At 34.6% G+C, this 54,713-nt stretch overlaps 5 protein-coding genes and 1 long non-coding RNA gene across 7 annotated transcripts in view; 5 read left to right on the top strand and 1 right to left on the bottom strand.

Moving 5' to 3' along the window:
* The first annotated feature begins 9,582 nt into the window (after window positions 1-9,582).
* Window positions 9,583-14,758, top strand: Uev1D (ubiquitin-conjugating enzyme E2 variant 1D). Its single transcript, NM_001319951.2, has 4 exons — window positions 9,583-10,004; window positions 13,307-13,446; window positions 13,670-13,795; window positions 14,340-14,758. Exons 1-4 carry the CDS (start codon window positions 9,971-9,973, stop codon window positions 14,478-14,480), a joined length of 441 nt encoding a protein of 146 aa, NP_001306880.1. The 5' UTR covers window positions 9,583-9,970; the 3' UTR covers window positions 14,481-14,758.
* A 1,195-nt stretch (window positions 14,759-15,953) lies between these two features.
* LOC101250558 (4-hydroxy-tetrahydrodipicolinate synthase, chloroplastic) lies at window positions 15,954-18,326 on the top strand. Of its 2 annotated transcripts, none has more exons than XM_004249366.5 (4): window positions 15,954-16,101; window positions 16,194-16,258; window positions 16,419-16,502; window positions 17,308-18,326. In XM_004249366.5, exons 2-4 carry the CDS (start codon window positions 16,200-16,202, stop codon window positions 18,233-18,235), a joined length of 1,071 nt encoding a protein of 356 aa, XP_004249414.2. In that variant the 5' UTR covers window positions 15,954-16,101; window positions 16,194-16,199; the 3' UTR covers window positions 18,236-18,326. The 2 variants fall into 2 exon arrangements, with proteins under 2 accessions (XP_004249414.2, XP_010312218.2); XM_010313916.4 differs by having other exon boundaries at window positions 15,964-16,101; window positions 16,416-16,502.
* A 1,506-nt stretch (window positions 18,327-19,832) lies between these two features.
* On the top strand, window positions 19,833-20,534 carry LOC138338970 (transcription repressor OFP13-like). Its single transcript, XM_069290077.1, has one exon. It carries the CDS (start codon window positions 19,833-19,835, stop codon window positions 20,532-20,534), a length of 702 nt encoding a protein of 233 aa, XP_069146178.1.
* A 4,451-nt stretch (window positions 20,535-24,985) lies between these two features.
* OFP27 (OVATE family protein OFP27) lies at window positions 24,986-25,813 on the top strand. Its single transcript, XM_010314116.1, has one exon. It carries the CDS (start codon window positions 24,986-24,988, stop codon window positions 25,811-25,813), a length of 828 nt encoding a protein of 275 aa, XP_010312418.1.
* A 2,012-nt stretch (window positions 25,814-27,825) lies between these two features.
* OFP26 (OVATE family protein OFP26) lies at window positions 27,826-28,635 on the top strand. Its single transcript, XM_004249732.1, has one exon. The coding sequence runs from the start codon at window positions 27,826-27,828 to the stop codon at window positions 28,633-28,635; it is 810 nt and encodes a 269-aa protein (XP_004249780.1).
* A 21,805-nt stretch (window positions 28,636-50,440) lies between these two features.
* LOC138339046 (uncharacterized) overlaps window positions 50,441-54,713 on the bottom strand; it is a 12,301-nt gene continuing 8,028 nt past the window's right edge. The window contains exon 3 of the long non-coding RNA XR_011212072.1: window positions 50,441-54,713. This exon is cut by the window's right edge and continues 1,664 nt beyond it. This is a non-coding gene — a long non-coding RNA (uncharacterized lncRNA).

Genomic DNA, 54,713 nt, shown 5'->3' with positions numbered 1-54,713 from the left:
GCGTTAGCTCACCCTGAAGATCCGGTGTGACGAAGACTGGCTTGAGTTACTGTTGAGTCGAAGATGACGGCACGTTTGCTGCACTCCACAAATAACAACAAGAAAAACATAAAAGTAGGGGTCAGTACAAAACACGGGTACTGAGTAGATATCATCGGCCAACTCAAAATAGAAAACAGTATGTATTAAGCAATATCATAAAATCAACTAATATCCTTAGCATGCAGCATTTACAGTTACCATAACCCTTGGTTACAACACCAAGCACATCAATGAGGACTCACACCTCCTCATCATACTCATTTGGAAATTTAGTTCATTAGATTGGATATTTTAACATATTTCAAGATTCATTATCTTTATTCCCCTCGTGTCGGTACGTGACACTCCGCTCCTCAATATACTATCCTGGTGTCGGAACGTGACATTCCGATCCTCATATACTATCCTGGTACCGGAACGTGGCACCCGATTCATATTCTATCCTGGTGTCGGAACGTGACACCCGATCCATATTCTATCCTGGTACCGGAACGTGGCACCCGATCCATATTCTATCCTGGTGTCGGAACGTGACACCCGATCCATATTCTATCCTGGTGTCGGAACGTGACACCCGATCCATATTCTATCCTGGTACCGGAACGTGGCACCCGATCCATATTCTATCCTGGTGTCGGAACGTGACACTCCGATCCACTAATATCATTCTGTAAATCATCAAGCCTTCTCTATTCCAAGGCATCATCAATCCCATTACTTTAATTCATCAAGCCTTCTTCTATACCAAGGCATCATCATTAATAATGTATATTAAAGTTTCTTTTCAATATTTGGGATTCAATATTTTCATCATGTTATCTTATCACAATCACATAATCATATTCATGCAAACATACAATTAAGCATATAGTAGGGTTTACAATACTACCAATACATATCATTCTCTATTAAGAGTTTACTATGAAAGCATGAAAACCATAACCTACCTCCACCGAAGAATTGAAATCAAGCAAGTTAATCCTCAAAGCTTGGTGTTTTTCCTCTTCTTCTCGATCGTTTCTCTCTCTCCCTTCTTGTTCTTTCTATTTTCTTATTCAAACCCGCTTTCTTTTACCCTAATTAGTATATAATTAAGAATAAAAGATGGCAATAATACCCCACTAATTAACTTAGGGTTACCTCTTTTAACCCCCAAGAATTTGAGTTATTAATATAAACCCATGAAATCTATAATTAAGGAAAGAATAGTCCCAAAACGTCCCTTAAAACGTGTAAGGAAATCCGATTCTGCCTGGGATTTGCGCAACCTGTGACGGGCCGTCGTGCCTGCGACGGTCCGTCCTGCAGGTCGTCGCAAGGTTCAGAGACCCAATATTTCCACCAAGGGTCTGTGACGGTCCGTCACACCTGTGACGGTCCGTCCTGCCATTCCGTCACAAAGTTCAGAGAGTCGATTTTCAGTACCCAATTTCAGATTTTCTAAGTGTTTTGAAACGAGACCCTGCGACGGTCCGTCGTGCCCATGACGTTCCGTCGTGGGGTCCGTCGCTTCTGCCAGTTTTTCCAGAATTGAAGTCTGTTGCTCAAAACGACTAAACGGATCGTTACACAAAAGTACTATTATAAATTATTTTAATATATCTTTTGAAAAATGAAATGTATTCACTCGTAAATAAAACACTTTTAATCATAAAAAATAACTTCTTATATATGTATATATCATATATATTAATTAATTGATATAAATATTTTTTATCGAGCGATCAAATTTGACAAAATACTCTCGTTGATTTCCACCAACCTTAGCAGCCATATATTATAACATGAATTAATCAGATATGAAAACTCAACCATCATAATATCAACAAATATATTAAGGTGCAATAAATAGTGGACCAGTATGAGAATATTACTCTCTCTATCATGTTAAGTTATCTCATAGTAATTTTTTAAAATAATAATATTACTTCCTCTGTCTACTTTATTTATCATATTATACTTTTTAAAAGTTAATTTAATTTATTTTTAAAGTTAAATTAGGTTATATTAATTTATTTTTTTAAATAAAAAATTCAGATATTCAAATATTATACGAAAAGTACTATACATTGTAATTTTTTACATATCAATATGACGAAAAAATATATCCTAAAAGATAGTCAAAATTTTCATAGTTTAACTCTAAAAATGAAAAACATGACATTAATAGTGAACGGAAGGAGTATATTATAAATGAGAGTAAAATAATGAAAATTTTCTTCCGATTAATATTTATTAACAAGTATATAAAAGAAAAATATGACAGATAATTTGTGGCGAAGAAATCGAATAATATTTATGCCGCCCGTATAAAAAAAACTTTGGTGGTGTCACAAATGTATTTTCAATAAACAGTAATTCATAATAAATCGCCATAAATAATTTCAATCTAATAATATCACGCCAACCCTCTTAAAACTGGTGACAAAGAGTGATATATTTATCAATCACCCAAATAATTTATTTCTTCCTGTTCATTTTAAATGACTTTATAACGTTTTGGTGCATTTATTGAAAAATTTACTAGTTAATTTACAAAGTTGTTCACAATTTATTTTAGCAACCATAAGTTCATAAAAAATAAAAATATTAATATAAAAGGTTTCTCTCTCTCTATATATATATATATATTAACAATACAAATGACAATTATTTTGAACCGGTTTTAATTAACTAAAAAGTTATTCAAAAGTGACAGAAAGAAATAAAAATATATACTAAAAATGCAAAAAAGTATTTGGGGTGGGGTGGGTGTGAAGGGGCGGGGTTACATTTATATAAGATTAATAAGGATATATATAATCGATTTCAACTTAATTTGGAGGGAGGATAATTAATATTGTTAATAAATAAATAAAATTGAGAGGATGTGTTTAACATGACCTATTAATTTCATGTCATTAATTATTAAACAAGCCCATCATGATACGTAACTCTTAAATTTATAATGGATAGCTATTGAAAATTAATATGAGTGAGGTTTGGATTTGTTAGAAAATTTAGTTGGAAGCTTTAAATACTATGTTATAAATTTTCTTGTGTTTTGTATGTATTGTGTATCTATAGATTTACCAAGAAACACACACAAACACATAGTGACAATAGTTATATACACCTAGTTAGTCGAAATCAGAATTTTAATCTTATAGATTCTGAATTCACGTATTTATATCTGAACTGTTCTAAATTTAATATTTATATATATATTAATAAATTTTTTAATACAAATATTTTATTTAAGTAAAAATTACTAAAAATTTAGCTAAACTCATATTCATATCCGAATTTCTAACTCCGCTCCGATTTGTACACCTTTTTCATTATTGACCAACTCTCTTTAGCATGCAATGAATGAATCCCCTCTCCCAACCCCCCTTTAATTTCCCTGTATGCACTTAATAGTTTTAATTGTAAAATATTTACTCCAATTTTCCTTTTTCAGCAAACCATCTTGGCATTTTTCCAACCATTAATAAATTTACAACCCCTCAATTTAAACTAGCAAATTTTTTATGGTGAGGTGGCAAGCTCTTTAAGTTACGGTTTCAACTGAATTTAATAATTTTTTGTTAAAAATTTTGTACGTATAAAATAATATAATTGTATTTCAGGACTCATAAACTAGAAATTCTGGTTTTATTTTTAAGTATTCCTTAGTTCTTGATCAAAGATTTTGAATTTGAGCTTTTACACGTCTTTCGCACATAACGTCTTTCGCACGTAATGTCTTAATCTACACCAAAAATACGAATTTGCAATATGAATCTAAATTAATATGATCTAAAAATGAATATCGGACACTGAATGAAAAAACGAAAAACAATTTATTCCTCTTTCAATTAATTCATTCAATTGATTTATTGTCAACCCCCTCTCCCCCTCTCTTAACTTCTCTCACTAAAAGTCTAACTTGCTCCAACCCCTCTCCCTATAATTTAATTAAGCTTTAAAAGCAATCTCCTCTCTACCTTCAATAGTTCCCATTATATAATATGGCCTTTTACAAGTTCAAAAATCATCATCTAGGACCACAAAATACAAGTATAACTAATTGTTTATCTTAGTGGTGGTTCCGTTTATATCTCCTCCGTACTCCGCCGTGTCGTTTCGACTACAAAAACCCCTCACTTCCGATCTCAAGGTATTAAAAAAATCTCGTTGTTCTTTTCGATTTCTCAATTTTTAAAATTTTTTACGTAGTCAGACATGTTATAACAAGTTACTTATTATGTTCTTCATATTCGTTATAAAAAAATAATAATTTATAATTATCTTTTAAATGATTGTGATATCATATACTGTTGTATTCATTTTGGGTTTTTGATTTGAGAAATTTACATTATTGATTTGATTTTTATTATTTTTTAAGTTACTTTTTGAATGACTTGATATCGTGAAAGTTCTTTATTTGATTTATTTTTTATTTTTTATTTTGTTTGATTTTAGAATGAGCAGGAGAAATGGAAATGGTTCAAGGCTTGACCTAAAATTGAATTTGTCACCACCACCTAGAGTGAACCACGTGGGGCCACAAGTGGAGTCGCCGACAAGGTCGCTGACAATGTCCCCGACGAATTCATGTGTATCATCTGATAATTCGTCGGGGGGACAACGTGGTTCCAACAGCCCCGAAGCGGTGACTTCGATGCTGTTGGTTGGTTGTCAAAGGTGTCTAATGTATGTTATGGTATCGGAAGTTAATGATCCACCAAGGTGCCCAAAATGCAAGAGTACTTGTTTGCTTGAAGTTATCTATGAGAAAAAATAAGAAGGTCAATCATCAGTCAAGATCAAATCCATCAAATTCTCGTATTACTAGGTTTATCAATATCACCGCCCTGCCCCCACCTTGAAAAAAAATATATACATGAAAAGTTAAAACTTTTGGTATTGCTCTTTTCGACTTTCTATAAATAGCACTATATGAGCTCCATTTTGTCTCTTTTAAAAATTATGAAAAAAAGGAATTTTGGAGCTTCTATAGTGCTATGTATTATTTTATTTTTATTTTTATGGGTTAATTAGGTTTATTTCTAGTCTAGGAAAAGTATGGTGATCTTGGAAAATTAAGTAGAAGGGAGTATTATGTTAGTGTTGGTTTGTTCAAGGTATGTTCTTGTTCTATCTTTAGAAAGAAAGAAAAAAAACTATGTAAAAGGGCAAAGTGGAAAATGGTCATGTTTTCAATGAAAAAAACAAAAACAAATGGTAGTTTTTTCAAGAAAAATGAGTTCTTTTGATGTTGTTTAACTTTATTTATGTTGATATATATAATTTTATAATAGTGATTAATTTTTTATTACGAGTATTGAAAGGATGTGAAATTTTAAAATCTATAATAGTGATTAATTTTCTATTACAAGATGTGAAATTTGACACAATGAGTGATTTTTTATTATAAAAGTTAAAAAAAATATTTACTTGCGTGCGAAATTTATAATTTCATAACACAATGAGTGATTTTTTATTATAAAAGTTGAAAAAAAAATATCTACTTGCTTGCGAAATTTATAATTTCATAATAATGATTAATTTTCGATTACAAAGAACTAAAAAGATGTGAAATTTTGAAAATATATAATAGTGATTGATTTTCTAATACAAGAACTAAAAAGATGTAAAATATGAAAGTCTATAACAATGATTAATTATTTATTATAAAAGCAAAAAAATATGTACTTGCGTGCAAAATTATAATTTCATAACAGTGATTGATTTTTAATTACAATAACCGAAAGAAAAAAAGACCATAAAATAAAAATGTTGTGTCACTATCAAATTTTCAATCTTGATGAATGGATTGCCTACAAAATTGGTAAAACATCAATTGATTAGTCTAATCCTTAATGATATATTTAGTCTTAAAACCCCTTTGGCCCCTTTATACAAATAAGGGAAATTTTCTCTTTTATTTAAATCTTGTAGTGGGGTCAAAATTTTAAAAATCAATTGAAAATATATACATCACAAGAAGTTAATTTTCCCCTTTATATAAACCTTATAGTGAAGTCAAAATTCTAAAAATCAATTGAAAATATATACACCACAAGAAAAATTTATAATATTCGCTATTAAAAAATATTTGAATTTAATGACAAATAAATTTTATAATTAAGTTACATATTTTATATTTAAGTCTATCTAGTGATAAATTAACAATTTATAATTACGAACTATTTTTGAAAAGAATTAAAAATGTAAGGTTGAGTAATGTGAGAAGTTCGATGTATATAACATCGATGGAGAAGTAACTTGTTGCACATTAAAGAGTATTAAAAGGTTGATAATAATTAATATATATGACTTTAATATTCAAATTTATAATCCTATAAATACAATTAATTAATGTGATGGTAACAATACCTACTTGCAGAAATAGGAGGGGCTGGATTGAATTAAATTTTTCATTTTTAATATTACGATATTATCGTATAAAAATTATAATTTAAATATCTAAATGTTATTAATGGTTGAAATTAGGTGTATATGTCAAATAAATGGATACAATAATTGAGATAAAGAATTCATTGCTTCATATGATAAAATACAAATTAAATGTTCGTGCTAAATTCATTATCTTGTAATGTTATTTGTTATTTCTTCTGATTTATTTTACTTGTTATTTTTATCAAAAAAATAAATCACTCAAAATAATTATTATTTAAAAAAATTATGATATAAAAATTTGAACTAATGTAATTAAATTATCAAATTTGTTAATATTTTTAAAGACATTAAAAGAAATATGATAAGTAAAATAAATGTGTATCAATTTTTCCTCTTTGAATTGGGCATTTTACCCTTCCCTTAATACCCCCATCATTTAATTCTGTTTTTTTATGACTAAAGGTGATAAATTAATCACGCGATATATAAAATGAGGTTATTCTTTTCTTAATAAGATAATTTAGATTCGAGACTTAAATATAGAAAAAATCTTTATAGAGAACACTCCCCTTTTCCCCAAATAGGGTTATATGCTGTCGAAATCTGAAATACTTAAACTCTAATGCGGATATCGAGTACTTTGTGAGAAATTAGAGAAAAAAAAGGGGTTGTGAAGTAATTGGGATGGTATATCTTTTCATATTTAATTAGAGATTCTAAGTTAAACTCTTAAAATAAAAATATCTTAGTAAAGTGTTTTATTATTAAAGTAAAATTATTGCAAGAACTTTAATTAATCAAACTCACAAATAGATACAAAAGATTATGTGAAAAAAGAAAATAATCCTGGCCTTTCTCTTACAATTTTTTAATATTGCGGTTCATTTTCACATGCTACAATTAAACTATCTTTTAACTTTTGAAATAAACCATGAAGACTCTATTAATCAATGAACGCAAACATTACAACCACAAAGATTTGGGATTGTATTAAATATAATTAGACTTCTCAATAATAATCAACATTTTACTATAATAAATAAGTAATTGTTTTGTTATAACAATTTAAAAATATGAAAACAAACGACGCTACTACAATATGGTTTGATTATATATCACAACAAAGCTCATAACTACGGAGAGGTTTTACTACTTGCTAACAAGAATTTTAATTAATCGAACTCGAAAATAGATACAAAAGATCACGTGGAAAAAAACAATCTCCATCTTTCTCCTGCCACTTTTTCTAAAGTTCATTTTTCACATACTATAATTAAACGATCTTTTGCAAAAGACATACACACTATATACAAAACATATGATGGTTAGAACTTTCATTTTATTTTTGTTATAACAATTAAAAAGTATAAATACAAACGACGATATTACGGAGAGGCGTATTTGATAATATCTCAATGCAAAGCTCATAAATAGACATTAATGTGAGGCTAATATAGTCAAGATTGGGCCAGTGATAGAGGGGAACATAAATGCTAGTATTTGCAAGTTGATGTAACAAATTGTAACCAGAATAAATCATAGGACAGAGAGGATGAGATTAGTCAGGTTTAATTTCTGTTACATTTGTCCTATGAAAAGACAATTGAATATAACCAATCATATGTCAAACTTTTCATTCTAATGCTACCTAGTAACAAACATATAGTATGCTTTCTTACAATTATATTATTACACATACATTACTTGTAATGTTATGTTTTTAGTCAAATTATATAAATTTTGATTAATAACTAAAATCTTTGTTTATATTTGGATGAGTTTAATAATCTGTGTTATTTAGTTCAATCTACTGTAAAATAAGACTAATATGTAATTCGAATTGAATTACGAAAAATTTAGTCTAACTATTTTTTGAATATTGGTTTTATACGAATTGTTTTTTGTTAGGTATTCAAATAAAATATTGAAAACGGAATTCAAATTTTAAATTTTATAAGAATTAAGTGGGTATATAATTCGATTTTTAATTCATTGATGGTTGTATAAATAGTTATGTCATGTGTTAATATTGTATAAAAAAAGTTTAGTAGTGTATATAGAATGTATAACCACTTATCAAAGAGTTCATACTATATCTGAATATTACAAAAGTTCATCTTTCTCAATGAGCTAAATACTTTTTTTAATCGTGGTCAATTCAGATCTCTTTTTAGCAATCTCAAATTTTAGATATGAGCTTTTTCCGATGCTTTATTTGTTTATTATTTTATTCATTCGTATTCACGTAATTTGTTACCTATCAAGTTTTAAAATTTGAGTTTCGAAATTTTTTAATGGCGGATTCCGTTGCACAACAATTCTAATCTTCCTCTAAACAACTCAATTTTTTAAATATATAATATCTCTTTTCAGTATCTCGATTCTTATGATACAGTATTCAATCAAAACGATTCACGTTTATAACAAATCAAAATTTTAAAATGGTTTACATTTTCCTTCTTGTGTTATTCGATGGCGGATGACAATAAAAGTGAAATTTAAAATCTTTAATCGAAAGTTATGCTTTAAATTCGAAGGCAAGGGAAAGTTGATCAAAGATCAACAATTTAATTATCCCAAACAAGAAATATTTGTGTCTTCATCGACATGACACCTTAAACTCAGTTATACCAATCAAAATTCAAAGGACTAACTCAATTCTATACGCAATCTTTTACTAAAATATTCAATTGCTTTCGTCCAAATATACTCGCTGGGATTTTCTTTACCCATGATCTTGTCATTCCTGTATCAATCAACTCTTTTTGAGCTTAAGATAGAATCACTGGTCCTCCAGAATCCTAATGATACACTTCAAAATCTAAATGCATTAATACCGTACCAAAGATTTACCACTAAAATCCTTCTTAAAACAATGTTTAACCCAATCATCCGTAGTAACACATTAATTGGTTTCTCAAATATGAATGCACCACCGAATCTCATTATCTGAATATGTCATACAACTGATAATCTCTTAACTAGTTAGTATTCCCACTTGACAATCAACATTTCATTTTCATATAACACTAGAATCACACTATGAAAGTCTGTTAGATCCATCACACATCATATCTATCTAAAAGATCATACCCGAATAGCCCACACATTTCCGCCTATTGAATAACTATGAAATATTATCAAATTCATCCTGTCTATAGCCCAAAGCGATTTGTATTCTTTCATAAATCAAGTCGATAACAAAAGTAACACATTTATAAAATTACATGAAATATTTTCTCTACATTTTCAAGTAATTATACACCCTAATTTTTTTTTCTCCTTTTATTTATTTTTATACAAATTTTCCTTTATTTGAAAAGTCTACATTTTTATTTTCCTACCAATCATAATATCACCTCTTTATTCTTTTCTTTTTTGGCCCTTTGTTGCGTTTTTTCTCCATTAGATTCTGCCTTTTCTCTTGACTTTTACCTTTGCTGCCTCTTCTTGTTTTTTTCATCCATTTCTGCTTCTCCTTCTTCCTAGTCGATCTCTGCACGAATCCGAAAAAACCCCTTTTTTTTGGAAATAGTTAGCTATGACTCTTGGTTCAGGAGGATCTAGTGTTGTGGGTGAGTCAAATTTTACATCCCCAAATCTCTTGTTGTTTTATTTTGAGTTTTTTTGTGTCAAATCTGATCATGGGTTGTTTAAATTTCACATCTTTATTGCATGGTTTATGTTTATATGAGTGTTATTCTTGTTATCAAAGATTAGTACTTTGAAATCTTGTTTTTTTAATTATGTGGTTTTTTTTTTTTACTTTTTGGTCTTTATTGATTGATGTGTAGTGAATTTAGTAATTGTAGTGAGTGGATTGAATTATGAAGTATTGTAAAGAGAGAGGAAGATTTTAGGATTTTAAGTAAGGACAACTGTGGAGGGGAGTTTTGGTGTAACTGGTAAAGTTGTGGACATAGCCTCTTGTAGTAATGCAGGGTTAGTCCGATAGACCCTTTTAGTTGGGCTGGCCTTAAGCAAGGACACCGTGGAAGGGGAGCTTTGGTGTAACTGGTAAAGTTGTTGTCATGTGATCAAGAGGTCATAGGTTTGAATTGTGGACATAGCCTCTTGCAGTAATGCAGGGTAAGGCCTCGTAGGATAGACCATTGTGGTTGGGCTGTCCTTAAGCAAGTACAACGGGGAAGGGGAGCTTTGGTGTAACTGGTAAAGTTTTTGTCATGTGATCAAGAGGTCGTAGGCTTTACTTGTGGACATGACCTCTTGCAGCAATGCACGGTAAGGCCGTGTATGATAGACCCTTGCAGTTGGGCTGGCCTTAAGCAAGGACAACTGTGAAGAGGAGCTTTGGTGTAACTGGTAAAGTTGTTGTCATGTGATCAAGAGGTCACAGGTTTGCTCTGTTGATAGACCCTTGTGGTCGGAAGGGCCTTAACTAAGGACAACTGTGTCCGCTTCCTCTTTATGTATATATATCTTCTTTGTTTGTGTATAATATATAAACAGGTTGACCTAAAGGCAGTGTGTTTTGCATTTGTTGTTGCTTGCTTTTATGTTCACTGGCAATTAGCATGAAAGTTGTCATCAGTTGAATTTTGCGTGAGGTATTGGTAAAAGTTAGTCTTTTTCCTGGTTGGGTAGCTCTATTTGGTGTGGTTGTACATCTTTAATACTGGAATGGATGTTATTGTAAATAGTGGTCAGTAAACTTATCATAGATTTCCAGATCTTACAATGTTCAATTTTGAATTGGTCTTTGGACAATGATAGGGATTATATTTGTGCCAGTTTTTTCAGGTCACTGTTAAAAATCCTTTATCTTAACAATATGAAGCTAAACTTAATGAGTTTATGCATGTTCTGTCGTATACGAGTATTTGAATTATCCTCGTGCTTGCTTGATAAACAAGTCAATGTCTGATTGGTATTAAGGATATATTATTTGCTCCTCCTTCAGAGCAGAACTTAAGTTCCCCCTCCCCACTTTGAGGGAGTGTGAGGGTTGAGGACATTCATAAGAATTTGTTATTTCACAAGCATAGTGGATTTATTTGTCTGTTGTGCATGTTATCTTTTCCAGAGCTTAACATGGTAATGATCCTACGTATACTGTTCTATCCTGTTTCCTACCAATTAGTCGCGTTTTAGTTGTAGCTGATACAATTTCAGTTTGTTATGTTGCATCAGCCAAATTGTGTACTTTGATTGTTATTTAGGAAAACGAGGAAGTCGACTGTGTAAACAACTACACATATTTGTTGACCTGATTTCCTTATAAATAAAAAATTCTCTGGCTGTTCTCCATGCTAATGATTGTTGGATGTACTATCATTAGAGCTCATAAACTGTGGAAATGAAGTCTCAGCTCAACACCTAAAATCCGTCTAGATTTTTATGCTTTACACTTTACTTGAGAGGAAAAATCTGATAATTATTGATTCTTTTGGCATGATAATATTTTTAAGAAGGGGTTGCCTATTTGAGCCCCACCATCCCAAGTTGATTTATTATGTTCTTCAATCAATGCCACAACAAGGATACATCTATGTCAGAAAGGAAGTGAGAATAGAAAATTAAACTAATGTTTTTTTCCTTTACTTAGAGGGGGCAAAGCTAAGGAAAGGTCTTTGCAGTGATATTCCACCAAGACACTGTCACTTTACATAAATCGGAAAGTTTGGAGATCAGCCTTCCAAAAATCCAGCAACTATTATACAAAGTGGAATATTTTCTTTACATAAAAAATTACAAATTGAACAGAAGAGAGCTTTAACTATCCATAGTAGACTTTCAGCTCCTTCAGAAGTTCTATTAATCCTTTATTATCATAAACAAAAAAGTTGAGTTATTTCTTTCTTCTTTTTGTCCATTTTCTACGTCCAACTTGTGGTAGCTTCTATCACTGTATCTGGAGGGTCCCAAGTTATATCAACAACAACAAATCCAGTGTAGGGGAGGGTGGTGTGTATGCAAACTTACCCTTGACTTGTGATGGTAGAGAGTTTGTTCCCAATAGACCCCCGACTCAAGTTTAGTATATAAAACAACGAGTACGTAAAGAAGATATAAAGAAGAAGAGAACAATAGTGACAACAAATAAAATAGTAACTGAAGAAAAAGAAACAATAGGTCATACTAATCCAAAGAATAATATAGTAGGAGAGTAATACAAACAAAGCTTAAAAAGGAACTAGACACGCTCAACTACCTACTAACCTTCTATCCTAGAGACTTTCATGTCTTTCTATCCAGCGTCATGTCCTTGGTAAGCTGCAAATGTGTCATGTGCTGTCTAATCATCTCCCTCGAAGATTTCTTCTGTCTACCTCTACCTCTCCTTATACCTACTATAGTCAACTCTCATACCTCCTCACTGGGGCATCAATGCATCTTCTCCTCACATGCCCAAACTATCATAGCATTGCCTCCCTTATCTTGTGCCAATTCTTGGCGGACCAACACTCCACCCCATACAACATAGTGGTTTGACCGTCATGTTATACCTTAAGGCATGGTGACACATTCTTATCTTACAAGAATGGGGTGATAAGAATATACCAAGGACTATAACTTTATTGCAGAATGACATTGCAATGTTCTTGTGGGCACCATCAGAACTTCATGCAGATTTGGTTCTTCTTTTATATTCATGCATGGAAAACTGTTGAAACTGTCTCATCTCTCTTACTTCCTCCTCAAAGAAAGAAAGCGTCTTCTCGAGTTCTCCGTTCTTTCACCATTTTCCTGTCGTATCCCTTGTGAATAAACACTTCGCTAAAATGTTAGATATATGTTTTTTGTACTGTCATTTAGCCCTTCACATCTACTTGGGAGTTGGAGCCATCTGCAACGTTATGGATTCTTGGTTTACCTTTTGTGAATCTCCGCTTACCAGAATTTTAATTCTTTGCAGTCCCTCGGAATTTCAGATTACTTGAGGAACTTGAACGTGGTGAAAAGGGTATTGGAGATGGGACTGTAAGCTATGGGATGGATGATGGAGATGATATCTATATGCGTTCCTGGACTGGCACCATTATTGGTCCTCACAATGTTAGAGCATTCTTTTCTCTTTCCTAGTTCCAGCCATCTCTAAGTTTGATTTTAATATGGCTTTGTTGTAGTCAAATGAAACCTCTAGTATATTTTCTATTAGTTATTTGAATAATTCTAGGACTATTCAATTGCTTGTTTACTCTCACATTAACTTCTTTTCCACCATTTTGGTGTGTTCTTATTTCTTAAATTGTTAAAGGTTAATTTTCCATGTTTTCAGTCCGTTCATGAAGGTCGCATTTATCAGTTGAAGTTATTCTGTGATAAAGATTATCCAGAGAAGCCACCTAGTGTCCGCTTCCATTCTCGAGTTAACATGACATGTGTCAACCATGAGACAGGAGTGGTAAGCAATCTATTATTGTATTGGTATTTGGTAGAATGGAATGCCATTTTTGTCGTCGAGAAAATTTATGTAACACCTCATTATCATAATGGTACCTGGAAATCTAAAGCTATTGTGGAATTTAGAACTTGCATAGTAATTTGCTATTGTAGAATTCAGAACTTGCGTGGTAATTCCTTTTTGTAACATTACATGTATAGGAAATCATAGAAAATAGGAAGTATCGATTAAATGTATTATGCTCTGGGATAAAGATATTTGTCTAGGGGTTTGCTGAGACACGCGAAAATTGATCATGAAAAATATAAGTAGATTTGTGGTTACATTGTTTCCTGTGTTGATTTACTTCTGATGTCCTTTAGTAGGTATACTCCAAATAAGTTCTCTGTTATATTTCCGAAAAGTTTTCATTGCTTGGCTCAAGCATCCTTCTGAATTCACGATTAGTTGCTGTATTTTGTATTTGCTCCCGCTTGTCCTGTTTCTTATATATAGATTGATGAACCAGTTGACGATAAGCCACAACTGTGTCTTGTTGATGCAGGTGGAACCAAAAAAGTTTGCTTTACTTGCAAATTGGCAGCGAGAGTACACCATGGAAGACATACTGGTTCAGCTGAAAAAGGAGATGGCTTCTCCTCACAATCGCAAGCTAGTTCAGCCCCCGGAAGGCACCTATTTCTAGCTTATAGCGACGATCCAAACTTGTGCTGCTGTGTCATGACATTGGAAGTTTAAAAATTTACTAGGGGGAGTTGCCTTTTTAGGGCTTCTTGATCACTTATGCTTTCATCCTTTATGAACTTTGCCACAGTGTGCTGTTTGATTAATGTGTGTCAAATATTAAGAGTAATAGGTTCTTGTGCTGTCTGAATCTTTTTTTTTTCCTTCTCTTCTTACGCCCTTTTCTATTCCATTTTATATCCTTCACTATTTTACTAAAAATGGAACGTAATGATCTTGTTTTTTTTGTGTTTTTCGATTGAAAAGAGATGTCTTGAGCAATCGGAACCCCTGTCTTCTTTCCTGCATCTGCATATTGTATGCATAGTTACGCTGTAATGATCTTGTTTTGTGTTTATTAGTTGAAAAGAAATTTCTTGAGCAATCAGAGCCCCGATGGAGAAATTATCTGAATGCACAACCTATTTTATCATATTCTAAAATTTTCCATCATTCGAAAAATTATTAAAATTCATACTCTCACCTATTCTCAAATACATCACTTTATGGGATGTATTGGTTGGATATCACTTCAAATTATGTATTATTTTACATGATGTATCGGTCGAATATGACTTCAAACAATATATCACTTTAAGTGATGTATCAGTTGAATATCACTTAAAACAATATATAAATCGGATATATCCCTTTACGTGATATATAGAAACGTTGATTGATGTATCTGAAAGTGACATGCGGTGTATCGAGACATTGAGCGATGCGTCTGAAACTGAGACGTGATGTATCAAGACGCTTTGGGATGTATCCAAATTCCTTCAAATTCAAGGGATTTTTGTAATCTGACAAAGAATAGCAATAAGATGTAATTAGCTCTTGACACTAAGAGATTTGTGTAAACTTCTATATGCCTATTGTATGCATAGTTACACTGATAACTAATCTTGTTGGACCCAAATCATTATCTTTGAGGGGGATAAATCACTGTTCGGAATATGTTAGCTTCTTATTACATTGGGTATATTATTGTTGTATATTACGATGAATGGCTTGTGGAACAAACCAATTTTGGGTCCGAAAAGAAATATGTACATTCTGCTATATGAAAATAAATATTGCTATATATCTCGTTTTTTCATTTAAAATCAAACACTTCAAAATATTCGTAATTATAGCAAACATGAATAATCATACAAATTTGAAGTCAACCCACGTAATTAATGTATAATGTTAGTCGAAAGTGGTAATTATAGCAATCTACAGCTATAACGAGTAATTAAATAGTATAAGTTTGTTTTGTTGCGTAATTTTTCGTATATAAAAAGTGTATACAATTTGTTTTCATTGACTAAAGTTTAGTCTAATTCTTAAACCCACTTTATACAAATCATAAATGGCCCAAAGATGTCCCAAACCCGGCCCACTTTTCTTATCCCCATCCAAGACCCGACCCGACTCGACCCTTTTCTCTTTCAGCATCAAATCAAATAAACCCTAAACCTCTGTAAGCCGTCCCATTTTTTCCCCTTTAACCTTGGCTGATTTCAAGCCCAGAAGGATAGGATTACAACTGTTGACTTTTGTTCTGCGAATTTCTCTGAGCTGTACGAACCCTAATAGTGGTAAGTTTTTGCGATTTTTATTACAAATTTGTACAAAATCGTACCATTTCCAGCTTGCAATGTCTCACATCGGAAATTTACATCTCCGGCAGGGAAAAATGTCATCATCAGTTATAGGTCGTTGTCATTTCGGCGTTGAAGCTGCCGGATCAAAGAGGTATATTGATGGAGATCAATACATATAAAAATTGCTGTGTGATAAGATGATTGCATTTAGTAAATTTTTTTTTTTAGCTTGTACATGTATAAAAATCCATAATTTGCGTGATAAAAGTATGTGCTGTGAAATGATTATTGTTACTGCTGTTTGTTAGTAGGAGAACTGCAGTATGGAGGTCACCGAGAGCAGCTGTAATTCCAAGTTTCCACCTCCCAATGCGTAGTTATGAAGTTAAAAATAGGTAATATCCGCTTACAGAGTTGATTTGGAGATAAAAATGTGATTTTGGATGTAAATAAGTTTTTCTTTTCCTTCGATGCTCATACTGTTCTGAATTGGTTTGGTTTGAGGAAATCACATGTTAGAGGTGTTGCTCAATTGACTGGTTCAAGTATATGATTCTCTGTCGACAGAATAGAGTTTGATTGCTTGTGTATAATTGGAATGTAGTGGCGTTTTTGGGTTCAATTCAGTTCTTTAACACAAGCAAATCGCAACGAAGCAACTATGATAATTGCAGTAGTTGTCGAAGGCGTAAATTTTTGGAAAAACACAGTTTGTTGGGGATTTTAGAGGAAAGGATATTTTAGTTCTATTTGAGGAAAGTCTTAGGTGAGATGATAGAAGGAAGAACGTTGTAGATTCACCAATTTTACTTGCAAACGAAAAGTATGTTGACCATCAGAGTTGATTAAGTAATACGAGATAATGCAATTTTGTAGTTGCAAGATTCAATTTTCGTAAAACATATTACTGAAAAAGAGATTAGAAGGCAGGGGTGGTTTTCTTGAGCATAGTTTTATCATCTCTGTGTATGATTTGATGAATGGTTAATCTGTGAATAATCAGTATTAAGAACTATCTGCATTCATTATCATCTTATTGTGATGAGGTATTAGCAGCAATCAATGTGTTGCAAATGGACAAACTTTTCCTGTTTAGTTCAATCAAACAGCTATTAAGTGAATATCAACGTCAAGGAAATTTATTAGAGATACATGCAAACACAATGTTAGAAGTGATTCATTTTACCTTCTTTTATGCAGGACGTTTGCCGAGGATATAAAAGCACTTCGATTGATTACTGCAATCAAAACCCCATATCTACCAGATGGAAGATTCGATCTCGAGGCATATGATGCCTTGGTAAATTTGCAAATTGAAAATGGTGCTGAGGGTGTGATTGTTGGTGGCACTACAGGTGAAGGTCAATTGATGAGCTGGGATGAACACATCATGCTCATTGGTCACACAGTGAACTGTTTTGGAGGATCAATCAAAGTCATTGGGAACACAGGAAGTAACTCCACGAGGGAAGCAATCCATGCGACAGAACAGGGATTTGCTGTTGGTATGCATGCAGCTCTTCACATTAATCCCTACTATGGGAAGACCTCCATAGAGGGTATGATTTCTCACTTTGAAAGTGTGCTCCCTATGGGCCCTACTATCATTTATAACGTACCATCACGAACTGGTCAAGACATTCCTCCACGTGTAATTCAGACATTAGCAGAGAGCCCCAATCTTGCCGGTGTCAAAGAGTGTGTTGGAAATGATAGAGTGAAGCAGTATACAAGTAATGGTTTGGTCGTGTGGAGTGGGAATGATGATGAATGCCATGACTCAAGGTGGGATCATGGCGCTGCAGGAGTTATTTCTGTCACCAGCAACTTGGTTCCTGGTCTGATGCATGAACTAATGTTTGGAGGAAAGAACCCTGCTCTGAACTTAAAGCTAATGCCATTAGTTGAATGGTTGTTTCATGAACCAAACCCCATTGCTCTAAATACAGCTTTAGCTCAACTCGGAGTTGTGAGGCCTGTCTTCCGCCTTCCATATGTTCCACTTACAAGGGCAAAGAGAGAGGCGTTTGTGAAGATTGTCAAAGAAATCGGACGGGACAACTTTATAGGGGAAAGAGATGTCCAAGTTTTGGATGATGATGATTTTGTTTTGCTTGGTAGGTATTAGCTTTTCTCCATTTGGTTTTGAGAAGTTTTTGTTGTTAACTGCTTAATTTGAAAATTTCTTAATATGAAGTAATATATCTTCTTTTATGTAACCATTGCATTCTTATAGTTTGCTCTTCTCTTCTGGGAGACATGTACATTGTAGCGGTAAGATACGTGTAATGTATCAAAATACTCTTTAAATTTTGTAGTTTTAAATATGTCGGTAGGGTGTTGGGAGCAAAGGAAATCTCTTAATTACACGAGTAATACTATCATATGATATGTAGTATAAAAGCATAAACGAGACAACACTCAACTATCTAACTAATCTCCTATCCTAATTTATATTCTCCATAACCTCCTATTTTAGGTCATGTTTGCGATAAGTCGAAGTTGCATCATGTCATATTTAATACTTGTTCGACCTACCTCAATCTCTCGTAAAACCAATCATTTTTTACTAGTAAATATTGTAAACAACTCCTACCCTTCTCCCCGTATACTAGCAGTACTCATGCTCTGTCACTCTTTTTATTACTACTAAATTATAATGATTATTTTTGTTGTAGTGGACATTTGTACTAACAAGTATCTACTATGTAACTACGTAATACGAGAAATAATAATTTCTTACTTTTTTTTTTTAAAAAAATGATCATCAAAATTTCAAGTATAACTTCAAATTGTATTTGAAATTTAGATAACGCCGAAAACCTTATTTTCATTTGTATTATATTTTTCTTTTTCAAATCTATCCTAAAGTTTTTATTTTTATAAAACTAATTTCATTAAATTATGTTTTATGTTTAAATCATATTTCAACTTCAAATATTTCAAATTAGGTGAAAAAATTTATAATAATATGTAATGACTCGTATATGGGATCTAAGCTATGATATTCTATGACAATCTATTTTGAGATATTACCTTATAGAGCAAATTTGATTGTATGTCAAGCTTTGAGGTAATTAAGTTAAGTTGGGTGATTTTACAAGCTTTTAGAAATTGCGAGGAGTAAATCATATTTTTAAAAGGTATATTTAAAATTTTAAATATTTTTTGGTATAAAATCTGGTCAAACAAAAATCCAATTTTGAAAATTTCAAAAATAAATAAATATTTTTTAATTTTAACGGTCAAATACTCACTAAATACTAAATTATTCATTTTTTATTTTTAATTTTTTTTGGAGTATTTAATTCCATCACAACCCAACAACAATGTAGATTGAGAGGCTTTAATTAATTTGGTGTCCAAAAAAAAATTCAAACTTTTATTTTGATTTAAAATTAAGTCAATTTACAATTTAATGAAACTTATAAATGTAACATATTTCATAGATGTCAAGTACTAAAACTTATGCTAACGGTAAAACCATGTTTTTCTTTTTTAAATATTTTTTTAGTCAAACATCCATTAAATAAAATGAATATTTAACGTTTGACTAGATTACATATATATTTATTTTCAATTAAAAAGAGGAAAACTTTATTAATTATTAAAAACCAACAATCAATCTCTTCCCACTATATATGATGAGACAGGTCACATTATTTTTTCACCATTCAAACTTTCAATATTTCTCCCCTTTAGTTTTTCCAAAAATAAAAATAAAAATGAAGTTTTTTTCTCTCTTCAAGAGCAAGAAAAAACCCTCATTTTCTCCTATGCTATGTAGATTGCCACGTTGTGGTAACCTTAGAACTCTCTCTATTAGAGATGAAAATAATCACAACATTTTCAATTCTCAAAGATTTTGCATTAATGTTGATGATGATATAGTTGATGAAGTCATTGAAGGCCTAAAATTTGAGAAAAAGAGGTTCTATTTCGAGGCAGGTGAAAAAACAAGTTCGATTCTTGATGTTTCATGTGCTATAACACATATAGATTCGATTGATGCTTATGGGAAAACAAGTACTAGGTCAATTCTTAAAGGTACAAAGTCAAGATTGTCAAAGAATGATAATAGTACTAGTAATGACATGGTTGAGTCTCTACCATTGAACGACTCGTGTGTTATAACACCTAGTGTTATGAGGGTAACTTCGATAGATCCTTATGGATATATCAAGAAACATATGGAAATGATGGTTGAAGAAAATCAAGGGATTAAAGATTGGAAGGAGTCTCTTAAGGAGATTTGTGCTTTGTATTTGGAGATTAATTATATTGATAAAAACATTCATAGGTTTATAATTGGTGCATTTTGTGATTTGTGGATGAGTTATTCAGGTACTTCAACAACAAATACTCCATTTGGATTTAGTACTAGTGAACCTCCTAGTCCTTATTTCATGTCTTTGATGGAAGCTTAAGGCTGATCAAATTATTGCAACGTCAACATCCAGTGTAATTCCATGAGTAAGGAGTTCGGGTAGGGATAGAATTTATGCAGATTTTATTTTTATAGCTTGTGAGGTTAAGAGATTGTTTCTGGTGATAGATTCTTGCTTGAAAGTAATATTTTCGAAGAAAATGACTGAGAATTAAATTCCCGAAAGAAATGTTAATTGTGTTTCATTTTCTTATATTTGAAAGAAAAAAAATGCAAAATTCATTTTAGATATGTTATAATATTATTAGTAGTATTGTTTCTTTTTCTTGTTTGAAAATTTAAATAAATATACTCTTTTTAAATAATTTGTCGCTAATCTTTGGCCTTATATTTTTCATCATATATACCTTGATCTAACATGATATATCAATAATTAGTGTGTTACAAAGCTTAGTTTATATGTAACTTTATTAAATCTAGAGTAAAAATCATTGTAAGTTATGTTTTTTCTCTTTATTTAACTTTTACAATGCATTATTTGTTTATTTATTAATTACAATAACTTTTACAATCATTATTTGTTTATTTATTCATTACTATAATAAATTAGTCTTTTTCCAATTGGTGAGAATTAAATTTTTGTTTACTGAAGCTCAGCTAATTTGGGTACGCGTCATATAGGATTTGAAAAACATCATTTATCAAGAATTATTTTATATGCAAAAAACGAATTGAGATCTCCGATTGAGATTTATGGTAATAACTAAAAAGGTGACCTTGTTGATTGTTCTAACTCTATCCTAGAATTTTTATTTTTTTTAATATAACCCATTAAATGATGATTAATTTCATGTTTTATTTTAAAGGGAATACCTTTAAATTACCAACTATTAGTTGAAAACAATAACTGTCAAACGTAACTCTATCTACTACTTCAAATTTTTCATATTTAACGAAAAAAATATTTGTAATAATATATAATAACTAGAGCCGTCAATATGGGCCAGGTCCGTTGGACCGGCCTGGATTAACCCGGGATTTAATAGGACTGGACTAAGATTTTTGGAACCCATTTAAGAAAATGACTTTTTAGCCTGGCCTGAATAAGCCTGCTCATTTGGGGGGCTTGAGAAATATTGTGTCGGCCCGTGGGCCAGTAAAAATTAATTTAAAAATATAATATAATATTAAAATTTAAAAATAAAGAGAGTCCAAAATCAAAACAATTAGTTTAATATTTCTATTTAGATATTTATACTTTTAGTTGAAAAAACACTTGATAAATATTAAGGAAAATGCACAAGTACCCCTAGACTATGACCAAAATCTGAGAGACACATCTTAACTAAACTAAAGTTCTATTACCCCCTGAACTTTTTTGTAATTTTATACACCTTTTGTCTTATGTGCACTATATGTGACTTCACGTAATTGAGGCACGTCAGAGATATTTGGATGACACGTAAGCCAAAGAGGTACACAAAATTACAAAAAAAATAAGTTCAGGGGGTAATACGACCTTAGTAAGGTGTGTCTTTTGGAATTTCGGTCATAGTCTAGGGGGTACTTGTGCATCTTCCCTAAATATTATGAAGATAATTTTATTTGGAATTTGATTAACAAGTAGTGAAAAGGTCTCATTTGTTTCCATTAAGATTAAAATGTTTGAATTTGAATACAAATTTAAATATTAAGATGTGCATTAAGATTTAGATGTGTAAATCTGAATAAACATCTGAATATTAAAATATTGTCTCTGAATCTGAACACTAAATTATTGGAATAGTTTGTTTTCAATATCTGAATGCACATATGAAATTAAACGTTATATCAATAAAATATTATAAAAACCTTGTTAGTAAAATAGTTTTTTTTTCATATAAAATAATATTTTGAACATTTTTACCGTAACAAGGTAATATGATTTATCTTTTAAGAACTCAACTTCATGTTACATCATTAATATGACTATTTTTTGCACTCAAATACTTTGAGAATCTAATATAATGCAATTTAAAATAGTTTATATAGAGTAGTAAATATATAGTTTAGAAAAATATTTTATTTTATTATAGAAACTAGTAAATTTATCCGCGCTTTGCGCAGGAATTTTATAGCACAAAATTTATAAAATAATAATTAAAACTTATCAGTCATTAAAACTAAAACACTATATTATCTGATATACAAGATTACGCGATAACAAACATTAATAATGTAAAGGAAAATGAAACTAATTACATCTTATCATTTTATTTTGATATAAGGATAACTTATCATTATTAAAGGTACAACGTCAAGATTGTCAAAGAATGATAATAGTACTAGTAATGACATGGTTGAGTCTCTACCATTGAACGACTCGTGTGTTATAACACCTAGTGTTATGAGGGTAACTTCGATAGATCCTTATGGATGTATCAAAAAACATATGGAAATAATGGTTGAAGAAAATCAAGGGATTAAAGATTGGAAGGAGTCTCTTAAAGAGATTTGTGCTTTGTATTTGGAGATTAATTATAATGATAAAAACATTCATAAGTTTATTATTGGTGCATTTTGTGATTTGTGGATGAGTTATTCAGGTACTTCAACAACAAATACTCCATTTGGATTTAGTACTAGTGAACCTCCTAGTCCTTATTTCTTGTCTTTGATAGAAGCTAAGGATGATCAAATTATTGCAACGTCAACATCCAGTGTAATTCCATAAGTAAGGAGTTTGGGTAGGGATAAGATTTATGCAGACTTTATTCTTATAGCTTGTGAGGTTAAGAGATTGTTTCTGGTGATAGATTCTTACTTGAAAGTAATGTTTTCGAAGAGAATGACTGAGAATTAGATTTCCAAGAGAAATGTTAATTGTGTTTCATTTTCTTATATTTGAAAGAAAAAAAATGCAAAATTTATTTTAGATATGTTATAATGTTATTAGTAGTATTGTTTCTTTTTCTTGTTTGAAAATTTAAATAAATATACTCTTTTTAAATAATTTATCGCTAATCTTTGACCTAATATTTTTCATCATATATACCTTGATCTAACATGATATATCAATAAATAGTGTGCTACAAAACTTAGTTTATGTGTTACTTTATTAAATCTAGAGTAAAAATTATTGTAAGTTAAGTTTTTTCTCTTTATTTAACTTTTACAATGCATTATTTGTTTATTTATTAATTACTATAACTTTTACAATCATTATTTGTTTATTTATTCATTACTATAATAAATTAGTCTTTTCCCAATTGGTGAGAATTAAATTTTTGTTTTGAAGCTCAACTAATTTGGATACGCGTCATATAGGGCTTGAAAAACGTCACTTATCAAAAAAAATTTTATATTTAGAAATTAAATTGAGATCTCTGGTTGAGATTTCTTGTAAAAACTAAAAAGGTGACCTTGTTGATTGTTCTAACTCTATCCTATTTTTATTTTTATAAATAACTCATTAAATCATGATTAATTTCATGTTTTATTTTAAAGGAAATACCTTTAGATTACCAACTATTAGTTGAAAACAGTAATTGTCAAACACAACTCTATCTACTACTTCAAATTTTTCATATTTAACGAAAAAAATATTTGTAATAATATATAATAACTCCAATATAAGACTTACGACATTATGTAAATATCTATTTTGAGATATTATTTTCTTAGAGCAAATTTGATTGCAAGTTTGAAAAAATATATTGGGGTGATTTTACAAGTTTTTAGAAATTGAGAGGAGTAAATCATATTTTTAAAAGGTATATTTAAAATTTTAAATATTCTTTAGTATAAAATCTGGTCAAACAAAAATCCATTTTTGAAAATTTCAAAAATAAATAAATAATTTTTAATTTTAATGGTCAAATACTCACTAAATATTAAATCAGTATTGAAATTCATTCTTTATTTATAAATTTTTTGGAGTATTTAATTCCATCAATTGAGAGGCTTTAATTAATTTGGTGTCCAAAAAAAAAATTCAAAACTTTTATTTTGATTTAAAATTAAGTCAATTTACAATTTAATTAAACTTATAAATAATGTAACATATTTCATAGATGTCAAGTACTAAAACTTATGCTAACAGTAAAAACATGATTTTCTTTTTTAAATATTTTGTTTAGTCAAACATCCATTAAATAAAATGAATATTTAATGTTTGACTAGATTACATATATATTTATTTTCAATTAAAAAGAGGGAAACTTTATTAATTATTAAAAACTAACAATCAATCTCTTACCACTATATATAATGAGACAGGTCTCATTATTTTTTCACCGTTCAAACTTTCAATATTTCTCCCCTTTATTTTTTCCAAAAATAAAAATAAAAATGAAGTTTTCTTCTCTCTTCAAAAGCAAGAAAAAACCCCCATTTTCTCCTATGCTATGTAGATTGTCACGTTGTGGTAACCTTAGAACTCTCTCTATTAGGGATGAAAATAATCACAACATTTTCAACTCTCAAAGATTTTACAACAATGTAGATGATGAAATGGTTGATGAAGTTATTGAAAACTTAAAACTAGAGAAAGATAGGTTTTTTGTCGAGTCAGGTCAAAAAACTAGTTCACTTCTTGATATGTCATCATCAAGATTGTCAAAGAGACGTACTATTAGTAAGAGGCTCGAGTTTCTACCATTTAACAATGACTCGTATGTTATAACATTGATGGATTCTATTGATGCTTATGGGGAAACAAGTAGGTCAATTCTTGAAGGATCATCATCAAGATTGTCAAAGAGTACTAATAATAGTACTAGTAGTAAAAGGCTTAGTTATCGACCATCGAATGACTCAATGGATTCTTATGGGGATCAAGAAACTAGTTCAATTCTTGACATGTCATCATTAAGTAGTAACGACAGTATTAGTAGTAACGGGCTCGGGTATTTACCATCGAATGAATCAATGGATGCTACTTCAATTCTTGAAAGGTCAAAGAGTAATAGTAGTCACGGGTTTGTGTACTATGTACCATGTAAAAAAACATATGTTATAATGCGATTGATATCGAGGGATCCTTATGAGGATATCAAGTATTTTTTGGAAAGAATGGTTGATGAAAATCTAGAAATTGAAGATTGGAAGGAGTCTCTTGAAGAGTTATGTGGTTGGCTATTGGAGATTAATGAGAAAAACATTCATAAATATATTGTTGGGGCATTTTGTGATTTGTGGATGAGTTATTCATGTACTTCAACAACAAATACTCCATTTGAATTTAATTCTAGCAAACCTCCTAGTCTCTATTTTATGTCTATGATAGAAGATGAGGCTGATCAGATGATTGCAGCGTCAACATTCAGTGTAATTTCATAAGTAGGAGAGGAGATTTATGAAGACTTTATTTTTGTAGTCTATGATGTTAAAATATTGTTTCTAGTGATAGATTCTTGCTTGAAAGAGATGTATTCGAAGCGAAAGAGTGAGAATGAGATTTGTGAGAAAAATATTGATCGTGTTTCGTTTTCTTCTGTTTGAAAGAAAAAAAATAGAGAAATAAAATGCAGAATTTTTTTTAGATATGTTATAGCCTTATTAGTATTATTTCTTTTTTCTTGTTTGAAAATTCAAATAAATATACTTTCTTTTTTAATAATGTTTATTGTGTTACACATGGTCTCCGATTAAAAAAAATAGAAATTACTTCTGAAGTTTGTTGCTAATTTTTTTACCTAATTTCTATCATATATACCTCGACCTAACAAGCTAGATCAATAATTAATGTAATACAAAATTTAGTTTATGTGAATTTTACATGAGATTTGTTCTATCTATTTTGAGATATTACTTTTTAAGACAAGTTAAATTGTATGTTTTAGAAATTGTGAGGTATATCATCCAATAGTATTAGTAAATATAGTACTCAAGCTTTGTCACTCTCTTGTACTGATGCATACTAAATTATAATATATTACTTTTCTTTTGTACCAAAAAAAAAAGGAGCTCATAGTAAAGCTCCAATGAATATATTTTTTGGGTTCTTTTTAAATATTTATAATATTACTTAAAATATGATATGCTTTGCAATTGCTTCAATAATCTGGTCAAGTGATTATAAAAAGATAATGTGAACAAATTAAGTGTTCAAAATTTATGTGAAGATCATAATTTTTACTTCTTTAACTAAGGAGGTTTTCACGTAAACAATATTTGTGTTTCTAATATCCTTTAATTTGTTCTTTATACATTTTGGCTAATATAGTAACTTATTTTTTGGTTGAAAATCGTCGTTTGGTCATGAAAATTTCAAATATAACTTTGAAATTATATTTGAAATTTAGAAAATACCCAAAATCTTATTTGCATTTTCATTATATTTTTCTTTTTCAAACCTATCCTAAACTTTTTATTTTGATAAAAATAATTCAATTAAATTATGTTTCATGTTTTTTAATGGGAAGTACATTTATACTATCAACTATTATTTATTTAAAAACAACTTCATCTCCAATTTCAATTTCAAATGTTTCAAATAAAGTGATAAAACATCTATAATAATATGTAACAATTCGAATATGGGATGTAATCTATGATATTATATGACAATCTATTTTAAGACATTATTTTTAAGAGCAAATTTGATTGTATGTCAAGCTTTGAGGTAATTAAGTTGAGTTGGGTAATTTTATAAGTTTTTATAAATTGGGAGGTGTAAATCATATTTTAAAAAGGAATATTTAAAATTTTAAATATTCTTTAGTATAAAATCTGGTCAAACAAAAGTCCAATTTTGAAAATTTAAAAATAAATAAGTTTTTTTTTTGAATTTTTTTTTGTCAAACACCCAATAAATTACTATTGAAATTAAATTTTGATTTATAATTATTTTAGGAGTATTTAATTCCTTCACAACTCAACAAAAATGTAGATTTGGAGGCTTTAATTAATTTGGAGTTCAAGAAAAAATTCAAACTTTTATCTTGATTTGAAATTAAGTCAATTTACAATTTAATTTATCTTGTAAATGTAACATATATATTTCAAAATAGTAAGAAAAACTTATGCTAACGGTAAAAAAATGTTTTTCTTTTTAAATTATTTTGTTTGGTCAAACATCCATTATATAAAAAGAATATTTAACATTTGACTATATTACATAAATACTTATTTTACAATAAACCTTTCTTAAATCAGAAATTTCAAACAAGAAACTCTATAATGAAATTTATTGTTCTCCACCCCAATTAAAAAGAGGAAGACTTTATTAATTATTAAAACCCAACAATCAATCTCTTATCACTATATATAATGAGAGAGGTCGCATTGTCTTTTCACCATTCAAATTTTCAATATTTCTCCTCTTTATTTTTTCCCATAAAAAGATAAAAATGGAGTTTTTTTCTCTCTTCAAAAGCAAGAAAAAACCCTCATTTTCTCCTATGCTATGTAGATTGCCACGTTGTGGTAACCTTAGAACTCTCTCTATTAGAGATGAAAATAATCACAACATTTTCAATTCTCAAAGATTTTGCATTAATGTTGATGATGACATAGTTGATGAAGTCATTGAAGGCCTAAAATTTGAGAAAAAAAGGTTCTTTTTCGAGTCAGGTGAAAAAACAAGTTCGATTCTTAATGTTTCATCATCAAAATTGTCAAAAAGTATTGGTAATAAGAGGCTCGAGTTTCCACCATCTGATGAATCATGTGTTATAACACATATAGATTCGATTGATGCTTATGGGGAAACAAGTACTAGGTCAATTTTTAAAGGGTCATCGTCAAGATTGACAAAGAATGATTATAGTACTAGTAATAACAAGTTTGAGTCTCTACCATTGAACAACTCGTGTGTTATATCACCTAGTGCTATGAGGGTAACTTCGATAGATCCTTATGGATATATCAAGAAATATATGGAAATCACGGTTGAAGAAAATCAAGGGATCAAAGATTGGAAGGAGTCTCTTAAAGAGATATGTGCTTGGTATTTGGAGAATAATGATAATGATAAAAACATTCATAAGTTTATTATTGGTGCATTTTGTGATTTGTGGATGAGCTATTCAGGTACTTCAACAACAAATACTCCATTTGGATTTAGTACTAGTGAACCTCCTAGTCCTTATTTCATGTCTTTGATAGAAGCTAAGGCTGATCAAATCATTGCAACATCAACATCCAGTGTAATTCCATAAGTAAGGAGTTTGGGAAGGGATAGGATTTATGCAGACTTTATTCTTATAGCTTGTGAGGTTAAGAGATTGTTTCTGGTGACAGATTCTTGCTTGAAAGTAGTGTTTTCGAAGAGAATAACTGAGAATTAGATTCCTGAGAGAAATGTTAATTGTGTTTCATTTTCTTATATTTGAAAGAAAAAAAAGAAAAAAAATGCAAAAATTATTTTAGATATGTTATAATATTATTAGTAGTATTGTTTCTTTTTCTTGTTTGAAAATTTAAATAAATATACTTTCTTTTTAAATAATTTGTCGCTAATCTTTGACCTAATATTTTTCATCATATATACCTTGATCTAACATGATATATCAATAATTAGTGTGATACAAAAACTTAGTTTATGTGCAACTTTATTAAATCTAGAGTAAAAATCATTGTAAGTTAAGTCTTTTCTCTTTATTTAACTTTTACGATGCATTATTTGTTTATTTATTAATTACTATTACTTTTACAATCATTATTTATTTATTTATTCATTACTATAATAAATTAGTCTTTTCCCAATTGGTGAGAATTAATTTTTTGTTTACTGAAGCTCAACTAATTTGGATACGCGTCATATAGGGATTGAAAAACGTCGTTTATCAAGAATTTTTTTATATTTAGAAAACGAATTTAGATCTCTGGTTGAGATTTATTAAAAAAAGTAAAAAGGTGACCTTGTTGATGTTCATGTTTTATTTTAAAGGAAAACCTTTAAATTATCAACTATTAGTTGAAAACAATAATTGTCAAACACAACTCTATCTACTACTTCAAAATTTTCATATTTAACCAAAATAATATTTGTAATAATATATAATAACTCATATATAAGGCTTATGATATTATGTAAATATCTATTTTGAGATATTTCTCTATTAGAGCCAATTTGATTGCATGTTTAAAAAGATAAATTAAGTTGGGTGATTTTTCTATTTGTAGAAATTGCGAGGTAAAAGTCATATTTTAAAAGAATATATTAAAATTTTTAAAATTTTCTTTAGCATAAAATCTGATCAAACAAAATTTTAATTTTAATAATTTCAAAAATAAATATTCTTTTGAATTTTTATGATCAAACATTCACAAAATAAATTCAATTTTAATTTATAATTTTTTTGGAGTATTTAATTCCATTGCAACCCAACAATGTAGATTGAAAAGATTTAATTAATTTGAAATCTTAAAATTATTCACACTTTTATTTTGATTTGAAAGAGGTTCATTTAAAGTCTATTCTCAATTTAACTTAAATTGAACTTATAAATGTAACATATTTCATAAATATTCAAACATGTCTTCTTTTTTTTTCTTCATATTTTGTTTAGTCAAACATTCCTTAAATAAAATGAATATTTAACTAGTATTAAATTACATATTTATTATTTTACAACAAACTCAACCACAACATTGAATAATCTCCACCCCAATTAAAAAGGGGAAAAGTGAACTAATTATTAAAAACCCAACAATTAATCACTTTCCACTATATAATGAGAAAGGTCACATTTTTTTTCACCATTCAGACATTCAATTCCCCCTTTATTTTTTCTAAAACAAAAATGAGTCTCTCTTCTTTCTTTAAAAGCCAAAAAAAACCTCATTTTGTCCTATGCTATGTAGATTGCCACATTGTGGAAACCTTAGAACTCTCTCTATTAGGGATGAAAATAATCACAACATTTTCAACTCTCAAAGATTTTACAACAATGTTGATGATGAAATGGTTGATGAAGTCATTGAAAGCCTAAAACTAGAGAAAGTTAGGTTTTTTGTCGAGGCAGGTCAAAAAAACTAGTTCAATTCTTGATATGTCATCATCAAGATTGTCAAAGAGACGTACTATTAGTAAGAGGCTCGAGTTTCTACCATTCAATAATGACTCGTGTGTTATAACATCGATGGATTCTATTGATGCTTATGGGGAAACAAGTAGGTTAATTCTTGAAGGTTCATCATCAAGATTGTCAAAGAGTACTAATAATAGTACTAGTAATAAAAGGCTTGGTTATCTACCATCGAATGACTCAATGGATTCTTATGAGTATCAAGAAACTAATTCAATTCTTAACATGTCATCATCAAGTAGTAACGACAGTATCAGTAGTAACGGGCTCGGATATTTACCATCGAATGAATCAATGGATGCTACTTCAATTCTTGAAAGGTCTAAGAGTAATAGTAGTCACGGGTTTGTGTACTATGTACCATGTAAAAAACATATGTTATAATGCGATTGATATCGAGGGATCCTTATGAGGATATCAAGTATTTTTTGGAAAGAATGGTTGATGAAAGAATGGTTGATGAAAATCTAGAGATTGAAGATTGGGAAAAGTCTCTTGAAGAGTTATGTGGTTGGCTATTGGAGATTAACGATAAAAACATTCATAAGTTTATTATTGGTGCATTTTGTGATTTGTGGATGAGTTATTCAGGTACTTCAACAACAAATACTCCATTTGGATTTAGTACTAGTGAACCTCCTAGTCCTTATTTCATGTCTTTAATAGAAGCTAAGGCTGATCAAATTATTGCAACGTCAACATCCAATGTAATTCCATAAGTAAGGAATTTGGGTAGGGATAGGATTTATGCAAATTTTATTCTTATAGCTTGTGAGCTCAAGAGATTGTTTCCAGTGATAGATTCTTGCTTGAAAGTAATATTTTCGAAGAGAATGACTAAGAATTAGATTCCCGAGAGAAATGTTAATTGTGTTTCATTTTCTTATATTTGAGAGAAAAAAATGCAAAATTTATTTTAGATATGTTATAATATTATTAGTAGTATTGTTTCTTTTTCTTGTTTGAAAATTTAAATAAATTTACTTTCTTTTAAATTAATTTGTCGCTAATCTTTGACCTAATATTTTCATCATATATACCTTGATCTAACATGATATATCAATAATTAGTGTGTTACAAAACATAGTTTATGTGTAACTTTATTAAATCTAGAGTAAAAATCATTGTAAGTAAAGTTTTTTCTCTTTATTTAACTTTTACAATGCATTATTTGTTTATTTATTAAGTACTATAACTTTTACAATCATTATTTGTTTATTTATTTATTACTATAATAAATTAGTCTTTTTCCAATTGGTGAGAATTAAATTTTTGTTTACGGAAGCTCAGCTAATTTGGGTACGCGTCATATAAGGCTTGAAAAACGTCACTTATCAAGAATTATTTTATATGCAGAAAATGAATTGAGATCTCTGATTGAGATTTATGGTAAAAACTAAAAAGGTGACATTGTTGATTGTTCTAACTCTATCCTAGAACTTTTATTTTTATAAAATAACCTATTAAATCATGATTAATTTCATGTTTTATTTTAAAGAAAATACCTTTAAATTACCAACTATTAGTTGAAAACAATAACTGTCAAACTTAACTCTATCTACTACTTCAAATTTTCCATAATCAACGAAAAAAATATTTGTAATAATATATAATAACTCGTATATAATACTTATGATAATATGTAAATATTTATTATGAGATATTACTCTCTTGGAGCCAATTTGATTGCATGTTTGAAAAAATAAATTTAGTTGGGTGATTTTACTAGATTTTAGAAATTACGAGGAGTAAATCATATTTTCAAAAGGTATATTTAAAATTTTAAATATTTTTTAGTATAAAATCTGGTCAAACAAAAATCCAATTTTGAAAATTTCAAAAATAAATATTTTTTTTATTTTAACGGTCAAATACTCAATAAATACTAAATTACTATTGAAATTCATTTTTTATTTATAATTTTTAGAGTATTTAATTCCATCACAACCCAACAACAATGTAGATTGAGAGGCTTTAATTAATTTGGTGTCCAAAAAAAAAATTCAAAACTTTTATTTTGATTTAAAATTAAGTCAATTTATAATTTAATGAAACATATAAATGTAACATATTTCATAGATTTCAAGTACTAAAACTTATGCTAACAGTAAAAACATGATTTTCTTTTTTAAATATTTTGTTTAGTCAAACATCCATTAAATAAAATGAATATTTAACGTTTGACTAAATTATATATATATTTATTTTCAATTAAAAAGAGGAAAACTTTACTAATTATTAAAAACAAACAATCAATCTCTTCCCACTATATATAATGAGACAGGTCACATTGTTTTTTCACCGATCAAACTTTCAATATTTCTCCCCTTTATTTTTTCCAAAAATAAAAATAAAAATAAAAATGAAGTTTTCTTCTCTCTTCAAAAGCAACAAAAAACCCTCATTTTCTCCTATGCTATGTAGATTGCCACGTTGTGGTGACCTTAGAACTCTCTCTATTAGGGATGAAAATAATCACAACATTTTCAACTCTCAAAGATTTTACAACAATGTTGATGATGAAATGGTTGATGAAGTTATTGAAAGCCTAAAACTAGAGAAAGATAGGTTTTTTGTTGAGGCAGGTCAAAAAACTAGTTTAATTCTTGATATGTCATCATCAAGATTGTCAAAGAAACGTACTATTAGTAAGAGGCTCGAGTTTCTACCATTCAACAATGACTCGTGTGTTATAACATCGATGGATTCTATTGATGCTTATGGGGAAACAAGTAGGTCAATTCTTGAAGGTTCATCATCAAGATTGTCAAAGAGTACTAATAATAGTACTAGTAGTAAAAGGCTTGGTTATCTACCATCGAATGACTCAATGGATTCTTATGGGGATCAAGAAACTAGTTCAATTCTTGACATGTCATCATCAAGTAGTAACGACAATATTAGTAGTAAGGGGCTCGGGTATTTACCATCGAATGAATCAATGGATGCTACTTCAATTCTTGAAAGGTCAAAGAGTAATAGTAGTCACGGGTTTGTGTACTATGTACCATGTAAGAAAACATATGCTATAATGCGATTGATATCTAGGGATCCTTATGAGGATATCAAGTATTTTTTGGAAAAAATGGTTGATGAAAATCTAGAGATCGAAGATTGGGAAGAGTCTCTTGAAGAGTTATGTGGTTGGCTATTGGAGATTAATGAGAAAAACATTCATAAGTATATTGTTGGTGCATTTTGTGATTTGTGGATGAGTTATTCATGTACTTCAACAATAAATACTCCATTTGGATTTAGTTCTAGTAAACCTCCTAGTCTCTATTTTATGTCTTTGATAGAAAATGAGGCTGATCGGATGATTGCAGCGTCAACATCTAGTGTAACTCCATAAGTAGGAGAGGAGATTTCTGAAGACTTTATTTTTATAGTCTATGATGTTAAAATATTGTTTCTAGTAATAGATTCTTGCTTGAAAGAGATGTTTTCGAAGTGAAAGAGTGAGAATGAGATTTGTGAGAAAAATATTGATCGTGTTTCGTTTTCATTTGTTTGAAAGAAAAAAAAATAGAAATAACATGTAGATTTTTTTTTAGATATGTTATAGCCTTATTAGTATTATTTCTTTTTTCTTGTTTGAAAATTCAAATAAATATACTTTCTTTTTTAATAATGTTTATTGTGTTACACATGGTCTTCGATTAAAAAAAATAGAAATTACTTCTGAAGTTTGTCGCTAATTTTTTTACCTAATTTCTATCGTATATACCTCGACCTAGCAAGCTAGATTAATAATTAATGTAATACAAAATTTAGTTTATGTGAATTGTACGTGAGATTTGTTCTATGATATTATGTGACTATCTATTTTGAGATATTACTCTTTTTAGATAGGTTAAATTGTATGTTTTAGAAATTGTGAGTTATAACTATATTTTAGAAAGTGCATTAAATTTCTTCTTCATTTTTTTGCAAAATATATGGTCAAACAAAATTCATATTCTAACTCCAACTTCAATTTTAAAAATTTTGAATTTTATTTATTTTATGATCAAACGCCGACTAAATTACTACTGAAATTTGAAATTCAATTTTTATTTTTTCAAATTTTGGTGTATTTAACTTCATCATAACTCAACAACCTTGTAGATTGGGGAGCTTTAATTAATTTAGAGTACAAATTTTGGCCGAACTATGAGAGTAACTCCATACATGAGTAGCAACAATACAAAGTTCAACAAAAATTTAAACTTCTATTTTGATTCGAAAAAGGTTATTTCAAGTCATTTCAAAATTTAATTTAACATATAAATGTAATATAATTCACAAATGTTAGTAAAACTTATGCTAACATGCAGTGTTATAAAAGGCGGGGACGTGAGGCGAGCGTAGTAATCTTATGTATATTTAAATTTATTGTTTTATTACTAATAAAATAAACAAAAGTGAACCTTTTAATGATATATGATTTTTATTTGAAATAAGTATTAATAATCAATAATGAAGAAAATGTATTATAATTATTATTTGAGAAATATCATTAAACCAATAATAAAAATATGATTTAAAGCAAAACAAAAAAATTTTAAAAATACAAACGCTCGGATGTACGTTTTAACGCCCAAAACTTACGTTTTTATGTTCAGGGTTTACGCCTCAAATTTCAAGACTTACGCCTTATAAATCTATGTTTTTAATTTACGGCCCATGACATTTTTGATAAGCCTGCCCCAAAAACGTTTTTTAAAACACTGCTAACATGTTCTTCTTTTTAAATTATTTTGATTAGTCAAACCCATTAAATAAAACGAAAATAATCACAACATTTTCAATTCTCAAAGATTTTACAACAATAGTAATAGTAATGAGCTCGAGTAAATTCGAATGATCCTTATGGATATATCAAGAAATCTATAAAAAAAAATAAAAATGGACGCAAATCAAGGGATTAAAGATTTGGAGGAGTCTCTTTACCATATGAGTCATTCGATGGTTGATACTCATACTACTAATAATATAATACTATAACATATCTAAAATAAATTTTGCATTTTTTCTCTCTATTTTTTTCCGTTCAAACATAAAAAGATGAAACACAATCAATATTTTTCTCAACGATTTTTATTTTCAGTCTTTCGCTTCGAAAAGATTTCTTTCGAGCGAGAATCTATCTCTAGGAATAATATTTTAACATCAATAATTAGTGTAATACAAAACTTAGTTCATGTCTTAAATTCTATTAACTTGGAGTAAAAAACATTGTAACTTAAGTTTCTTTATTTATTTAACTTATACAATGCATAATTTGTTCATCTATTCGTTACAAGTTACAACACTAACATATGAAATGTTGTTAAATTAAAAAATTATGGTCTTTCCCAAATTTATGATAAAGTAAAGCAGTATATGGTTATTTCCAAAATTTTACAGTTAAAAACCAAATATACGTGTAATGTGTTGATATTACTTTGAATCTTATCGTTTTAAATATGTCAAGGTGAAAGTTGATTATGAATCGATTTGGACATGTTTGGGAATTGCTTGATCGAGCACTAAAGATATTTATTACCAACACTTTATTTATAATAGCAGCAGTTATTTAGAGGTAATAATATCCAGTGACAATAATAAGTATATAAATATTTATTACCAGCACTTTATTTAAATATAGCTAAAAGTTTTATCGCTTATAAATATAATGACTTTAATTCAATTTTGCTAAAATTATTGATGATCATAATGTTATGTTGGTCGATAATTATGAACAAAGATCAAATATGACACAAATTTATCATCAAATTTCAAGTTGCAAAGAGTGTTAAATCTTACATGAATTGCCTGTATAGAATTAAATGAATATTGGATACGAAAATACGAAATTCTCACTAATAATGAGATCAATTAACAAAAATATTATATTTTAATCGTATAATATTTAAAGATCTAAGAAATAAATAAGAAGATATAGCTCAACTTTAAGAATTATTATAGACGTACTTTGAAAACTAAACAATAATTTAAATGTAATCACAATGTAATTTATCGCAAGCTCCATTTATAATGAACCAAAAGAATTAATCTGTAGATAAATTGATAAGAGTATAATGCAAAGCTATCTACACAGAAAACAAATAAAAAAAACCTATAATGTATCGATTGTCATTGAAATGTTGGTATCTCCATGTCCTTCCCATCAACTTTAAATTCCAAAATTAATGTTATTTTTTTCTCGTTAGGATGATGTTTTTAATATATTTGAGAGTTGTCAATTGACGACTCTTCGTCAGAATTACTCAGAAAATACACTATATAGTTAGGTAAAATTATTTTTTATTTCTTTATATTTGGACATGTATTCCTTGTCGTTGATTACTAGTATGTTGTTTGGCACACGGGAAGAGTATCCAAGACGTGCTAAGACAAAGACATTTCAATTTATGTGTATAACACTTTATTGTGTTAAGGTATGTATAACTAATAAATGGTACTCTATAATATTAGAATGCGAAGGGTTTTAGACTTTTAGTGCAATACAATGGCATGATTAAAGACACAATTGTCCCTCAAACCCTTTTCTACATCATTTTTGTAACGACCTGTTTAGTCGTTTTGAGTAGCAGATTTTATTTCTGGAAAAACAGGCTGAGACGACGGAACCCACGACGGACCGTCATGGGCACGACGGACCGTCGAGGGGGTCTCGTTCCAAAACACTTAGAATTCTGAAATTTGGGTACTGAAATCGACTCTCTGAACTTCGTGACGAAGTGGCAGGACGGACCGTCACAGGCCCTTCAGTAAATTCGAGTCTCTGAACTCTGTGACGGAAGCAGTAGGACGGACCGTCGCAGGCACGACGGCCCGTCACAGGCTGCGTAATCCCAGGCGGGGTCAGATTTCTTTAAATGTTTTAAGGGACGTTTTGGACTATTCCTGCTATAATTATAAATTTAGTGGGTTAATGTTAATAATTTAACTACTTGAGGGTTAAAAGAGATAACCTTGAATTAATTAATGGGTTAGTTCACCATCTTTTATACTTAATTATATGCTAATTAGGGTAAAAGAAAGAGGGTTTGAATAAGAAAAAGAAAAGAACAGAAAGAGAGGGAGAGGACGATCGAAAGAAGAGGGAAATGGAGAGGAAACAAAGCTTTGGGAAATTGCTTGCTTGATCACGAATCTTCGGTGGAGGTAGGTTATGGTTTTTATGCTATTCGTAGTAAACTCTTAATAGCGAATGATATGTATTGGGTAGTGTTGTAAACCCTTCTATATGCTTAATTGTATGCTTGCATGAATGTGATTATATAATTGTGATGAATAAGCATGATGAGCCTATTGAATCTCTAATCCTAAATTTACCTTGTTAATGATGATGCCTTGGTATAAAAGAAGGCTTGATGAACTAAAGTAATGAGATTGATGATGCCTTGGTATAAGAGAAGGCTTGATGAACTAAAGTAATGAAATTGATGATGCCTTGGTATAAAAGAAGGCTTGATGAATTAATAGAATGAGATTAGTGGAGCGGGTGTCACGAACCGACACGTAGAATTAGGGGATCGGGTGTCACGAACCGACACGTAGAATTAGTGGATCGGGTGTCACGAACCGACACGTAGAATTAGGGGATCGGGTGTCACGAACCGACACGTAGAATTAGGGGATCGGGTGTCACGAACCGACATGTAGAATAAGGGGATCGGGTGTCACGAACCGACACGTAGAATTAGGGGATCGGAGTGTCACGTACCGACACAAGAGGAATAAAGATAATGAATCTTGAAAGATGTTATATACTCAATTTAATGAACCTAATTCCCAAATGAGTATGATGGGGAGGCGTGAGTCCTCATTGATGTGCTTGGTGTTGTGACCAAGGGTGATGGTAATTGTAAATGCCGCATGTTAAGTATTATAGTTGATTTTATGATATTATCTGCTATATACTGTTTTCTATTTTGAGTTGGCCGATGATATCTACTCAGTACTTGTGTTTGTACTGACCCCTACTTGTATGTTTTCCTTTTGTTCATTGTGGAGTGCAGCAAACGTACCGTCGTCTTCAATTCAACCGCAACTCTAGCCAGTCTTCATTATACCGGATTTTAGGGTGAGCTAACGCTTCTAGCTTGGACTGGATCTTCTTCTTCATGTCTTGATGCCTTGAAGTTCCGGCATGGACTAGCTTTTTATTTATTTTAGCTTTCTAGATACTCTTAGAATTAGTAATTTGAGGATAGATGTTCTTGTGATGATGACTTCCAGATTTTGGGAATAATGATAAGTTTTGAGTTTTGGAAGTTGATTATTGATTTTGTTAATGAGTTTTAAGTCTTCCGCATTGTTTTCTATTTATTATGTTTGAAATGTTGGGGTTTAGATTGGTTGGTTCGCTCACATAGGGGGATAAATGTGGGTGCCACTCACGACACGTTTTGGGTCGTGACAATTTTGATCAGTATATTTGCGGAGGATGTTTTTAAAAATAATTTTTTATAGCAATTATGTGATATATATTAGTTTTAATAGACCAAATCAATCATTGAATAAAAAATAATTTCAATATAACTAATTACAATTATAGTTACTGATGAAAATTGAGCTGATAAAATCAGATCTTGGTTGGTCCAAACGGGTCAAGAGTCAACCAAGCTGAATTTGCTTGGACCAAAAGGGCAAAGTAATGAGATGAGTCATAACTCAATTTGACTGATTTTAATTTTATTATTTGTTCTTTTTAAAGATAATAATAATAATAATAATAATAATAATAACAATAAAAATAAAAATACAAATAAATTATTATTATTATTATTATTATTATTATTATTATTATTATTATTGAAATATTTTAATAAGATTTCTTATAAGTCAATTTGAACTATATATCAACTCAATTTTAATGGATTGAAATTGATTGAATTAATAAATAAACGGATCGATAACCCTCTCAAACTTAAACAGCTACTTGCAATGTTGATATTACTAATGCATTATATTTATTATTATTCTTACATACTTTATCAAATGATTTCTGCTCTCAAACAATTTTCAAACATGTTCAGGTAAAATTTAAAGTAATGTTGAAATGTAATTCAAATTTTGATTTTTTTTTAAAATTTTGAGTATTTATCTCCATCATATCCCAACAACATTGTAGCACACGAAAATCGTCGAAATGAGGCGTATGCTCGCTTCGGGGCTCGTTTGACCCTCCAAATGAGCCGGACAAGCTGTGATGGCCAACCGTATGCATAGACAAGGTCTTGACGGACGTCCACGAAAAAATTTGGCATTTTTGACGTCGGAATCCGGATCACCCAAAAAATGGTGTGCTATAGCACACGAAAATCGTCGAAATGAGGCGTATGCTCGCTTCGGGCTCGTTTGACCCTCCAAATGGGCCGGACAAGCCGTGATGGCCAACCGTATGCATAGACAAGGTCTTGACGGACGTCCACGAAAAAATTTGGCATTTTTGACGTCGGAATCCGGATCACCCAAAAAATGGTGTGCTATAGCACACGAAAATCGTCGAAATGAGGCGTATGCTCGCTTCGGGGCTCGTTTGACCCTCCAAATGGGCCGGACAAACCGTGATGGCCAACCGTATGCATAGACAAGGTCTTGACGAACGTCCACGAAAAAATTTGGCATTTTTGACGTCGAAATCCGGATCACCCAAAAAATGGTGTGCTATAGCACACGAAAATCGTCGAAATAAGGCGTATGCTCGCTTCGGGGCTCGTTTGACCATCCAAATTGGCCGGACAAGCCGTGATGGCGAACCGTATGCATAGGCAAGGTCTTGACGGACGTCCATGAAAAAATTTGGCATTTTTGACGTTGAAATCCGGATCACCCAAAAAATGGTGTGCTATAGCACACGAAAATCGTCGAAATGAGGCATATGCTCGCTTCGGGGCTCGTTTGACCCTCCAAAAGGGCCGGACAAGCCGTGATGGCCAACCGTATATATAGAAAAGGTCTTGACGGACGTCCACGAAAATTTTTTGGCATTTTTGACGTCGAAATCCGGATCACCCAAGAAATAGTGTGCTATAGCACACGAAAATCGTCGAAATGAGGCATATGCTCGCTTCGGGGCTCGTTTGACCCTCCAAAAGGGTCGGACAAGCCGTGATGGCCAACCGTATGCATAGACAAGGTCTTGACGGACGTCCACGAAAAAATTTGGCATTTTTGACGTCGGAATCCGGATCACCCAAAAAATGGTGTGCTATAGCACACGAAAATCATCGAAATGAGGTATATGCTCGCTTCAGGGCTCGTTTGACCCTCCAAATGGGCTGGACAAACCGTGATGGCCAACCGTATGCATAGTCTTGACGGACGTCCACGAAATTTTTTTGGCATTTTTGATGTCGGAATACAGATCACCCAAAAAATGGTGTGCTATAGCACATGAAAATCATCGAAATGAGGCGTATGCTCGCTTAGGGGCTCGTTTGACCCTCCAAATGGGCCGGACAAGCCGTGATGGCCAACCGTATGCATAGACAAGGTCTTGAGGGACGTCTACGAAAAAATTTGGCATTTTTGACATCGGAATCTGGATCACCCAAAAAATGGTGTGCTATAGCACATGAAGATCATCGAAATGAGGCGTATGCTCGCTTCGGGGCTCGTTTGACCCTCCAAATGGGCCGGACAAGCCGTGATGGCCAACCGTATGCATAGAAAAGGTCTTGACGTACGTCCACAAAAAAATTTGGCATTTGTGACGTCGGAATCCGGATCACCCAAAAAATGGTGTGCTATAGCACACGAAAATCATCGAAATAAGGCGTATGCTCGCTTCGGGGCTCGTTTGACCCTCCAAATAGGCCGGACAAGCCGTGATGGCCAACCGTATGCATAGACAAGGTCTTGACGGACGTCTACGAAAAAATTTGGCATTTTTGACGTCGGAATCTGGATCACCCAAAAAAAGCTGTGCTATAGCACATGAAAATCATCGAAATGAGGCGTATACTCCCTTCGGGGCTCGTCTGACCCTCCAAATGGGTCAGACAAGCCGTGATGGCCAACCGTATGCATAGACAAGGTCTTGACGGACGTCCACGAAAAAATTTGGCATTTTTGATGTCGGAATCCGGATCACCCAAAAAATGTTTTGCTATAGCACACGAAAATCGTCGAAATGAGGCGTATGCTCGCTTCGGGGCTCGTTTGACCCTCCAAATGGGCCGGACAAGCCGTGATGGCCAACCGTATGCATAGAAAAGGTCTTGACGGACGTCCACGAAAAAATTTGGCATTTTTTACGTTGGAATCCGGATCACCCAAAAAATGGTGTGCTATAGCACACGAAAATCGTCGAAATGAGGCGTATGCTCGCTTCGGGGCTCGTTTGACCCTCCAAATGGGCCGGACAAGCCGTGATGGCCAACCGTATGCATAGACAAGGTCTTGACGGACGTCTGCGAACAAATTTGGCATTTTTGACGTCGGAATCCGGATCACCCAAAAAGTGCTGTGCTCTAGCACACGAAAATCGTCGAAATGAGGCGTATGCTCGCTTCGGGTCTCGTTTGACCCTCCAAATGGGCCGGACAAACCGTTATGGCCAACCGTATGCATAGTCTTGACGGACGTCCACAAAATTTTTTTGGTATTTTTGACGTCGGAATCCGGATCACCCAAAAAATGGTGTGCTATAGCACACGAAAATCGTCGAAATGAGGCGTATGCTTGCTTAAGGGCTCGTTTGACCCTCCAAATAGGCCGGACAAACCGTGATGGCCAACCGTATGCATAGACAAGGTCTTGACGGACGTCCACGAAAATATTTGGCATTTTTGATGTCGGAATCCGGATTACCCAAAAAAAGGTGTGCTATAGCACACTAAAATCGTTGAAATGAGGCGTATGCTCGCTTCGGGGCTCATTTGACCCTCCAAATGGGCCGAAAAACCGTGATGGCCAACCGTATGCATAGTCTTGACGGACGTCCACGAAATTTTTTTGGCATTTTTGACGTCGGAATCCGGATCACCCAAAAAATGGTGTGCTATAGCACACGAAAATCGTCGAAATGAGGCGTATGCTCGCTTCAGGGCTCGTTTGACCCTCCAAATGGGTCGGACAAACCGTGATGGCCAACTGTATGCATAGACAAGGTCTTGACGGACGTCCACGAAAAAATTTGGCATTTTTGTCGTCGGAATCCGGATCACCCAAAAAATGGTGTGCTATATAGCACACGAAAATCGTCGAAATGAGGCGTATGCTCGCTTCGGGGCTCGTTTGACCCTCCAAATGGGCCGGACAAGCCGTGATGGCCAACCGTATGCGTAGATAAGGTTTTGAAAGACGTCCACGAAAAAATTTGGCATTTTTGATGTCGGAATCCGGATCACCCAAAAAATGGTGTGCTATAGCACACGAAAATCGTTGAAATGAGGCGTATGCTCGCTTCGGGGCTCGTTTGACCCTCCAAATGGGCCGGACAAGCCGTGATGACCAACCGTATGCATAGACAAGGTCTTGACGGACGTCCACGAAAAAATTTGGCATTTTTGACGTCGAAATCCGGATTTCCCAAAAAATGGTGTGCTATAGCACACGAAAATTGTCGAAATGAGGCGTATGCTCGCTTCGGGGCTCGTTTGACCCTCAAAATGGGGCGGACAAGCCGTGATGGCCAACCGTATGCATAGATAAGGTCTTGACGGGCGTCCACGTAAAAATTTGGCATTTTTGACGTCGGAATCCAGATCACCCCAAAAATGGTGTGCTATAGCACACGAAAATCGTCGAAATGAGGTGTATGCTCGCTTCGAGGCTCGTTTGACCCTCCAAATGGGCCGGACAAGCCGTGATGGCCGACCGTATGCATAGACAAGGTATTGACGGACGTCCACAAAAAAATTTGGCATTTTTGACGTCGGAATCCGGATCAAACAAAAAATGGTGTGCTATAGCACACGAAAATCGTCGAAATGAGGCGTATGCTCGCTTCGGGGATCGTTCGACCCTCCAAATAGGCCAGACAAACCGTGATGGCCAACCGTATTCATAGACAAGGTCTTGATGGACGTCCACGAAAAAATTTGGCATTTTTGACATCGGAATCCGGATCACCCAAAAAATGGTGTGCTATAGCACACGAAAATCGTCGAAATGAGGCGTATGCTCGCTTTGCGGCTCGTTTGACCCTCCAAATGGGCCGGACAAACCTTGATGGCCAACCGTATGCATAGACAAGGTCTTGACGGACGTCCACGAAAAAATTTGGCATTTTTGATGTCGGAATCTGGATCACCAAAAAAATGGTGTGCTATAGCACACGAAAATCGTCGAAATGAGGCGTATGCTCGCTTCGGGGCTCGTTTGACCCTCCAAATGCGCCGGACAAGCCGTGATGGCCAACCGTATGCATAGAAAAGGTCTTGACGGACGTCCACGAAAAAATTTGGCATTTGTAACGTCGGAATCCGGATCACCCAAAAAATGGTGTGCTATAGCACACGAAAATAATCGAAATGAGGCGTATGCTCGCTTCGGGGCTCGTTTGACCCTCCAAATGGGCCGGACAAGCCGTGATGGCCAACCGTATACATAGACAAGGTCTTGACTGACGTCTACGAAAAAATTTGGCATTTTTGACGTCGGAATCTGGATCACCCAAAAAATGGTGTGCTATAGCACATGAAAATCGTCGAAATGAGGCGTATGCTCGCTTCGGGGCTCGTCTGACCCTCCAAATGGGCCGGACAAGCCGTGATGGCCAACCGTATGCAAAGACAAGGTCTTGACGTACGTCCACGAAAAAATTTGGCATTTGTGACGTCGGAATCTGGATAACCCAAAAAATGGTGTGCTATAGCACACGAAAATCATCGAAATGAGGCATATGCTCGCTTCGGGGGTCGTTTGACCCTCCAAATGGGCCGGACAAGCCGTGATGGCAAACCGTATGCATAGACAAGGTCTTGACGAACGTCCACGAAAAAATTTGGCATTTTAAATGTCGTAATCCATATCACCCAAAAAATGGTATGCTATAGCACACGAAAATCATCGAAATGAGGCGTATGCTCGCTTCGGGGCTCGTTTGACCCTCCAAATGGGCCGGACAAGCCATGATGGCCAACCGTATGCATAGACAAGGTCTTGACGGACGTCCACGAAAAAATTTGGCATTTTTGATGTCGGAATCCGCATCTCCCAAAAAAATGGTGTGCTATAGCACACGAAAATCGTCGAAATGAGGCGTATGCTCGCTTCGGGGCTCGTTTGACCCTCCAAATGGGCCGGACAAACCGTGATGGCCAACCGTATGCATAGACAAGGTCTTGACGGACGTCCACAAAAAAATTTGGCATTTTTGACGTCGGAATCCGGATCACCAAAAAAGTGGTGTGCTATAGCACACGAAAATCATCGAAATGAGGCGTATGCTCGCTTCGGGGTTCGTATGACCCTTAAAATGGGCTGGACAAGCCGTGATGGCCAACCGTATGCATAGACAAGGTCTTGACGGACGTCCACGAAAAAATTTGGCATTTTTGACGTCGGAATCCGGATCACTCAAAAAATGGTGTGCTATAGCACACGAAAATCGTCGAAATGAGGCGTATGCTCGCTTCGGGGCTCGTTTGACCCTCCAAAAGGGCTGGACAAACAGTGATGGCCAACCGTATGCATAGAAAAGGTCTTGACGGACGTCCACGAAAATATTTGGACTTTTTGACGTCGGAATGCGGATCACTCAAAAAATGGTGTGCTATAGCACACGAAAATCATCGAAATGAGGCGTATGCTCACTTCGGAGCTCGTTTGACCCTCCAAATGGGCCGGACAAACCGTGATGGCCAACCGTAAGCATAGACAAGGTCTTGACGGACGTCCACAAAAAAATTTGGATTTTTGACGTCGGAATCCGGATCACCCAAAAAATGGTGTGCTATAGCACATGAAAATCGTCGAAATGAGGCGTATGCTCGCTTCGGAGCTCGGTTGACCCTCCAAATGGGTCGGACAAACCGTGATGGCCAACCGTATGCATAGACAAGGTCTTGACGGACGTCCACGAAAAAATTTGGCATTTGTGACGTCGGAATCCGGATCACCCAAAAAATGGTTTGCTATAGCACACGAAAATCATCGAAATGAGGCATATGCTCGCTTCGCGGCTCGTTTGACCCTCCAAATGGGCCGGACAAACCGTGATGGCCAACCGTATGCATGGACAAGGTCTTGACGGACGTCCACGAAAAAATTTGGCATTTTTTATGTCGGAATCCGGATCATCCAAAAAATGGTGTGCTATAGCACACGAAAATCGTCGAAATGAGGCATATGCTCGCTTCGGGGCTCGTTTGACCCTCCAAATGGGCTGGACAAACCGTGATGGCAACCTGTATGCATAGTCTTGACGGACGTCTGCGAACAAATTTGGCATTTTTGACGTCGGAATCCGGATCACCCAAAAAATGGTGTGCTATAGCACATGAAAATCGTCGAAATGAGGCGTATGCTCGCTTCGGGGCTCGTTTGACCCTCCAAATGGACCGGACAAGCCGTGATGGCCAACCGTATGCATAGACAAGGTCTTGACGAACGTCCACGAAAAAATTTGGCATTTTTGACGTCGGAATCCGGATCACTCAAAAAATGGTGTGCTATAGCACACGAAAATCGTCGAAATGAGGCGTATGCTCGCTTCGGTGCTCGTTTGACCCTCCAAATGGGCCGGACAAGCCGTGATGGCCGACTGTATGCATAGACAAGGTCTTGACGGACGTCCACAAAAAAATTTGGCATTTTTGACGTCGGAATCCGGATCACCCAAAAAATGGTGTGCTATAGCACACGAAAATCGTCGAAATGAGGCGTATGCTCGCTTTGGGGCTCACTTGATCCTCCAAATGGGCCGGACAAACCGTGATGGCCAACCGTATGCATAGACAAGGTCTTGACGGACGTCCACAAAAAAATTTGGCATTTTTGATGTCGGAATCCAGATCACCAAAAAATGGTGTGCTATAGCACACGAAAATCGTCGAAATGAGGCGTATGCTCGCTTCGGGGCTCGTTTGACCCTCCAAATGGGCCGGACAAGCCGTGATGGCCAACCATATGCATAGACAAGGTCTTGACGGACGTCCACAAAAAAATTTGGCATTATTGACGTCGGAATCCGGATCACCCAAAAAATGATGTGCTATAGCACACGAAAATCGTCGAAATAAGGAATATGCTCGCTTCGGGGATCGTTTGACCCTCCAAATGGGCCGGACAAGCCGTGATGGCCAACCGTATGCATAGACAAGGTCTTGAAGGACGTCCATAAAAAAATTTGGCATTTTTGACGTCGGAAGTCGGATCACCCAAAAAATGGTGTGCTATAGCACACGAAAATCGTCGAAATGAGGCGTATGCTCGTTCAAGGCTCGTTTGACCCTCCAAATGGGCCAGACAAGCCGTGATGGCCAACCGTATTCAAAGAAAAGGTCTTGAAGGACGTCCACGAAAAAATTTGGCATTTTTGACATCGGAATCCGGATCATCCAAAAAATGGTGTGCTATAGCACACGAAAATCGTCGAAATGAGGCGTATGCTCACTTCGGTGCTCGTTTGACCCTCCAAATGGGCCTGACAAGCCGTGATGGCCAACCGTATGCATAAACAAGGTCTTGACAGACGTCCACGAAAAAATTTGGCATTTTTGACGTCGAAATCCGGATCACCCAAAAAATGGTGTGCTATAGCACACGAAAATCGTCGAAATGAGGCGTTTGCTCGCTTCGGGGCTTGTTTGACCCTCCAAATGGGCCGGAAAAGCCGTGATGGCCAACCGTATGCATAGATAAGGTCTTGACAGACGTCCACGAAAAAATTTGGCATTTTTGACGTCGGAATCCGGATCACTCAAAAAATGGTGTGCTATAGCACACGAAAATCGTCGAAATGAGGCGTATGCTCGCTTCGGTGCTCGTTTGACCCTCCAAATGGGCCGGACAAGCCGTGATGGCCGACTGTATGCATAGACAAGGTCTTGACGGACGTCCACAAAAAAATTTGGCATTTTTGACGTCGGAATCCGGATCACCCAAAAAATGGTGTGCTATAGCACACGAAAATCGTCGAAATGAGGCATATGCTCACTTCGGGGCTCGTTTGACCGTCCAAATGGGCCGGACAAGCCGTGATGGCAAACCATATGCATAGACAAGGTCTTGACGGACGTCCACGAAAAAATTTGGCATTTTTTACATCGGAATCCGGATCACCCAAAAAATGGTGTGCTATAGCACATGAAAATTGTCGAAATGAGGCGTATGCTCGCTTCGGGGCTCGTTTGACCCTCAAAAGGGGCCGGACAAGCCGTGATGGCCAACCGTATGCATAGACAAGGTCTTGACGGACGTCCATGAAAAAATTTGACATTTTTGACGTCGGAATCCGGATCACCCAAAAAATGGTGTGCGATAGCACACGAAAATCGTCGAAATGAGGCGTATGCTCGCTTCGGGGCTCGATTGACCCTCCAAATTGGCCGGACTAGCCGTGATGGCAAACCGTATGCATAGACAAGGTCTTGACGGACGTCTACGGAAAAATTTGGCATTTTTGACGTCGGAATCCGGATCACCCAAAAAGTGGTGTGCTATAGCACACGAAAATCTTCGAAATGAGGCGTATGCTCGCTTCGGGCTCGTTTGACCGTCCAAATGGGCCGGACAAGCCGTGATGGCCAACCATATGCATAGACAAGGTCTTGACGGACGTCCACGAAAAAATTTAGCATTTTTGACGTCGGAATCCGGATCACCCAAAAAATGGTGTGCTACAGCACACGAAAATCGTCGAAATGAGGCGTATGCTCGCTTCGGAGCTCGTTCGACCCTCCAAATAGGCCGGACAAACCATGATGGCCAACCGTATGCATAGACAAGGTCTTGACGGAAGTCCACGAAAAAATTTGGCATTTTTGACGTCGGAATCCGGATCACCCAAAAAAGGTGTGCTATAGCACACGAAAATCGTCGAAATGAGTCGTATGCTCGCTTCGGGGCTCGTTTGACCCTCCAAATGGGCCGGACAAGCCATGATGGCCGACTGTATGCATAGACAAGGTCTTGACGGATGTCCACAAAAAAATTTGGCATTTTTGACGTCGGAATCCGGATCAACCAAAAAATGGTGTGCTATAGCACACGAAAATCGTCGAAATGAGGCGTATGCTCGCTTCGGGGATCGTTTGACCCTCCAAATAGGCCGTACAAACCGTGATGGCCAACTGTATGCATAGACAAGGTCTTGACGGAAGTCCACAAAAAAATTTGGCATTTTTGACGTCGGAATCCGGATCACCCAAAAAATGGTGTGCTATAGCACACGAAAATCGTCGAAATGAGGCGTATGCTCGCTTCGGGGCTCGTTTGACCCTCCAAATTGGCCGGACAAGCCGTGATGGCAAACCGTATGCATAGACAAGGTCTTGACGGACGTCCACGAAAAAATTTGGCATTTTAAATGTCGTAATCCGTATCACCCAAAAATGGTGTGCTATAGCACACGAAAATCGTCGAAATGAGGCGTATGCTCGCTTCAGGGCTCGTTTGACCCTCCAAAAGGGCCGGACAAGCTGTGATGGCCAACCGTATGCATAGACAAGGTCTTGACGGACGTCCACGAAAAAATTTGGCATTTTTGACGTCGGAATCCGGATCACCCAAAAAATGGTGTGCTATAGCACACGAAAATCGTCGAAATGAGGCGTTTGCTCGCTTCGGGGCTCGATTGACCCTCCAAATGGGCCGGAAAAGCTGTGATGGCCAACCGTATACATAGATAAGGTCTTGACGGATGTCCACGAAAAAATTTGGCATTTTTGACGTCGGAATCCGGATCACCCAAAAAATGGTGTGCTATAGCACACGAAAATCATCGAAATGAGGCATATGCTCACTTCGGGGCTCGTTTGACCGTCCAAATGGGCCGGACAAGCCGTGATGGCCAACCATATGCATAGACAAGGTCTTGACGGACGTCCACGAAAAAATTTGGCATTTTTGACGTCGGAATCCGGATCACCCAAAAAATGGTGTGCTATAGCACACGAAAATCGTCGAAATGAGGCGTATGCTCGCTTCGGAGCTCGTTCGACCCTCCAAATAGGCCGGACAAACCGTGATGGCCAACCGTATGCATAGACAAGGTCTTGACGGACGTCCACGAAAAAATTTGGCATTATTGACGTCGGAATCCGGATCACCCAAAAAATGATGTGCTATAGCACACGAAAATCGTCGAAATGAGCCATATGCTCGCTTCGGGGCTCGTTTGACCCTCCAAATTGGCCGGACAAGCCGTGATGGCAAACCGTATGCATAGACAAGGTCTTGACGGACGTCCACGAAAAAATTTGGCATTTTAAATGTCGTAATCCGTATCACCCAAAAATGGTGTGCTATAGCACACGAAAATCGTCGAAATGAGGCGTATGCTCGCTTCAGGGCTCGTTTGACCCTCCAAAAGGGCCGGACAAGCTGTGATGGCCAACCGTATGCATAGACAAGGTCTTGAAGGACGTCCACGAAAAAATTTGGCATTTTTGACGTCGGAATCTGGATCACCCAAAAAATGGTGTGCTATAGCACACGAAAATCGTCGAAATGAGGCGTTTGCTCGCTTCGGGGCTCGTTTGACCCTCCAAATGGGCCGGAAAAGCTGTGATGGCCAACCGTATACATAGATAAGGTCTTGACGGATGTCCACGAAAAAATTTGGCATTTTTGACGTCGGAATCCGGATCACCCAAAAAATGGTGTGCTATAGCACACGAAAATCATCGAAATGAGGCATATGCTCACTTCGGGGCTCGTTTGACCGTCCAAATGGGCCAGACAAGCCGTGATGGCCAACCATATGCATAGACAAGGTCTTGACGGACGTCCACGAAAAAATTTGGCATTTTTGACGTCGGAATCCGGATCACCCAAAAAATGGTGTGCTATAGCACACGAAAATCGTCGAAATGAGGCGTATGCTCGCTTCGGAGCTCGTTCGACCCTCCAAATAGGCCAGACAAACCGTGATGGCCAACCGTATGCATAGACAAGGTCTTGACGGACGTCCACGAAAAAATTTGGCATTATTGACGTCGGAATCCGGATCACCCAAAAAATGATGTGCTATAGCACACGAAAATCGTCGAAATGAGCCATATGCTCGCTTCGGGGCTCGTTTGACCCTCCAAATTGGCCGGACAAGCCGTGATGGCAAACCGAATGCATAGACAAGGTCTTGACGGACGTCCACGAAAAAATTTGGCATTTTAAATGTCGTAATCCGTATCACCCAAAAATGGTGTGCTATAGCACACGAAAATCGTCGAAATGAGGCGTATGCTCGCTTCAGGGCTCGTTTGACCCTCCAAAAGGGCCGGACAAGCTGTGATGGCCAACCGTATGCATAGACAAGGTCTTGACGGACGTCCACGAAAAAATTTAGCATTTTTGACGTCGGAATCCGGATCACCCAAAAAATGGTGTGCTATAGCACACGAAAATCGTCGAAATGAGGCGTTTGCTCGCTTCGGGGCTCGTTTGACCCTCCAAATGGGCCGGAAAAGCTGTGATGGCCAACCGTATACATAGATAAGGTCTTGACGGATGTCCACGAAAAAATTTGGCATTTTTGACGTCGGAATCCGGATCACCCAAAAAATGGTGTGCTATAGCACACGAAAATCATCGAAATGAGGCATATGCTCACTTCGGGGCTCGTTTGACCGTCCAAATGGGCCGGACAAGCCGTGATGGCCAACCATATGCATAGACAAGGTCTTGACGGACGTCCACGAAAAAATTTGGCATTTTTGACGTCGGAATCCGGATCACCCAAAAAATGGTGTGCTATAGCACACGAAAATCGTCGAAATGAGGCGTATGCTCGCTTCGGAGCTCGTTCGACCCTCCAAATAGGCCGGACAAACCGTGATGGCCAACCGTATGCATAGACAAGGTCTTGACGGACGTCCACGAAAAAATTTGGCATTATTGACGTCGGAATCCGGATCACCCAAAAAATGATGTGCTATAGCACACGAAAATCGTCGAAATGAGCCATATGCTCGCTTCGGGGATCGTTTGACCCTCCAAGTGGGCCGGACAAACCGTGATGGCCAACCGTATGCATAGACAAGGTCTTGACGGACGTCCACGAAAAAATTTGGCATTTTTGACGTCGGAATCCGGATCACCCAAAAAATGGTGTGTATGCTCGCTTCGGAGCTCGGTTGACCCCCCAAATGGGCCGAAAAAGCCGTGATGGAAAACCATATGCATAGACAAGGTCTTGACGGACGTCCATGAAAAAAATTTGGCATTTTTGACGTCGAAATCCGGATCACCCAAAAAATGGTGTGCTATAGCACACGAAAATCGTCGAAATGAGTCGTATGCTCGCTTCGGGGCTCGTTTGACCCTCCAAATTGGCCGGACAAGCCGTGATGGCCAACCGTATGCATAGACAAGGTCTTGACGGACGTCCACGAAAAAATTTTGCATTTGTGACGTCGGAATCCGGATCACCCAAAAAATGGTGTGCTATAACACACGAAAATCGTCGAAATGAGGCGTATGCTCGCTTCGGGGCTCGTTTGACCCTCCAAATTGGCCGGACATGCCGTGATGGCCAACCGTATGCATAGACAAGGTCTTGACGGACGTCCACGAAAAAATTTGGCATTTGTGACGTCGGAATCTGGATCACCCAAAAAATGGTGTGCTATAGCACATGAAAATCATCGAAATGAGGCATATGCTCGCTTCGGGGCTCGTTTGACCCTCCAAATGGGCCGGACAAGCCGTGATGGCCAACCGTATGCATAGACAAGGTCTTGACGGACGTCTACGAAAAAATTTGGCATCTTTGACGTCGGAATCTGGATCACCCAAAAAATGGTGTGCTATAGCACATGAAAATCATCGAAATGAGGCGTATGCTCGCTTCGGGGCTCGTCTGACCCTCCAAATGGGCCGGACAAGCCGTGATGGGCTACCGTATGCATAGTCTTGACGGACGTCCACGAAAATTTTTTGGCATTTTTGACGTCGGAATCCGGATCAACCAAAAAATGGTGTGCTATAGCACACAAAAATCGTCGAAATGAGGCGTATGCTCGCTTCGGGGCTCGTTTGACCCTCCAAATAGGCCGGAAAAACCGTGATGGCCAACCGTATGCATAGACAAGGTCTTGACGGACGTCCACGAAAAAATTTGGCATTTTTGACGTTGGAATCCGGATCACCCAAAAAATGGTGTGCTATAGCACACGAAAATCGTCGAAATGAGGCGTATGCTCGCTTCGGGGCTCGTTTGACCCTCCAAATGGGCCGGACAAACCGTGATGGCCAACCGTATGCATCGACATGGTCTTGACGGACGTCCACGAAATAATTTGGCATTTTTTACGTTGGAATTCGGATCACCCAAAAAATGGTGTGCTATATACATCGATGAGGATGGATTTTGAAAGTAGAAAATTATTTCTGCTATTGATAAACTCAAGAGGAACATTAAGTTGACATTGTAGTGATGTATTTGGAAGGGGATGATGCTCTGGATCTCTTTTCCTGGATAAATCGTAAGCTAACTTTACTTTATTGGGAAGAACTTGTTAAAAAGCATTGCAAGAAAATTATGGTCCTGCAGAGTTTCAAAATCCCGACAAGCACCTTTGTAACATTCAACAAATGGGTTTTATACTGCGGTATCATCAAGAATTTGCAAAACATTGGTCTAGGGTCATAAACTGGCTGGATCATTGTCTCTTAGGAGTGTCCTTGAATGGGTTGAAAGAGGAACTTAAATCCAATGTTAGGATTATAAACCTAGAACAGTTTACGGGACTATGAGTTTGGCACTTGAATTTGAAAATAAATTAGGTCCAACTCGAAGCAATAGAGTGCCTAACTGGACCCCAATCAACAAACTCATTGTACAACCATTGAATTCTATAGAAACACCCAAAACAATTCTTCCTCTACACATCACAATCCACGCAGCAATGTTTCTTCCAACCCAGTTGTTTCCCAACCTCTTCAAATGCGGACATGGGAACTGAGGAGAAATCTTATGGCACAAGGACTTTGTTATCTTTTCCATGAGAAATTTGCACCCGGTCAGATGCAAATCTGCAAAACTATCTCGCATGGAGATTACCAGAGAAGATCAATTGGAAGAAGTTGATGAGGTCAATGTAGTAGTTGGTGATAACCCTCAAGAAACAGACATTGCTGAAATTTCATTCAATGCCATTTTGGGACAGTCAATTGATGCTACAATGAAGCTTCAGGGTGAGATCAACCATAGAAAGGTTTTAATACTAAAAGATAGTGGTCCCACACATAATTTTGTTGTTGAATCCATCGTGAAATGTGAAAGAGCATAATTTACCAGTAGAAATAGTTCTAACATTCGGTGTGTAAATAGGGAATGAGTACATCATATGCTGCAAAAAAGTTTGCCCAGAATCTTCAAATTCAATTCAAGATTACTACCCTTTTGTAATTGGAGGGGATGATTTGGTTTTTGGTATCAAATTGTTGGCTACTCACGACAATTCAAGCTAACTAGAAGGATATGTTCATAAGTTTCCATTGGCAAGGGAAACATTACAAATTGCAATGCTTGAGATCAACAGATTCAGCCACAGCTTCTCTCCAATCTTTAACATGCTATCAGAAGGTCCATGTATCCAATCCAAACACTTCTAGATTAATTTCAGTTGTGCTTTCTGAACCAACATCTCTTCCACCATTTAGAGCACATTCTCATGTTATTCCTCTGCTACCAAATTCTAACCTCCAAACATCAGACCTTACCATTACCCACATGACCTTACCATTGCCCACATGGTCAAAATACTGAAATTGAGAACCAAGTTGCAGCTTTATTAAAATTTGGTTTCATACGTCCTAGTTCAAGTCCCTTTGCTAGCCAGTTCTGCTAGTGTAAAAGAAAGATAACTCTTGGCAGATTTGTGTGGGTTACTGTAGCCTAAACAAAATCACTGCCCCAGACACATACCCATTCCCAATATTGATGAGTTGTTAAAACGAATTACATGGAGCCACAATTTTTTCTAAAATTGACCAAGAAAGATGCTTTTTCCTGGCATGCAAAAGAGGAAGAGGTTTTCCAAAATTTAAAGAGGATCTTGACATCAGTACCGGTGCTTCGCCTTCCCAACTTTACTCAA

Source organism: Solanum lycopersicum, chromosome 10 (assembly GCF_036512215.1).
Source record: "Solanum lycopersicum chromosome 10, SLM_r2.1".
NCBI lineage: Eukaryota > Viridiplantae > Streptophyta > Magnoliopsida > Solanales > Solanaceae > Solanum > Solanum lycopersicum.
Note: the sequence above shows the minus strand (reverse complement) of the source record. Positions and strands in the feature narration are given on the sequence as shown.

Coding starts and splice junctions, on each gene's coding strand:
- Uev1D (NM_001319951.2), top strand. CDS start 9,971: ATGACTCTTGGTTCAGGAGGATCTAGTGTTGTGG. Junction 10,005..13,306: donor AGGAGGATCTAGTGTTGTGG/GTGAGTCAAATT, acceptor AATTCTTTGCAG/TCCCTCGGAATTTCAGATTA. Junction 13,447..13,669: donor CCATTATTGGTCCTCACAAT/GTTAGAGCATTC, acceptor CCATGTTTTCAG/TCCGTTCATGAAGGTCGCAT.
- LOC101250558 (XM_010313916.4), top strand. CDS start 16,200: ATGTCATCATCAGTTATAGGTCGTTGTCATTTCGGCGTTGAAGCTGCC. Junction 16,259..16,415: donor GAAGCTGCCGGATCAAAGAG/GTATATTGATGG, acceptor GCTGTTTGTTAG/TAGGAGAACTGCAGTATGGA. Junction 16,503..17,307: donor AGTTATGAAGTTAAAAATAG/GTAATATCCGCT, acceptor TCTTTTATGCAG/GACGTTTGCCGAGGATATAA.
- LOC138338970 (XM_069290077.1), top strand. CDS start 19,833: ATGAAGTTTTTTTCTCTCTTCAAGAGCAAGAAAAAACCCTCATTTTCT.
- OFP27 (XM_010314116.1), top strand. CDS start 24,986: ATGGTTGATGAAGTTATTGAAAACTTAAAACTAGAGAAAGATAGGTTT.
- OFP26 (XM_004249732.1), top strand. CDS start 27,826: ATGGAGTTTTTTTCTCTCTTCAAAAGCAAGAAAAAACCCTCATTTTCT.